At 54.4% G+C, this 70,030-nt stretch overlaps 1 protein-coding gene across 1 annotated transcript; it reads right to left on the reverse strand.

Moving 5' to 3' along the window:
- Window positions 1-1,393: 1,393 nt before the first annotated feature.
- Window positions 1,394-22,864, reverse strand: TTC34 (tetratricopeptide repeat domain 34). The gene is made up of 8 exons (XM_059893955.1): window positions 22,084-22,864; window positions 13,685-14,507; window positions 12,037-12,262; window positions 10,701-10,905; window positions 9,662-9,828; window positions 5,635-5,905; window positions 4,637-4,851; window positions 1,394-1,921 (listed from the first exon to the last, which is right to left on the reverse strand). Exons 1-8 carry the CDS (start codon window positions 22,862-22,864, stop codon window positions 1,394-1,396), a joined length of 3,216 nt encoding a protein of 1,071 aa, XP_059749938.1.
- Window positions 22,865-70,030: the final 47,166 nt, after the last annotated feature.

The following is a 70,030-nucleotide window of genomic DNA, read 5'->3' on the forward strand; positions in this document are numbered from 1 at the left end:
CCGGGAGCTTGGGCGTGGTTCCCAGACATCCCAGCTAACTTGACTGTGACCATGTGCGAATCTTTGGACCTTTCCAGCCTCAGCTTTCAGAACAGGACGAGCTTACTTCAGCCTCCAGGGAGAAAAAGAAAGCAGTAACACACGTGAAAAGCTTCGGGGAGATGCGGTCGGTGGTGAGGGGCTTGATAGCAGTTAGCTCCACCTTCCCAGCTTCTGCCCTGGAGGAGGGCGGAGAGGAAGCCGCGGGCTGAGAGGCCCACTTGTGGGCAGTCCTGGCGCCCCGCAGGGGCAGGCGACGAGGCCAGGCGGCCAGGCTGCAGGGAGAGGGCTGCCCTCCGTGCCCTCTGTCGGGACACATCCAGGCCCGGCTTCTCAGCCTCCAGCTCAGCAGTGAGGAGCCGGGGGTGGGAGGCACGTCGGGGGCTCTGCAGAGCGTCAGGTCCTGGAGAGCTGTGGCACGTCGGGCTCCCGCAGGCTCAGCGTGAGGAGCTCTGGCCTTGAGGGGACGGATGAGGGCAGGACGTCTTGGGGGGAGGACAGCAGGGGCGAATGCACCCCCTGGCCCCTGGCTTTACCCGATGGCCTGTCCAGCAGTTGCGTTCGTGGAGAGAAAAGCTGTGTAACTCGGACCTGGCTTCTTTGAAACCCCCGGTGATGGGACAAGGGTGGGCTTCTCCGCTCCCTGCAGGAGAGAAGGTTTTCCAAGCAAACTGTGGTGGGCGGGGGTGGCTAAGTTTACTCCACGTAGGAAGCGCCTTGACATCAGGCAGCTTTGCCGGAGGCCTGCCGAGTAGACGCCTGGCTGCCCTGCTCATCGGGGCCCCTCGGGGGGCGGAGGGCTCTGCATGGCAGGTGGGGGAGGAGGCACTGGGTTCCCTGGAGAGCAACCTTGATGAAAGCGTGGGTTCGGGGCCCAGCTTGGGAGTTTTGTCCTTGAGGGAGCCCAGGCCCTGCAGGAGGCTGGCCCGAACGTCAGGCCAGGGTCAAGGGCTGCTTCACACCTGGAGGAGGGTTTCCTGGGCTGGCACCGTCTCCCCAGGGCCACGAGGGGCCGGCCTGAACCCCGTCCAACCTGCAGGTCCCAAGCCAGGGACAGGACTGGGGCTGCTCTCCGAGGCCCGAGCCCCACGTGTGGGCCAAGAGGGCCGCAGCTTTGGGGACCAGGCTGCTGTTGAGGGGAGGGTCTCTGAGCCTCCTGGGATGCTGACTCAGGCAAGTGGGGAGCTCTCCGCTCTGCTTCCCGAGGCTGGTTGTCGCCAGCCCACCCCAGGACTGGGAGGAGGGGGAGGGTGGGTGAGCACCTCCCCGCTCTGGGGGCGGGGTGCACCCCAGGGTCCGGACGAGAAATGCTAACGACAGGGTGGCCCCACGGCGGGGCCTGGGGAGCGCTGGGTCAGTGGAGCCGGCAGCCCGAGCATGCCTCCCTCCGGATTCTCGCCTTCAGTCTCTTCAGGCCGCTGTGCTCCGGGTCCACCAGGAGGCCGCCCTCGGCCGCCGTCCAGGCCTCTGTGTAGCGCTGCTCGTCTAGGCAGTGCTGGGCCCTGCACAGGAGCGCGTGGGCAGCGGGGGCCCGGCCTGGCCGCTGCCACAGGTTGCTCTGGGCTAGGGCGGGCGCCAGCCTGAGGGCCTGGGCAAAGGCCCCGGCGGCCCCGGCCTCGTCCCCCAGGCTCAGAAGCAGGCGGCCCTGGGAGCAGAAGTCCTCCGCCCGTGCCTGGAGGTCACTGTCCCCTGAACCCTCTCGGAGCACGTGGTCCAGGTCCCCGAGTGCCCGGCCAAACTCCCGTAGCTCGGCTAGGCAGGCAGCCCGCCGGCGCAGGTGACAGGCGCTACCGCCACCCGCCAGGACGGCCAGTGAGCAGTAGCCCAGCGCCTGGCCGGGCCGCCCTGAGTTCATGAGGGTGTCAGCTTCCTGGGCTGCGGCCTGCACAGAGAGGACGGAGGGAGGGAGGTCAGGTCAACCCAGAACACTGAAGGCCCCTCGCGGGCTGGCCGCTGCTTGTTCCCCAGGCAGAAGCTGCCCGCTCCCTCTGGAAGCGGTGGAGGCACAGGGCACAGGCCACCCGCTGCAATCCCTCCACCCTGCAAGCTCTCCCGCAGGCAGGCCCTGCTCAGAAGGCGTCCTCCTCCTTCTCACAGCCCTACCACCCCACCTGCGGCCCAGCTTCTCTTACCTGGGTGACCTCCTCCCTTCCCTCCCCTTCCCTCTGCTCTTCCCAGCAAAGCCACCTCCGCAACAGGCCCCCCACCCTCCCGAGGCTGCCCTGGCCCCGAGGACACCGGCAAACGCCGCCTCTGCTCAGCCTGCTCCTCGAGCCTCCCCCGCGCCCCGGGCCAGAAAAGCAGGGTCTGCTTTGCGCTACTGTGCTTCTCACTTTGCTAACCAACGAGCTGCTCCCGCAGGCCCTGTGGAGCCAGAGTCAAGGCCAGGGACACACTCTCCGGGCGCCCCCTGCACTGCCAGCGCCTGCCAGCATGGCCCAGGGGCTGGGGTTGTGTCTGCTCCCCTGGGACGGGCAGAGCGGGGCGTGCAGGAGGGCTGTGGTGGACCCAGCCTCAGCCTCGCTGGATGCTGCAGGGCGAGGCCAGAGATCAGAGGGCGCTGTCCACCCTAGCACTTCTCTCCCCGGGGACTACTGGATTGAGTCCCCCGCTGCCCCCGTCTGGACAGCGCAGCCCCGAGGGCCGATGCCTCTCCTCTGCCCCCCAGGCTCACTCTCCTTTTCTGAGTGTGACTGAAGCCCACTCTCCAAACCTGCCAGAACGCCTTACCTCTTCCCCCGAACTGCCCCGGGTAAATCCGCCTGCCCATTCGGCTCCTCCTGCCCCCAAGAACCCACAGTGGCTCCCCATGGACTGAGGGGGCACATTCCAGACCCTCCCTCTCCTGCTGACCCTCCCTCTTCCACGCAGCCAGGTGGTAGCAACGCCCCCGCTCCCCGCCTGTCCCCAGGAGAGCACAGGGCACCCGGCACCGGCGGGGTGAACGCGCGGTCCTGTCTTCCCACCAGCCCGACCGCGCACACAGGCTGGCGGGCGGCCGGAGCCCGGGCTGGAGCCAGCTCGGCCCTGCTGTGCGACGCGGACCGGCGACCCGTCCTTTCCGTGCAGCGCCCTCCCCACGGGTTCTGCGTGGTCCCCCCGGAGCCGGGGAGAAGCGTGGAGCCACCGGCCGCGCAGCCGTACTATCGCCGGAAACGGGGCGCCACTACTTCCGTCTCACTTCCGGGTCGGCCCTCGTCGCCCGGCCACGGCCCAACGTCGAGCGAATTCTGGCGGCACCGAATCTGGGCTCCAGGCGGCCCTGCCTAGCGCTCTCCTCCGGGCCCAGCCCGTCGTTTGAACTCAGAGACGGAGCCCTGCCCAGCCCCGCCTTGTGAACTCAGAGACCCTCACCTAGCTCCCCCCTCCCAGCTTAGAGCCCCCCCTGCCCCCGCCTCAAGGCTCTGAGACCCCAGCCAGGCCCCCTCCTCCGACATCCCCGGGCTCCGCGGCCGCTCCTCTGAGTTCTAGGCCTTGTTAACACGCTCCTTGGCCCCCTCAGCCTTACGAGGGCTGTCCCCCCTGCATGACCCTACGAGGGCTGTCCCCGCTGCATGGCCCATTGCTCGCTTCGCTCCGTCCGTCCCTAATGCTCATTTAGCCACCTCCCCTACTGACCCCCTCGTTGAAACACCTAGTGCGGTGTTTGTTTTCCTGAAGGACCCTGAGTGATAGAGCCCACGGAAGCATAAGGAGGGGAAATACTTGCCCCAGGCCGCGCAGGGGTTTGATTCACCGGCTGATGCTTTTGGCCCCTCCCCACTCCAACCTGCTGGTCCCTTCACTGCCCGCCCCCTCCAAAAAAAAAAAAAGGTTAAATTCAGCCACTGCAGGGAAATCCACTCTGCAGTGTTCATTCCCCCAGTCCTGCCTCTCCTGCTCCTGCCTCCAGCAGGTGAAGGGAATAAGGTGGCCAGACCAGAATGGAGGACACCCTTCCCTCTGCCCCCCACCCCAAGCCCCTCCTCCTGCACGCCACACCAGCTGCATTTTGCCCACCTGTTTCCTGAACACTCTGAGATCCTTCCTGCCTCCAGGCTTTTGCCTTGGCCTATCTGCCGCCACCGTGGTCTCACCTCCAGGGCCGCCTCGCAGCCCCATTGCCCTGTCTCAGGGTCTTCCTTACACTTTCACCCCCTGAAGTGAACTCCCCCTCCCCCCAAACGGTCCCCCGCTAAGTTGCCAGGGCCACAGTGCAGGCAGCGGCTCCACCCGGGGCCTGGTGGAAGGTGCTCTTTGTTCTTGTCAGATGAGCAGTGGAACAATCACCCACCCAGAGGGGCAGCAGCCCCAGCCCAGCATGCCTTCAGGGTCCCTCTCAGCTCCCCAGGGGCAGGAGCCGGCCCGCCACCCACGCGCTCACTGGGAGGGACACGCCTCTCCTGGCCCGACCTGGGGGTTGGGGAAGCTCTGAGGTCTCTGGGGGTGTCAGGGCTTGAGCTGGCCAGATCCGGGTGCCTCCCGCTTGAACCTCCATCCCACCCCATGTCCAGGTGAGATCAGGCACACGGGGAGTTCAGCACTACCCAGAGCCCCGGGCCGGGGGGTCTCCGACCCGAGGGGCTGGGCTGGGGCCTCCGTGGGGTGCTGCGCCCACCTGGGCGAGGCTCTGCCTCTCCGAGGCCTCCAGGAGATGCAGCAGGAAGCTGAGGTCCTGGGCGTCTGTCTCTGCCAGACGCTGCAGGTCCTGTGTGGCGGCCGGCACATCACCCTTCTTGAGCCGGAGCAGGCCACGCCGGGCCTGGGCCGCCTCTGATGCAGGGGCGAGGTGCAGGACTTTTTGCAGGCGGGCGCCGGCCTCCTCAAAGCTGCCTGTCAGGGATTGGGGAAGGACAGTCAGCGTGGGGCTGGGGCAGGGGGGGTCACTGGGAACCCAGTTCAGCCTTTCTTGGGGCTGGCTCTGGGAGTGGCTGGCTGATGGAGGGGCTCAGCACCAGAAGGAAGGAGCAGGGAGCGGAGGGGCACGGTGACGCCATGTCGCTCACACGGACTCACCTGGTGACCCAGCCCCTCGACTTGGGGGCGGTCACTAAACTCTTCGGCCCCCCTGGTGGGGTAGCAGGACTCTAAGCCCCCTCACCGTGGTCCCTGCAAGGACCTGCTCTCTCTCCTGAGCGGGGCCGCCTGGGGTTAGAGCAGCCCCGGAGGCCCTGAAGGCCTTGGTGGGGGCATCTCACAGGCTTGGAGGTGACGATGACAGGCCCGCGAAACGCAGGCTGCAGAGAGGTCTCCCCTTTCAAATTAGTGCCGAGATATTTTCAAGATTTTGCAGGAAAGACCGACACATGTGGGCCTGAGACAGTCTCACCTAGAAAAGGGCACTCGATAACAGCTGCTGAATAAATGCATGAGTTAATGAGGGGCCTGAGCATGTGAGCCTTTTACGAAACCCCAAATCATTCCTTTGTCTCACCTCCCAGTGGGCAAAGCCACACAGAGGACCCATACGGGGACCAGGTCCTGGGATTCAGGGTGGAGGGGACCTTAGAAGCCATTGAGCCCTGAGTCTCTTTCTCCCATTTTACAGAAAAGGATCCAGGGGTGGGAGGAGCAGGGACAGACGCCCACGTTCTTCATGTCTGGGCCGACACATACCCACTGCAGCCAGCACGTCTGCCAGGAGGATGTGCCAGCTGGGCCGCCCGGCATCGATTTCGATCAGTGCTTCCCCCGCGGCCAGGAGGCTCTGGGCGTCCTCGTTGCTCAGGCGGGCCCCTGTGTCCGGCAGCTGGATCAAGAGGGCCCGGCAGCGGGATGAGAGGCCCTGCGTGATGAGGGCCTGGACCTCTGGCTTCAGAGAGCGGATCTCAGGGACCGCCGTTCTTGGGCTGAGCTTCAGAGCCGAGAGGATGTCGTCCACAGCCTCCTGCAAGGGGAGGAGGGCAGAGTGGGTGGCAGAAGTGGTCCCAGCTGGGTATTTGTCGTGTTCCTCTTGGTGCTGGGTGTTGGGGACACCAGAACGGGCAGATGGCCCAGCTCCTGCCCTCCCACCGTGGGGTGGGAGTGGGGGTCAGCCAGCATGGGGGCCCGTATGGTGAGCGTTCAAGGAGGGCGTGGTGAAACTGAGGCAAGCGTGTCAGAGTTCTGGACGGGGGAAACGGTCTGGAACCCCAGAAGGGCCGCACTGATAAAGAACCCGCTATGGCACAGAGGTGGGCTTGGGCTGGTACCAGAAGGGCCATGGGCCAGGGGCTGAGTCTGCAGCTTGGAGTGGCGGGGGAGGAGTCTGGAGGCCCTGACTGTGCTGTGGAAGCACACGAGGCCGGGGGGAGGCTGGGCCCCGTCAGGAGAGCCTTGACCCTGGTGAGTCATTTGCATCTGACCTCTGACCTGGCCAACAGTCGGCAGCCATGCAGTCACCTTCAGGTCCAGCCTCCTGTTGGTTTTCTAGGTGTCTTTTGTTTTGTTTTGTTTTTTTCCCTCCCTTTCTGCCTTCTTTTGGGTTAATTGAATAGTTTTAGTATTTTATTTTAGTTCCTCCATTGGCCTTTTAACTCTGCCTCTCTAACATTTTTTGGCAGTTGTCCCATAAGGTGACAATATGTACCTTTATTTTTTATTTTTTGGCCCTGCTGTGTGGCATGTGGGATCTTAATTCCCTGACCAGGGATCAAACCCGTGCCTCCTGCAGTGGAAGCGCGGAGTCTTAACCCCTGGACTGCTGGGGAAGTCCCCACAAGATGTATCTTTAAAGACACCATTCCATTGTCTTCTGGCTTCCACTGTTTCTATGACAAGTCAGTCATTTTTTCATACTGCTGTATGTAATGTTTCTTTTTCCCACTGGCTGCCTTGAATATGTTCTCTTTATCTTTTGTTTTCAGAAATTTGATCAAGGTGTGCCTAGGTGTGGTTCTCTTTGTGTTTATCATCTTGGGATTTGTTGAGCTTCTTGGAAAATTTTCTGCCATTATTTCTTCAAATACATATACATATACATATATACATACATGCATATATTTTTGCCCCATTCTTTCTCCTCTGGGACTATAGTTATACATATACTGGACTGCTTGAAATCATCCCAGAGGTCATTGAAGCTCTCTTCATTAAAAAAAATCCTTTTCCCCCCTCTGTTCTTCAGATAGGATAATTTGTATTGGTCCATCCTCAATTTTACTAACCGTTTCTTTGGCAGTTTCCAACCAGCTGTTAAGCGCATCCGGTAAATTTAAAATTTTAGATATACTTTTCAGCTCCAGAATTTCCACTTGATTCTTCTCTATAGTTTCCATTTCTCTGCTAGGATTCCCCATCTGTTCACTCACTATGAAAAAATTTTCCTTGAAGTTCTTCACATGTTTACAATCACTGTTTTAACATCCTTGTATGCTAATTCCAGCATCTGAGCCATCTTGAGGTGGCTGTTCAAGATCAAGATCTGTTTCTATTGAGTACTTAGTTTCCTTATTATTGGTCACATTTCCCGGTTCTCTGTGTGTCTAGCAGTTTTTGATTTTGGGCTGGACATTGTGGATGGCACATTGTAGAGAGTCTGGACTATGTCACCCTCTCATAAAGGAGGTTGTGTTTTATTCTGGTGGGTCATTTTGGTTCTGCTAGACTTGGTTTTGTTCCTTGTGAGGGCAGGTCCATTTCAGTTTTGAACTTAGTCCTAAGATATGACCTTTACTTAGGGTGTGGTCTCAGCTAAGTGCCCAAGGTACTCAGAAAGGTCTCTGCTCTGGCAGGGTCAGAATTCCAACATCTCCTGCCACGGGTGAGCTTTGCTGGGCCCCTGCATGTGCAGCCCAGACTCAGACAAGAACCACTTGGAATCCCATGAAGACTTCTCTGCACAGCCCCATGTTCTCCGTCGCCTTTCCTTGCAAATTCCAGCTACTGCAGCAGCCTGGAACCCCAGCCTCTGCCTCCTCAGCTCAGCAAGCTGACTGCCCCACCTCCTTGTGCAGTAACAGGAAAACCTCCCCAGGCAGAAAGGTTATCGTGGGGCTCCCCTGTGACTCCCCTGGTGTGGTTGCCCTTTCCTCCGGGATGGCCGTTCTCCACTGCCTGTTGTTCAGGGCCCGAAGACAGTTGTCATGTATTTTATCCAGATATTTTGTTTTCAGCAGCCCAATACCAGTTACCCTCTCCTAGCCAGCACTGGAAGTTTGCCCAGATACTTTTAAAGTCCAGGGATGGGGTTCTCCTGGAGCAGGTGTGTGGGGGATGAAGGTCTTGGAGAGACAGAGCCCTTAGATGGGTGGATGGAAAGACGGTCCTCTCCCATCCTTCCTACACTATGACCGGGGCCCTACGTGACCCTGGTGCTGGCCAGTGGTGAACCTGATCAGCTGGGAAAGTCCGATTCCGTGCTGGCTCATGGGGATTCCAGCTGCCACATATGGAACCCTCATTAGGGACCAGGCACCACGCTGAGTATCTGACAGCATTCAATAAGCAACCCCCTCAAGGCTGAGCATTGATGGCCTTGAACAAGAACCGCCCCCCCCCCCCTTATTTAACTGATGTTGAAACAAGGCTCAGAGATGTTACAGGACTTGCTCAGAAAGTTAGAGGAGTGGGAGCAGGGTTCTGGATTCTGGACCCCGGCAGGCTGGCTCAGAGCTCCTCTCTTGGTGAAGGGCCAGAGGGTGTGTGGGTGCTTGGCCGCAGCCCATCTCCAGGAGGAGGAAGTTCATGGGTGTGACGATGTGGGGTTGCCCCTGCTCCCTCATCCTGACTCACAGACATCAAGGCTAACTTTCCCTGCCGCCCTGGACAGAGTGGCAGGAGGGATGTTTCTGAGGCACCTCTTGGAGGAGTTGCTGGCATGCCGAGATCACCCAGGGGTGGGTTTCCAAGGGGTCCGCCTCCTGCAGTAGGGCCCTCTTGGCTGAATCCCGTCTCTGTTTAATGGGCTTGTCCCTGAGAACTACAGGTGCTGTCCCAGCACAGGAAGGGGCCTGCAGAGGGTTGGACTCCCAAGCACAAGTGTGTGCCCAGCTGGAACAGAAATCAGGCTGCCAGTGCCCTTGGGGGAAACACAGACACCCTGACAGGCAGAAGCACCATCTTGAGAGGCTGTCATCCCAGTGGCATCTTGGATCATTTTTCCTTGTCTCCTGTACTGGGCTGTACTTTGGCCCAGCGAAGCATCAGGGCAGACAATCGATTTCAGTTATTCACCAGTGACATTGCTCTTGGCTGCAGAGTGCCCTTGTCCAGGGCTGTTTGTTTGTGGCTGCACGTCTTCCCTTTGGAAAGTACCTGCCCTGGGCCTGCAAGGGACCGCTTCCCACCCCTGCCCCTGCACGCTGACCACCCAAACCCACAGGCCCTGTGTAGACAGCTCAGGGTGGCACCCAGGGGGGCAGCGGAGGTCTCATTACTGTAACGTGGGGGACCCCCTAGTACTCCTGAGGCTTTGCACATCAATCCATGCTGACTGAAGCGGGGGGGCACGGGGACTCTGCAGATGGAAGGGAAAGACTCCCCCGACCCGGGGATGTGATGGTGAGGCTCCCGTGAGCCCCAGTGCAGGCGGGGTTTTGATGGATGACTGACGCTCAGATGGCCTGGCCCTGCTTCCTCTCTCCGGGGGGGCTGAGCAGGAGGGCAGCGCCTCCCCTGGGCGCCCCCACTTGCCCAGCCCCAGGTGGGGAGGGTGGGCCCGTACCTTCTGCTGGTCCAGCGCCAGGTGCAAGAGCGCCCGTCCGCACAGCGCCTGCACGTTCCTCGGCTCAGCCCTTAGCACGGAGGTGAAGTCGAACATGGCTGTCTTCTTCTGGCCCAGGAACCCGTAACAGCGGGCGCGGGCCAGCAGGGACTCACTCGCCTGACGCCCTGGAGGAAGCGGGTGTGGCGTCAGGATGCGACCTCGGCTGGGCACGGCCAGGTTCGGCGTGTCTGCCCTCATCCAGGAGTTACTGCCCCTGTCCTGGTGCTCTAAGGGGCAGGGGAGGGGGTGCGGCAGCTTTGGGGTCACCTAGGGAGCTCACAGACTGCTGGGCACCACCACACACCAGGCAGCAGCAGTGTGGATTGATCCGGGGGCCCTGGCTGAGGGACACGGGGAGCTCAGCCAGGAGGGGTGGCATCTGGGAGGGTTGGTGGACAGTCCGAGGGGGCTTCTGAGAGGAGGGGGCACTGCAGCTGCATCTGAAGCGAGGCCAGGGGAGGGGCGGGGGTGGGGGGAAGGGTCCACGGGGCAGGTCACAGAATGGCTGCAGCCGTGAAGGTGCCAGGCTGAGAAGGCCCAACTCTTCGACCCTCCTGCGCCTAGGGCAGGGCGCGGTGGGTGGGCTGGGCGAGCGGGGAGACCAGGCGCACACACACAGAGCTGCCCCCGCTATTCCTAAGAAGGGCTTAGGGGAGTGGGGCGCTCATCCCCCACGGGTGGAGGGAGAGGGGTTGAGCTGGGAGAAGGGCCTCAGCTGAGTCTGGACCTCCCACCCTCAGGGCCCTGGGTGTGTGCGATGGCGGCCCAGGATTCAGGAGAGGGTCCCAGCTCAGGTCCCAGCTGGTCGGGCCCTCTCCTAGGCGTTAGCGCGCTCGCTGCAGTGAATGGCCCGGGAGAACGCCACACCCCTGAGCCAAGCACATGCTCAGACTCCCTGGTGCCTGACCACACCCCCTCCCCGCATGGCAGAGGCTCCCCTTGCCCCCAGGCACCTGGCACAGGGTAGGGGCCCCGGGGGTACGAGGGCAGCTCCTACCTGCAGCAAAGATGGCCAGAGAGAGGTAGGCGATGGCCTCCCTGGTGTGGGCCCTGCCCTCGGCGCCGCCCGGTTGTGCTTGCAGGATGGCCAAGGCCCTCGCGTGGCAGTGGCCCTGCAGCAGCTTGCGGTCCTCGTGGCGGAAGACGTCCAGGGTGGGCTGGAGGCAGGCTGTGTCTCCAGACTGGACCACCTTCTTCACCAGCTGCAGGGGCAGGGGCGTCACCACCGGTCCTCCCTGTGCCCCAGGCCAGACCACTCCACTCCCATCCTCCGTGCAGGGGTGTGGCTTAGGGATGCAGCCCGCAGGGGCGTGGCTCGCGGGGGGCGTGGCTCGTGGGGGCAGGGACTACGGGTTGCCAGAGCTGAGCACAGGGAAAACTGGGTCGGGAGGTGTGGGCCCCGCTCTGGGCTGCTCCTCTGCTGAGTGTCAGGATCTGGGGAGGGGCGGTCCCAGTGTCCCTGAGCTGCGCCTCCTTCTTGGCGACATGGAGACCTTGCCTCACAGGCCCACGCGCCACAGGTCTGAGAAGTTTGGGGAAAGGGGGCTTTCCAGTGGTAAAGTGACAGAGGGCCCAGGGAGTCCTTCAGAAGGTGCAGAGCAAAAGCCCTGGAATCAGTCCCTGCTCTGGGAGGAGCGAGACCCTCGGGGAGACAGAACTTCGCAGAGGCCTGCCCGATGCTGCCCTTGCTGGCTGCACCTGTGCGGACGCCGGTCCCAGAGCATCCTTCCCTCCCACCCCTACGGCCCAGCGCAGGGAGACCAGAACCCAGACCAGGCCAGAGCGGAAGGGGGACGCTGACAGGCCCCACAGCCCTGCCCCAAAGCCTGAATCTCCCCCTGGAACATAATCTTTGGCCGCGTTCCCACGGGAAGCCCTCATAACACCTGAGGGAGGGGAGGCAAGCAGGGCTTGAGGGCCTGGGGGCGCCTCTGCTCGTTTCCTCCCCGGGACAGGGTCACCTCCAAGCCTAGTTTACTTGGGAGATTTGGGACTAAGCTCTGCTTACACTCAACTCATGGCCCTTTTTCTTCATAACACAAGAAAAGCAAATACAGAGCATCACTGCATGCTGGAGACCTGCTGGGCCCTGGGGTACCTGCTGCAGCTAATTCTCATGAGAACCTGAAAGACCGGGGCACAGATGAGGAGACTGAGGGTCAGAGAGGTGAGGCACCTGCTGAAGGCGGCAGAACCGGGGCTGGGACAAGCTTTGCCTGTTCTCAAGTCTGGGCTGCAGGGTGTTGAGCGAGGGCCGGTGGAGGCCTGGTGCCCTTCGCAGACCTATGCCCTGTTTCCATCTGCCCTGCTGTGGCCCACCGGGGCCCCCTCACCTGGCTGGCATCATAGGAGAAGCCCCTCCGGAGCTGCAGCAGGGCCAGCCGCACCAGCACAGGGGTCGCCTGAGGCCTTTGCGAGAGGGCCACCAGCAGGGCCTTGTGGGCGTCGTCCAGGCGGCCCAGGCGGTACAGGGCATCGGCCGCCAGGAGGCGCGAAGCCTCGTCCTCCGTGTCCAGCTCCATCAGGAGCACGGCCAGCTGGTACACGCCACGGGCGTCCCTGCGGAGAGAGCAGCTGGGCGAGGGCTGACCCTCCCCTACACCCCTTTCACCTGCCCAGGGAGGCAGGCTGCAGGCAAATCCTATCCCCTGCACCTGGTCCAGGCGGCGCCCTTCCCGCTGGACCTCCGAGACCAGGTTCCTGCTGGAAGGACCCTCGTGCTGTCCCTAGAGCGCACGGCTGCCCTTTCCGACATACAGCCCTTGGCCCTCACCCCCCATTCTCCCCCATCCCGTAGGGAGGGCCTTTTACAGAAGAGAAATCGAGGCTGTATGCCGACCCCCAGCCAACCCTGCCTTAGTTTTCTTTTCTGCAAAAGCAGCATAAAAATGCTGGCCTTGCAGGGCTCAGGGGCGTCGTAGGCAGAGCTCGATAACACCCAGGCTGCGCTTGGAATGATCTCGGCGCCGTCTTGGGAGTGAGAAGGAGCTCCCACTGGGAGAAGGGGCCAGAGCCTCAAATTTGACAGTTCCCAGAGAGAAAAGATAGAAAGGGCCCCAAATCTCTTACAAGAAAGTTCCTCCTCACCATCAAATCAAAGCAATGCAAATTAAGGGACTAGGGGGCTGAGGAAGCCTGCGTGTGTGCGTGCCTGTGCGTGCGTGCGTGTGCGTGCGTGTAGGGGCGAGGGGGCTGACGTCAAACATGCCCCCCCAGGGGCCCCTCAGCTCAGTGCTTTTAGCTTTGCTAAAACACCTCCCTGCCACCTCCCAGCTACCAGAGAATGCAAGTCAAAACAGCTGCAGGTTCACCCACTGGGCTGGCAAAGAATTTTGCGAAAGGAGCACGAGGGCTGGAGCATGTGGACTGATGGGCAGGTGGGCAGCTCCGAAGTCAAGGGCCTCACGGGGGCTGTGTTGTCTGACCCAGGAGCTCCACCTCTGTCTCCATCTGTAGCGCAGAACATTGCATAGGCTGGAGGTTACCCGGGATGCGTTATAACTAAGAGCAGACATACTGGAGTGCCCGAAGGATCGATGGCACATTCACAGGATGAGCTATGGGGCTGCCCAAGAAACGTATCTAGTGACCAAAGAAGTGTTCATGATCTAGGGAGTAAAAAACGTGGGATGCATTTGCACATAGAGCACAAATTCAGTTTTGTGGACTCTATTTTATATGCACAAGGAGAAACAACAAGGAAATGAAACAGTGGGATGACAGGTAAGTTCTATTTTTTCATTCCCATTTTTGCGTTTCTAATTTTCTTTGACAACTAAGTCCATAATGCATCCTGCCCTTTGGGACCGAGGGTCCTAAGATCCGGGCCCCGGAGCTAAATCTGCCACCAAAGCTTTAGGGAAATCACCTAGCAGCTCCCTGCCTCAGTTTACTGTAAGGTGGTAGGAAACACACCGCGACTAACTTGGAGGAGACCAGGATGAAGCAGCAGCCCCAGGCGTGCGCGGGTCTAGTTTTTACCCTTCCTGCGCAGCGCGGCTGTCGGTCTCCGCAGCCTTGCTCCTGCAGCCCGGCCCGCTCTCGGATCCCGGCTCCGGCCTCTGCTGCAGCATCCTGCGGCCCTCCTCCCGCAGCACGGTCATTAGCAGCCCCCGCTGGTTCCAGGGCACGTAGGCCTTGGTGACAAGCAGAGCTTCCTCGGGCCGCAGGCGGCAGGCGGTGACATAGTCCAGCGCGCCCAGGAACGCACTGCCCGCCAGCACCCGCAGCAGCCCGCGGCCGCACAGGGCTCGCACGCAGCTGCCAGGGTGCGGCGGCCCCAGCTCCACCACCGCCTGGAAGTCCTCCCGGGCGCGCCCCGCGTCGCCGGCGTGCAGCGCGCAGAAGCCGCGCAGCGCCAGCAGGGGCGCGCGGTCCCCGGTGCGCCAGGGCCGCAGCAAGCGCTCGCACAGAGCCCGAGCGCCCACCGCGTCCCCCCGCAGCAGCAGGCACTCGGCCAGCCGTGTGCCCAGTGCCGGGCGCGCCCCGGGCGGTGCCACGCGCCACAGGACCCGGAGCGCGCGGGTCACCGGGGCCAGCAGCTCGCGGCCCGAGTCCTCGCGGAGCTCGGGGCGGCTCCGCACGGTCTCCTGGAAGCGCGCGAAGCCTACGTCCGCGGCCTCCTGCACCTGCGCCCGCAGACGCTCCCGGTCCCCGGCCGAGAGCACGGCCTCTAACTGCCTCCGCGCTCCTGAGGGCCTCTCGCAGAAGGCCTCGTGCAGGTCCTGAAGGAGGTCCTGGGCCCCGCTGTCCAGGAGGAAGGTCGCGGCAGCGCGGGTGACCAGCAGGGTGGCCCGCCGCTCACCTGCGGAGAGAACAGAGGTGTTGGTCCTGCCTGTTGGGCCACGTCCTCCAGGGGAGCCACCTGCAGACCCCAGCCCTCCAGTGCTGGGACCGTCTGAAGCGTCTCACGGCGATTCCCTTGAGTCTCCCAGAAGCCCAGGACATGGCACCGGAAGGATGAGTGCTGGCAAGAGGCCCTAAGCCCGTCAGGGACAGAGCAGGCTCAGAAGGGGGGAACCAGGGTGGGCCTCCCCAGCGCTGCTCGCCACGTGGGGTCAAAGCCAGCCCAGCCGCCCTGGACATTTCGTCACAACACCCCTGGCACTTTCAGTGATGGAGTTTAGGGCTGAGTTCCCTCTTCTGAGAGCAACCCCACCCCATCCCTGCTCCCCCAGGTCAGAGCTGAGGTTCTGAGCCTCAGCTCAGTGATGGTTTAGGGGCCAGGTGTCACTGCAGCACCTTTGTTTCATGCCTTCTTTGGCTACAGTGGGACCCAGTGCCTCCCTCTTTGAAATGAGATCCCCCGTCAGGTTCCGGAAAGACGGATGATGCACCCAATGCCGCTTAAAGAGCGGGGGACGTGGGGATTTACTGCATCTTGCCGTGCCTCAGTTTCCTTTTCTGCTTTATAGTGGGAATGAGGATGGTCTCCATCCACAGGGCTGCGAGGACTGAATGGATTAATGTGTGTCCAGGCCTGGAACCAGGGCTGGTGGGTGGCGTCACTCAGTGAGCTTTCCCATCAGCAGCGCCCTCACCTCCACCGTCCCCATACTTTGTATCCCAGCAGCGTAAACATGCTTGTGTGAATGGGGGCTTTCCGACTGGTAAAGAAAGCCAAGCCACCCCATCCCTGCCAGGCAGGTGCATGCCGTTGAAAGAATCGCAGAAAACTCAGTGCTGGTAGGAGCTCAAGGTCATGGGTGCCCACCCTTATAGTATTATATAGGCCAGGAAAGTGCTGCTGGGGATGGGAGTTCTCAGGGCCCGGCGAGTCACTATGCTGGGGCACTGAACCTCCACTTCAGTGCCTTTTGCACGGACTCCTTCAGAACTTCTCCTTATAACCTAACGCAATAGCCGCAACAGTAATAATCCTTTACACTGAAACAGGAGAGGGCAAATAACCTTCATGTCTGCACGGAAGCAAAGTTGCTGCTGCCTTGCCCTGTTGCCATTGTGGGTAAGTGTCACAACACAGCACATAGCCAAGTAAAAGAAGCATCTTGCACCCTGAGATCAACCAACCAACCAACAACAAGGTCACCCAGTCTAGTCCTGGTGGCCAAATTTAAAGAAACTTTGAGACTTCCCTGTCATTTACTAAGTCCTGAAGAAAACACCTGTATCCCTGATTTTTGCAATAGTTCGTGGATCCTAGGGAGTTGCAGCAGACGGAGAGCTCATGGGGCCTGGGGGGCCGGTTATTATTTACCCGCATGGAAGTGTGTTCTCTGCTCTGTTTCTGAGACTCCAGTTGCACACATTAAACTTCCAGATATTGTCTCATAGGTCACCAAGGTTCTGCTCATCTTCCTTCTGTTCTTCCTATTGAGTAATTTCTACTCTGTCTCAAGTTCACTGGCTCTTCTGCTGTCTCCAATCTGCTCTGAATTTTATTTCAGTTGTGTTTTTCAATTCTGGAATGTCCATTTGGTTCTTTTTTTTTAATAGTTCCCACCTATCTACCGAGATTCCATAACTGTTCATTCACTATGACCATATTTTCCTTTAGTCCTTGAATATATTTATAACAGTTCCTTTAAAGTCCTTAATCTGCTAATTTCAGTCCTGGGATCATCTTGAGGTCAGTTTCTGTTGACTTCTTTTTCTCCTGACTGTGGCTCACCTTTTATTTTCCTGTCTCTTTGTATGTCTAGTAATTTTTTAAATTGTACACTAGACATCTGGTTGATTCTCTGTAGAGACTCTGGGTTCAGTTGTGTTCCTCTGAAGAGAATTGAATTTTGTTTTAGCAGGCAGTTAAATTGGCTAGGATCAAACTCCAAATTCTCTGTCTTCTTTATTGGACAGCAGCTGAAATCTCCATTTAGTTCTTGCAGCTTCCGGTTGTTGCTTTTTCAGGCCAACCAGTTTCTCCCATGTGTGTATAGTTCAGTGGTCAGCCGAGGATTTAAGTGGATTTAATACACAGATTTGGGGTCTTACCTCCCTTCCCCCTTGAATGTGGCTCTTTTTCAGGATTTCCCTTCTAACTTTACAGTCACTTTTCTCATCCCCAACTTCTGTCATATGATATCTCAAGCCAGTAAAATGGCAACTTTCTGTCCTACATGGATAAAACATGGATTGAGGAGGCAAAAAGCTGCAAGCCTGCAAATCTTACCTTGTACAGTCTTCATCTTTTAGGGGTCAGTCTCCAGTTTCTCCCTGCATTTGGTCACTGTTCGGTTGCCAAATATTTGCATTTTATATTTTGCCCCAATTTTATAATTATACATGGGACACACAGTTTAGTCCAGCTACTTCACCATTGTTGAAAGCCAGAATCTTTTATTGTTAGATTTAAAAATTTTGAAAATCTGGCGGTGGGGGAATATAAAATGCTATAATGCTACCCCACTGTTGTTTTAATTTTCATTCTCCTGATTGCTGGTTAAGGCTCATTTATTTAAAAAACCTTTCTTGCCAATCTGGTGGTAGAAAGTGGTGTCTCATTGCTTTAATTTGCATTTGTATCATTACTATGGTGTTGAACATTTTCCGCACGTTTATTAGCCATCTGTGTTTTCTCTTTTGGGAAATGCATTTGCCAATTCTTGTACTGGATTTTTTTTTTTCCTTATTGATATGTAGGAATTCTTCAAATACTCTGGGTACTCATCTTTTGCCCACTGAATATTTTGCAAATATTTTCTTCTGTTGTGGATTCTCCTCTCATTTTCTATAGTTATGGGCAAAACAGAAGTTTAAAATTTTCAAATTAATCAAATGTATCAAATTTTTCTTTACTGTTTCCACTTTTTTTGTATCTTAAGAAGCCCAGCTGTACACAGAAGTCTTAAGATGTTCTCTCATATTTTCTCTTAGAAACTGTAAAACTTAGCTATTAACATGATTCACCTGGAATTTACTTTTTTTTGCACGGTTTGAGGTAGAGAATCAGCCCCATGCATTGGATAATGGTCCTCTTTTCCCCATAGATTTGCAATGCACACTCTCACATATTAAGTTCCAGACAAATACAGGTCTATTTCTAACCTCTCTTATTGGTTTTATTAGTCTATCTATCTACACCTTAAGTCAATATCCTTCTGTATTGATTAACATAGCTTTGTATTAACTGGTAGAGAAAATCCTTGTACCACCACCTTCCTCTCCATCTTCTCCCACTCCCCCACCCCCTCCCCTCCCCTCCCCCTCCCCTCCCCTCCCCCTCTTTCCCCTCCCCTCTCCCTCCCCTCCCCTCTCACTCCCTTCCCCCTCTCTCTCCTCCCCCTTCCCTCTCTCCCCTCCCCTCCCCCTCTCTCCCCCTCTCCTCCCCCTCTCTCCCCTCCCCCTCCCCCTCTGCTCCTGCTCATTCTCCTTTGTCTTGTCTATTATTGGTCCTTTTCTATTATAATATCAAGTGTTCCTATCAATGGACAGTAACTCTCTCTGCTTATACACGTATAATTTATTCTCTTTTAATAAAGTTTTATAGTGTTCTCCATTAAGTCATATGACTCACTGAAATAAATTATTTCCTTTTCCTACAGTAAATGGTGTATTTTAAAACCATAAAGTTTGCTAATACATACATATGGAAACTTAAAAAAAAAAAAAAGGTTCTGAAGAACCTAGGGGCAGGACAGGAATAAAGACGCAGACGTAGAGAATGGACTTGAGGACATGGGGAGGGGGAAGGGTAAGCTGGGACGAAGTGAGAGAGTGGCATGGACTTATAAATACTACCAATACTACCAAATGTAAAATAGATAGCTAGCGGGAAGCAGCCGCAGAGCACAGGGAGATCAGCTCAGTGCTTTGTGACCACCTAGAGGGGTGGGATAGGGAGGGTGGGAGGGAGATGCAAGAGGGAGGAGATATGGGGATATATGTATTTGTATAGCTGATTCACTTTGTTATACAGCAGAAACTAACACACCATCGTAAAGCAATTATACTCCAATAAAGATGTTAAAAAAAATAAAAAAATAAATCTAAAGAAACAAACAAAAAAACACAAAAAAACCCCCCATAAAGTTTCTATTTGTTGCTGGTGTCTATAAGCATAAATACTTTTTGTATCTCCTGTTAAATTCTATTCCTATATCTGATACATTTTTGTTGCTTTCTGTTGGGGTTTCTACATAGCTAATCATATAGTCTGAAATAATGGTTGCTTTATCTCTTCCTTTCTGGTCTTACATTTTTCCCCTCATTGCCTTGGCTAGCATCTCCAGAGCAATGATGGATAAATGGGGGAGTGGACAGCCGCTGTGTTCTTGATTCTAAAATATCACATTAAGTACGATGTTTTGGTAGGTTTTGATAGATTTTATCTTTTGCAATTAAGTAAGCTTTCTTCTATTCCTGGTTGTTTACATTTTGGAGTTGTTAAATATTATAAAATACTTTTCCCTGATTTATTGCAATGATAATATATTCTTCTTTCTTCCATTAATGAATGTAGTAAATTGTGTTATTACAGAAACATAAAACTATAAGTCTTGCATTATTTAACTCAGTTTTGGCTAAAGGATGCATCAAAAGCCAATGCTTTGACTCAGTATGCAGTTGTATCAGCTACTATTGCTGTGTAACAAGCTACCACAAAACTTAGTGACTTAAAACAACAACCATTTCTATTTGTCTGTGATTCTTCTTCAATTTGGGCTGAGTTGGCAGTTCTTCTGTTGGTCTTACCAGGGATCACTTCTGTGGCCACGGCCACCTGGTGGCTCAGCTGGGCAGGAGGGTGTAAGGTGGCCTCACTCACATGTCTGGGGCCCTGGTGTTGGCCGTAGGCTGAGCCTCCCTCTCTGTGTGTGCCCTCGTGGTTCACTACTTAGCTTCCTCGCAGGGCACTGGGAACGTTGCAAGAGGATGGAGGTGCGGCCTGGCCTCCAAAACCACACGGCATCACTTCCACTATTTTCTGCTGGTCCCAGCAAATCTCAAGGCCAAGTGAACTCTGTTTCCATGCTGGGCGGAGCTGTAACAACCATGGCTCTGTCTCTCACCTACCCCAGTAGCTCTTAATGAGGAACCTTGAACGAACTGGAGATGGCTGCCCTGGGGACTTTCAGAGGATAAGCAGTCAGGGAACTGAGGCCCCTGGGGGACGTGAGTTAAAGCTACTCTTGTTCTGTATCTTGTCCTCATACACTGAGTGTCCTTGTATGTCCACGTACTAAGAAGGGCTGAGCATATTCCCAAATATGGAAGGTTTTGTTCGATGTTTCCAAGGACTTTGGATAAGTAACCTGGAGATTAGAATGCATTTGTTATAGGAATCTACATTTGCAAAAAGTTTGTTACAGGAGAATTTATTTGTTCACATGGTAAGCCATGCTGGTGTGGGTGGGGATGATAAGGTGACTCCAAGTGACATAAGTGACTTTGTCCTAATGAATGCAGCGCTCCATAGTGAAGGCTCGCCTGTCCGCTTCAGAGCCCAGGCGGGACAGACAAGCTTCCTGCAGTCTCTGGGGGTGGGGGTGGGGGTGGGGAGCAGAGTTTTTCTAGAACACTGTTCCTCAAGGCTGCAGCCCTGTGGGGATTCTGGATTTCTGCAGGGGCTTTTCTGGCCATTAAAGTGGAAGACCCCCTCCGCCCCAGGGGTTGCTGAACGCCCCCAGCGCACAGGCCGCTGCATGTTTGTGCTTTGGGCACCAAGGGCCTCCTACTCGGGATTCTTTGTGACTCGAGCGTTTCTAGGTAATTTATAGCAGGAGGGTTTCAGGGTATCTGGTCTGGCATATTTCCAGAAAGAAATTGGCCGGCTCAGTTTTCAGTTCTGTCTGGCCCCCCTCTCACCCTGGGGTTACCAACAGCCTCGCGGGACACACAGACACGCCCCGCCCTCCACGTGGGCTCGGCTGAGGCAGCTGGGAGTTGGTGCAGCTCTTTATCTCGCACACACCCTCGCCACTGCCCTGCAGGCTCCTGAGTTTCCACCTTCTTCCGTCCTCCTGTCCCCTTTGCTGGGCCCTTTTTTGGTGGGGAGCAGTGCGGTGGGCAGTTAGGAGCACCCGGGGGTCAAATCCCAGCTTCTGTGAACGCCCTGTGTGCCCCTGGCGGCCCCACGGGCACGTGGGGATATGCCTGCACCCGCCTCCGAGGGTTGCTGTGTGGATGCGATGAAAATGCGTATCAAGCCCGCACAATGGGTCCGCCCACTGAGTGAATGGCAGGCCCCCCCGCCCCCCACCTCTAGGTGTCCGGCTGCCCCACTCTCTCCCGTGCTCCCTCCCGATCTAGACCTTGACTTTAAATCCCTTCCTTGTGTGGACGATCCCCAAACCCCTTCTTCTGACCAAGCCCCCACTCATCTCAAGGCTCATGTGTCCAGCTGCCTAATGACACGTCCACTTGAGGGGCCCAAGGGACACTTTTGGGGAGCGCTTAGCGGGTGACAACATTTTCAGGGCTTGATACACAGTTTCACTGAATCTGCACAGCAACCCTCAGAAGTGGGCGTGGCCACCACCTTCACCTGCGCACGGGGAGGTGGAGAGGCGGCAGGGAGCCGGGAGTGTGGCGGCAGGCTGGCGCGCGGCTCCGGGGTGCTCCCAACCACACGCCCCACTGCCCCCGCCCCCGCCGTGAAGGAGGACCCAGCGAAGGGGCCTGGCCGGAGCGGCATCTCAGACTGGGGGTGTCTCCAGCCCCTGATGCCCCCTTTCCCGTCCGCTCCTCCCCGGCCTCTGCAATCCAGTTGCTGAAGGCGAACTCTTAAAATCATTGCTGATCCTTCTCTACGCCCCCATCCTCTCCCCATCATTACATCTGGCCACAGTCTTGTCGTTTCTGTCTCAGTGATAACTCAGACGTGGACCGCGCCCTAGCCTCCAGCAGGTTCTGTTCTCAGTCTGGCCCCCGTGGCATATTCTGCGCACAGCAGCCAAAGGAAACTTTAAAAATGCAAATCAGAGCACCTCACTCCACAGTTTAAAACCCTCCCATGGCTTCTTGCTGCCCTGAGGATAAAATCCAAAGTCTTTCAAGGCCAGGAGGGCTTAGCCACCGCTACTGTCTTTAGCGTCTCCTGGCTCCCTTTGCCCCCATCCCCGCCCCCCGCCAGCCATTCTGGCTCCATTCAGTGGCAAGGAACCCCAAGTACTTTCTCACACTCTGTTTCTGCTGCCTGGAATCCTTCAGTCTCAGCTCAAACGACACCTCCTCCAAGAAGCCTTCCCTGACCGTCAGGCTAGAGCAGCGCCTCTCATAGTCCATTTTTCAAAGCACAGATTTTGTTTTGCTTCTTTTCTTGGTGCTACATAAGGTCAGGGGTCTTTCTGTTTTGTCACTGTGGTGTCCCCAGCCCCAGCACAACTCCCACCCCCGCCATAAGCAGGACTTAACCATGCAGTGAGGCGCTGGTGAGAGCAACCTTTGCCCCGGCCCTTAGGGGGTGTGGAGGGCACGCCTACCTTGGGGTCTGCTGCCCGCTGAGGCGGCCTCCAGGGCCCGGCTGCAGGCCGCCTGGCAGTCCTCATACCTGCCACCTTGGAGCAGGGCTTCGGGGGACGGGGTGTTGCTCCGCGTGCCCACAGGGTCCAGGGCTGCCAGGAGTCCCCGGCAGTCGGCCCCCCGCTGGCTGGCACCGTCCCCAGCCTCCTGGCCGCCCGAGATGTAGTCCTGGAGGGTGCTGACCAGAGCGGGGAGGTAGGGCTGCTGGTGGGTGTGAACGAAGGCCACCATCCGGTCGGCGCTGGCCGCAAAGGCCTGGAGGTAGGCGTCCACCCCGGCGTCCACCCGCGTCCGGGACAGGACCCAGGCCAGGGCACGGGTCAGCCGCAGCTCCAGACTTTGCTGGGAGTGGGCGTCCAGCAGGGCCCCGCAGCGCTGCACCACCTCCCCGTGGTGCCCGTGGGCCAGCAGGCCCGCCAGGGAGTGCAGGGCTGCAGCTGGGTGGTCGGGGCAGAGGGTGGCCAGGAAGGCGCAGGCCAGGGTCCCCGTCAGAGAGACCACCGCCATGCCGTCCCAGTGGATGGCCGGGATCTGGCTGTCACCTCGGCACCAGGCCTCCAGCGTGGCCACCACGGGGGACCCCCGAGCCCCGGCCAGGGCAGCTCGGACGCTCCGCACGGCCGAGGGTGCGTGGCAGCTGAAGGCAGCCAGGTAGAAGGCGGTGGCCAGTGGTGTCTCCCCCAGGGCCAGGTGCCGGTCCCCCTGCCAGCAGAGGCAGGCTGCGAGCTCCTGGGCCGACATCACGCCCACACCTCAGATGGGCCCATGTCCGGTCCTCCCAGCACCTGGAGGGGGGAGCGTGGTTAGTGCGTGGGTGGCCGGCAGCCCACCTGCCCCACAGCACCCCCAGTCCTGCTCCAGAGAGGCCTCCTGCCCCTCCCCATGGAGACCCCAGGGTCAGCGCAGAGCCCCCGAGTGAAGGCAGGGTGGATTCAACCGTTAAGAGGCATTGGGGGTGCCTGCCTCGCAGGCGTCTCCATGGGGCTGGGACACGCCTCCCAAGCCAGGCCCCCAGCGGGCTCCTTGCCTCTAGGCCTCTGCTTCCTCTTCTGCAGAATGGGGCCGTGACCCCGCTCAGCAATGGGCCCTCTGTGGACATCTGACCCCTGAGGATCCACGCAGGGAGGAGTTGGGTGGCCCTCACTCCACCTGCTGCCCCTCCCAGCACAGAGCCCCTCAGGAAGGGGGACCCCCTCCCATCAATCCAGCTCACACAGGCCTTCTCGACGCCTTCTCAGGGCTCTAAGTTTCTATTGTTCACCCAACCTCAGGACCACAGTGGTGCCCACCTCCCGCACGGGGTCAATGCGGGGGGGGGGGGGGGGGCCGGTTGCTGGGGTGGTGAGGGGCACCTGGCCGGCTCTTGGGTGGCAGCGGGGAGCCACGATGGCCCAGGCCAGAGGGTCAGGTCTTGAGGTCAGTTCCAGGACCAGCCCTGTCTCGTGCCTCTCCCCGTCCCCAAACCTTCTGACCTGATGAACCAATTGCTTGTGGCCCTTTCTCTCCTGGATCCCAAAGTGCCTGCAAACAAGCCCCCCACCCAATGTATGCTCTCCGACACACACTGAGACACAGACACACACACGAGTGTGCACACACAGGCGCCCCCCAATGTGCAAACGCGCTCACACTCGCCTGTGCTCCGAGACTGTGCGGGGCGCGCGGGGAAGGGAAAGGCTCGAGCCACCACACCTGCTGGCGGCCGGGTGGAGGGGCGGTGGACGCGACTCTGCCCGAGGGTCCGCGCGGCTGGGCTTCCAGAGGCGCCCACCGCCGCTGCGCCCGGGTCCGGAGGGCGGGTCCGTTTCCCGGGACACCGTCAACACCCCGGCGGCTCGGCGGCTCAGCGGCGCCCCCAGCGGCCAGGCGCGCCCCCGCCTCGGACCCCGCCCCGTCCCCCAGGCCCGCTGCGCCCCGCCGACCCTGCCCCACCAGAGCACAGGGAGGGGAGGGGAGAGACGCCACCGCAGGGCCAGGCTCTGGGCACCCTGAGCCCCGAGTCTGGGGAGGAGGGTGGGGGCTATGGGGCCCCTGGGCGCCGGGCAGGAGCTGCCCGCAGTCTGGGGCTAGCCGCACACGCGTCCTCATGACCCGCACAGGTGAGGAAGGAGCTCCGGGGAGGTGCGGGAGCCCTGGGCCCCTGCCATCCCCAGAACTGTCGGGCTGGTTCAGGGCCCCTTTCTATGGGCTGGTGCACCCCCTGCAGGCTGCTTCCTAGGAAGCCGGCCCCCAAGTCGCCCCGACCACCTGGGCTCCTGTAGGTCTTCCTACTGGCCCTGGGTCTCCCTCCCCACAGGCTACTCCCAGCCGGGCAGACAGACCAGACCCTTGTGTACACACCCAGCCACCTCCACTCCCAATGGCCTCCTGAGCAGAGGGCCTGTCCCTTCTTGAGATGAGGCCCAGAGGGTGGCCCTAAGGGGCTGTGGCATGCACCTGCTGGCCCAGGGTCACCCGGACTGTAGTGCAGGAGGGCCGGCAGCATGGGGTGGGGGTGATATTTTAGGACTCACCCCCTCCCAGCAGCAAGGAGGGTAAGTGTGAAGAGGTGCAGAGGTGGGCACGGCTGCTGGGGCGGTGCTGGTGCACTGGGGTCCGAGACGCTGAGCCCAGCCCTGGCAGGGGCCCCTGGGCAGGTCGCTGAGTTGCACGTCCCTGGAGACGTGGTCCTGTTTGGGGCTATGGCCCCTCCCAATTCAAGATGTCAAGGTTCCCAGATGCCAGGAAACCCCGGTCCTCTGTGGGGCTCAAGGAACCAGGTGGAGTGCCCACTAGGGCACTGGATGCTGTGGGGCAGGGTGGGCAGGGGGAAGGGGTGCTGCATCTCTGATGTCCTCCCCAGGGTCCTGGCCGCTGGGATGTGGCCCACCAGCCCTTTAGGGAGGGCTCCACGGGCACAGTCAGAGTCCGGGCTCAAGGTCTGCAAGGGTCAGGCAGGTGTGGTCAGCAGGGCCTGGCCCCCCGGTCCGACTCCTGGCGCGTTCTTTAGCTCCTTGACATTCACAAAGGCACAATACCCGAGCTGAGTGGTGAGAGATCTCCCATGGCTTTGATTACTTTCATTTTATTACCCTAATTAGGCAAGAGTGGTAATGGAGCTGGGCTGTCACAGGGCTGTGGGAAGGGCCCGGGGCATGGAGGCAGCAGTCCTGCCTGACATTCGCCATCACATTAGCCTGATTGGTCCCCCGAGCCTCTGCCCTGGCACATGGTGCCCGTGGACCCTCGGGCGCTGGCCAGATGAGCCCAGTGGTCTCGGTGGGCCAGAAGCTGTGATCGCAGACCCTACCTGGGAGCAGCACACCTGGATACAGGTAACCCCAGGGCAACTTTAGGATGCTGGACCAGGCGCAGGTATCCTGTGTGCAGATGTGTGTTGCTTCAGGCCGTGGTGTGACAACCGAATTCAAAAAGAAGCCGCTTTCTCTCCGTTACAGTGGGGTTCTCGCCATTTCTGACCGGTATCCAGATGGAGATGATTCAGTGCACTTGCCCTTCACACTGCTGTGCCCCTCAAAACCTTGACACGCCAGGCCAGGCCACATCTTTGGGGGGAGTTTGTGACTCACCCACAGTTTTAGGGGCACACGGGGTGTCATTGTGATGGAAGCGTTAAGGCTCCAACTGAACACGCTTGGATGGGTGCCCCACGGAGCCAGGAATGGAGCAAGAAGCAACCCGGAGCCGACAGCCTCCGAGCGCCGCTGCTGCCCACCGTGAGGACGCTCTGCCTGCCCAGCCGCCCCAGTGTTCGCGGTCAGACCCGGGCGGGTTTAGGGGGGCCGCCCAGTGCCCCGCAGGGACTCCCTACGCTCCCCGAGATGGCCATGTGATGGCTGCCCCAAGGGACGTGGGCGCCCATGTCACAGTCCCTTTTCCAGATACCGTCCTGGTCACAGCCCTGACTGGGATAAAGGCCCGCCAGCTGGAGAGAGCGCTGAGCCCCCGTTTCCAGAACCTTCTTCGGTGTGAGCAGGAGCACGGCAGAGAAGTTGCGAATAAAAGCAGCTCATGAAAGTGGACGGTTGGTGACGGCCTTGAGGCTGACCTTGCACTTGCGTGGCTTTTACCTCCTTCGAAGTGGGGTGTGCCGGGCACTCCTGGGCCCTTTTTATGGAAAGACACGGAGCAGTGGGGTCACTTGCCCGGGGACCAGCTCCCCGGCCCTGTCGGGAGCTCATTCTGAATCTTCACCAGCCCCTCCCCCGGGACTCTTCTGAGAGGGGCGGGGGGACATCAGTTTACCCATCACCTCCACAAAAGCAGGTGCATTTACTCACCCTGGCCCATTCCCTGCCTTTGCACCTGCCTCCCCAAGGTCAGGCCTGATCCCAGCACTGGGCCCAGAAATCGGGAGGTGGGTGCTGGGTCTGGTCCCGCTCCTGCTGTGGCGCTGCCTGCAGAGTCCGCTGTGGCCCCGGGAGGACCAGTGGCTCGGAGGGTGCTGCTCCTTGGCTGGTGGGGGGGGCGCGGAGGCTGGGCCTCCTGAAGCCCGTGAGCCGCCTCCACGGCCAAGGCTCCAAGCAGGGGCCTTGGCCCAACCCTGGAGGCAAGCTGGTCTTGTCCACCCCGCACACGAGGGAGGGGAGGGCCCGTGTAGCCCCTCCTGTCTCCCTGGGAGCTCTCCTGGGACACCCAGCTTACTGGCCTCCAACATGCTTGCCCCCTCCTCCCCAGGCACCAGCCAGCAAGTCAGGCTCCCTGCTTCTCCACCGACCTCGGTTAGAAAGGGGGGCTCTTAGCAACAGCCTGTGACTGCACCCAACTCCCCCAAAGCTGACCTTGGGCTCTCAGGGGTGCTCTCCTCTCTCCCCAGGAGCCAGGAGCAGCTCTGGTCATTTCTCTGGGCTCAGCGACCCCCACCATCCTGTGCTCCCCAGGGTGCGCTCCCAGGGTGTGTGAGCCACCAGAGCCCCCTGGCTGCCAGGGCTCAGGACGACCCGCCCCCCCGCCCCCCCACCCCGGCTCTGAGCAGCCCCCCCTCAGCCCTGGAGGCTCACCTGTGGAGCAGTGGCCGGCCACACCAGAACAGCAGTGGGGGACACCACAGGGACACCGGTGGGATCCAGGGGACCGGGGTGGGCCGGGGCTTGGTCGTCACCAGATGAAATTTCAGCTTCTCATCCCTCCTGCCAGATCGGCAGGAATTGCAGGCCGCACAGTCCTCTGGTGCCTGGAGCCGGGAGCCTGGGACGGGGAGACCCCTACTCTCGGGCCCCTCCCCCTCTCTGCTGACCACCCATGGGCATGGACCCCTCCCTCTGCTGGCCTCGCCCCGAGCTTCCCGCAGGCCCAGCAGTGCTCAGGCTGGCACGGGGACCACACCTGTCCGGATCATCATCCCTCCATCAATAATGCAGCGGGAGAGGTGCGTCCCCACTGCTCTCCTCACCCATCGCCCACCTGTCTCTTAATCTCAATTACAGTGGCTGTGGCTTGCCAAGGGCGCCTCTGCCTTAGGGGCACCATTGTGGGTGAAGCTCTCGTTTTAGAAGGAGCAGGTGTGCGATGTTGAGGTCCTAGGCTGATGGAGAAGGCCCCTCTTTTTTATCAGGGAGGCTTCTGGGGCTCCCCTAAACCAATAGCTCCTGCCCCTGGGACCTGCCCCGCCCAGCACCCTGGTCATTCGGCCAAGCCACACTGGCCCCGTTGTTGGGCCCGCCCCACCCCGTACCCTGACAGGCTTGTTCCTGCCCCAGGGCCTTTGCACTGCCTGCCCCTCTGCCGCCACACGTCCTCCCTCACTTCCTTCTCTGACCCCCTTTCATATAAAACAGCTCCCTGTTCCCCTCTGCTCCCGCGCCTGCTTCACTGCCCAGCCTCATCCCCTTGTCTGTTATGGGATTTAGTTGTTGGAATGTTGGCTCCAGCAGGACAGGGCTGCCACTGCCCAGCAGGCACCTGCCTGACAGGTGGGAGGGAAGGAGGGAAGGAGAGACGGAAAGAAGGAGAGAAGGAGGGAGGGTAGGAAGAAAGGAAGGAGTGAGGCCCGGCCCGGCTCCCTGCGAGGAGGCTGGCCTCGAGTCACAGGTCTGCCCAAATTCAGCACCTTAAACAGTTACCAGCTGCCGTGGCTGTGAGAGCAGATTCCAAGGAACCAGCTGCTTAAAAGCAAGAAGTTCGGGAAGTTCTCCTTCCCCCAAAGCTGCCCAACTTTCTCCTTTGCCTTTTTCCTTCCTCTGAAACTTTGTAGCCATCAGGGGAATGGGGGGAGATTAATGGGCTGCGCTTGCTGGCCGGTTTGTGTACGGAGCCTGTATTGGTTTGAACTAACGAAGTTTATCAACCAGGCATGGAAGCATTAATCACACAGAAAAATAACACAGCAAAATGACTTTTCAAAATGTCGTTGGTATAATTATCATCTTGCCCATTACACTAAATGCCGCCATTTATATCTGTGATGCTTAAGTATGCAAACAGTAATTAACGTGGTAATGAACTGGGGGCCCCAGAGCCTTCCCTCCCCGAGCTAATTTGCATGTTAATTATCATTAGCGACCAGGGAAACAAGTTATAAACAGCCTAATTAGCAGGCAGATCATTTTTACAGAAATTGCCGTGCACCTTGACACGTGAGCGAGCGTTAGATTAATGAAGTCGGGCGGAGCTGCCCTCCTGGCGGGGGTGGTGGGTGCCCTCGTGGGGTTGGCGCCATGATCGGACGCACTGCGGCTCGATGAACAGGCGTGCCCCGAGTCTCAGGCTGGCCCCTGGCACTGTCTAGGGTAGGGCCCCTCTCCGACGTGGGCTGCGGTCTCAGGATGGTCAGGGAGAGCTGAGGCTCTGGCTGGGGCCGGGCGAGACCAGGGTGGGGGGTCGCTGTCAGAGAAGGCATCACTCTGACACTTGTTCGGATGGTAAGGAGGTCTTCCCTCAGGACTGCTGCAGCAGGGGAGGGGGGTCAGGCTCCCGTCCGCATACAATAGGACAGGGCGAGCTATAGCCGCAGAGCAGGACTGGGGAGGGGGTGGAAAATTAGAAGAGCAGACACTAAGAGGGGGGGGATTCTTGCTGAAGGGGGGCCAGGGTGGGGGACATGAGGGTCGGGGAGAAGCAATTTGATCGGATATCGACACTGATCAGGTCTCAGGGCTGGGGCCACTCTCCCCTCACTGATTCAGGGGGGATTCTTGCTACCCCTGAGCTGGGCAGGCTGAAGGCAGGGCCCAAGGACAAGGCCTAGTGGGGGACGGGGCTCCAGGAGGCCGTCTGAGGCTTGGCCTAGAGGACAGTCCTTGTCAACACAAAGTCCAGATTCTCCAGGTTTGCACCTCCTCCCTGTCCTGGACCTGCAGCTCCTCGGCCAACTGCGGGTCCTACTCCTCACCAGCTCCTATGATGGGTCCAGCTCTGTGCTGCTTCTTGTGCCTTACACCCCCTTCTGCCACAGAACAGCCCTGTGAGGGGGTCACCGTGGTGTCTGGTGAGCCCTGGGTCCCCGCTCTGACTGCACCGCTCTCCAGGGGCGTTCCTGCCCCGGGGCCTTTGCACCTGCCTCTCCCGTCTCCCAAAGCACCCGCCCTCCAGACGCTCGTGTGGCTCGCTTGTGCCACTCTGAGTCTGTTAGGGTTCTCCTCCCAGAGAGCCTGCCTGGGTGCCCCAGCCAGAACCCACCCCGTCACATGTTTTACTGTCTATCTCTCTGGCTGGAAGGTCAGCTCACCAGGGCAGGGACCCCCACAACCCCAGACCCCCGTCTTCCCGGAGCCTGGCACAGCCTGGCACGCAGCAGGACTCAGGGAGCCCTGGGGAGCTGGGGCCAAGTCTGGCTGCGTGGTACTCCAGAGCAGGGGTGGCCCCGAGAGTGAGGAGTTTACGATTCACGGGTCAGGTCTCTGTTGCCACAAGCCAGCTCTGCCGTTGGGGCACAGAGGTGGTCACAGACAAAGGTCAGCAGGTGGACCGGCTGTGTGCCAGTAAAGCTGCAGTTATGGACACTGACACCTACATCTCATTACTTCCCTGTGTCACAAAAGACTACTCTTCTTTTGATATTTTCCAACCATTAAAATGTGCATAAACCATTGATAGCTCACAAGACCAGCCAGTGGGCCAGATTTGGGCATTCTTTCATGCTTCCCTTTCCGTGTGGACTTTATTTTATTTATTTTTAAAAATTTATTTATTTATTTTTGGCTGCGTTAGGTCTTCATTGCTGCAGGCGGGTTTTCCCTAGTTGCAGCAAGTGGGAGCTACTCTTCGTTGTGGTGCACGGGCTTCTCATCGCGGTGGCTTCTCTTGTTGCAGAGCTCGGGCTCTAGGCGCGTGGGCTTCAGTAGTTGTGGCGCACGGGCTTAGTTGCTGCACAGCATGTGGGATCTTCCCGGACCAGGGCTCAAACCCGTGTCCCCTGCATTGGCAGGCGGATTTTTAACCACTGCGCCACCAAGGAAGTCCCCTGTGTGGACTTTAAAATCTGATTGTTTCCAATAAAAAGCTGCATGGCATATTTTAGGTGGATTAAAATTTTTTTTAATAGAAGTGTAGTTGATTTACAATGTTGTGTCAGTTTCAGGTGAACAGCAAAATGATTCGGTTAGACACATATATGTATCTGTTCTTTTCCAGATTCTTTTCCATTATAGGTTATTACAAGGTATTAAATATAGTTCCCTGTGCTATACAGTGGGTCCTTGTTGTTTATCTATTTTAGGGGGATTTTTATTAAATGTACTGATTAGTTCAGGAAGGCTGGCCAGTTTCATCTAGATCTTGCACATTTCTGAGTCACCCCAAGCTACTTAATCTTTTTTACCAGTTGCTATTTTACACAGACATTTTCTTCCATTGTAGCTTCGGGTGGGTTGTTTGCCTGTAAGAGAGCCACGGGCTTCTCTACATTAATTTTGACCAGGTCACATGGCTGACTTTTCCTGCGGCTTAGAACAGCCTTTAACTGATTCTGGTGGATTTTCCGGCACTGGATCATGCCCCTGGAAGCACTTGGCTTTCCTTCCTCCTCTTAATGCCTCTTACTTCACTCTCCTGCCCGCACATCACCTGAGCTGCTGTCCGGTGCTGACTAACGGGGATGGGGCCTCCCCGTCCAGCCCTGGCTGTATGGCTAGCGATGACCCTGTCCGAGTGTCACCCTGGGCAAGCCTGGGCCCCGGCCTCTGGGTTCTGCACCTTCTGTTTCAGATATCCCCACACTCCACGCAGACGCTCCAGCCACACCTGCTCTCCTCCCAGCCCACGGAGGTGTGAGCTGTGACACCTCCCGGCCCCGGAGGGCATCCTGCTGATGCTGCCGCAGGGCGGTGCCCAGAGTCTGCAGAAGGGAACACCCTGAGAGCCGGGGAGCTGAGACAGTGGATGGTCACCTCCCCTTCCCTGCAGGAGGGACGGCCCCGGGCACAGGCCGCTGTGCCATGGGGGCCTGACCTGGTGGCCACCCGCCTCCACTTCCCTCCCCACTGCTCCCTGGTTAGACAGCAGCCCCAAAGCCTCCCTATTAGGTTGTGTTTTCTACAGGGCCCAGACCCAGGTGGCCCTGGAAGGCAGACCATCAGGAAGACGTTTTGGAGCTGATCTCTCGTTGGTCTGGGGCCCTGGTGGGGCTAAGGCTCTCAGCAGGGGCGGAGGTACAGGTGGAAGGTGAGAGGCTGGGCGTGCAGTGACTGTGGCAGTGACTTGAGCGAGGGTAACAGCGTCGATGGGGACCGTGGCAGGACAGCCTCTGTGTCCTGTGCTGAAAGCCTCAGCGAGAGAAGGCTGTGGGTTAGGGTGGCTGATGGATGACAGGGCAGTGGGACGGGGAGGGACACGGTCTTAACGAAGTTCCCTTGAAACTGCGGGCAGACCCCGCTGAAAGCAGGCCCAGGACGTAACGGTGGGTGGCAGGGCTGCAAGGGTGGCTGGGTGCTTGGCCTCTGAGGGTCTCCTGTGACATGGGTGGGGTTGTGATAGCAGAGGAGCAGGACCCCGAGAACCCGGCTGGGGACACGCGGTGGGGGCACCTGAGGCTCTGGGCCCGAGGGTCCCTAGTCCTCTGGCAGCAGAGGCAGACCCTTGACCCCTAGAAGAGCACAGACCCCTCCCCTTGCCACCCAGAGACCTCAGCTGAGGCAGGTGCCTTGCAGGACACCCCTCTCTCCTGGAGCCCCTCCCCCATGACCTCGGGGTGGGCTCAGCCCTGCCCTCGAGGGATAAGGAAGGAATCACAGGGCCAGCAGATGCAAGGACGGGGGACCACGTGGGCGTGGACCCTGCGGGTGCTGGGCTAGGGGCGTGGAACGTGAGGCTGCCCGTGTGGGTGTTCTCCTGCGCCTCCGGGGTCCACGGTGTCAGAGGCTGTCGGGCGGCCCCTTGGAGCGTGTGAGGAGGAGATGCCAGCACCCGCTTGTGTGGTCCTGATGGGGTGGCTCTGTGGGGCGGGAGTGTTAGAGTCCAGGACGGCCCCCAGGAAGCTCCGTTCTCTACGGCAACCAGGAAACGGGGGTGGGGGAGGGGGTGAGAGGGTCTTTAAGGAGAACTGTTCCCTAAGTGTAGTGGTGGAATCGTGTCCCCCCAAAAGATGTGCTGGAGTTATACCCTCCCCTGCCTCAGAATTCAGCCATATTTGGAGATGAGATCTTTATGGAGGTAACCGAGTGAAGAGGAGGTCATTAGGGCGGGCCCCACTCCAACAGGGCCGTTCTTGTAAAAAGGGGTAAATCTGTACACAGACACACACACAGGGAGACGCCACGTGAGCACGGAGGAGAGGGATCGGGCGATGCATCTACAAGCCACGGAACAGAATGCCAGGGGTTGCTGGCAACACCAGAAGCTGGGGAGAAGCCTGGACCAGATTCTCCCTCACAGAGTCCAGGGGCACCAACCTGCCAACACCTGGGTCTCGGACTTCCAGCCTCCAGACTGTGAGAAAGCAAAGTCCTGTTTAAGCCTCCAGGGAACAGGTGCACTAAGGTTCTGAGTCGGGGGTAACTCAGAAGGGGTTAGGGGCGGGGGTTGACGAGACGCTTCTTCACCCGGGGAACCAGTGATGGGGGAGGTTCCGGACTGTCGCCGGTAGGGGTGCTGGGGCGGTGCTGCTGCCGCGAGCCTGGCTCTGGGACTTTGATGCCCGTAGAAAACTCCAGAGCTGGGCAACAGGGCCATGTTGGCTCCCACAGTGGGAAGCTTCAGCTCCCCTCTTGGTCCCCTGTGCCCCCCACCCATAGAAGGGGGGCTGGTCCTCTGGAGAGGGGACCCCCGGCACCACTCCTAGTACATACAAAGTACTCAGCACGGGCAGAATTCGCCGTGGACACCCCGCAGGGTGCTGGCCCTCCCTGGAGAAGAACCAGCAGTGAAAGCCCCCCTCACCCACCTCCTCTGCTGGGTCACCTGGGCCTCGGCTGGCCCTGCCTGGTCGGCCTGGCTGTGGGGGGCTGCGGTCTGCTATACGTGCCCTCCCACCTTGGAGGGACCCAGGGTGATGGCACAGCCCCATGCGAGACGTGCCAACATCTGTGTGTGCCAGCCTCTCTCAAGGGAAGCAGGGAGGTGGTGACACAGGTGCACAGGGGGACAGTGGCCACCCCGGCATGCAGGGGGACCTCTTCAAGAGCACGGATGCCAGCCCCTCCACCCCGTGCCCCTGAGGGCTAAGGAATGGCGCTGGCGAGGGGCACACAGACCTGAGGATGGTCACCTGTGGTCTGGCCCCATGCCTCTACCCGAATCCAAACTCTGCCATGGCAGCCCCCACGTTCTTGGGCCTCTGGCCTCACCCTAAAGGCCGTTGAACAAAGAAGGTTCCCGGGCTCTACGGGCAGATGAGGTCGATTAACTGGATCTGGAATGGGGCCCCGAGACCCACGCGTGAGGATCGCCCTGGGGTCCTGATGCTGTGGGTGCAGGAGGGCTCTTTGGGGACCCCGTGGAACCTGGGGGCCAGCAGCCCCGGGCTGAGTGCACAGCATTCTCTGTGCCCCCCGTCTGACAGTCTGGATCCCTCTCCCCAGGCCTGAGACCTGCCGGTGGTCGGCACGGCTTCCTTGACTGAGGGCCCTGATCCCGCTCTGTGAGCACAACCTCACCAGTGGGGTGAGGGCGGGACCCGAGCGCCTGCTTCCCGGTGGGGGAGCGGGCTTTTGTGGCCCACGGGCTTCAGGTGTGGCCACGTGACAAGCTCTGGCGAATGGGGTGTGAGCGCACGTGCCCCGTGGCTCCATCAACAGGAGATGAAATGCAGGATCGGCTTTGGCCCCCATCCCTTCCCCCTTCTATCAGCTTCCTACAAAAACACTGAGGTGCGGAGAACAAGCAGAATTTATTCTCTTACAGTTCTGGTGTTCAGACGTCCCCAGTAGGCTCACGGGGCTAAAGTCAAGGTGTGGGCAGGGCGGGCTCCTGCTGGAGACTCCAGGGAGAGTCTGTTTCTTGCCTTTTCCAGCTTCTAGAGGCGCCCGCTCTCCTCAGCTCACGTCCCCGTTCTCCATCCTCACAGTCAGCAACCCGGGGTCCTCTCCCCGCTGGACTCTGCTCCCGCTGTCATTTCTTCTCTTTGACTCGGATCCTCCTGGTCCCTGGGGACCCTCGTGATGACACTGGACTCACCTGTATAATCCAGGATAACCCCCATCCCAGGACCCTTCACCTAATGCCATCTGCAAACTTCCTTTTGCCGTGTCAGGTCACGTATCCATGGATTCCAGGCGTCAGGGTGTGTATGTGTTTGGGGGGACATTATCCTGCCCGCCACACCTCACACGAGATCATCACGGCCCCGAGGAAGGCTACCCCTTGGCCTGGGGTCTGGAAAGAGAAGGTGGGGGTGGTGTGGAATCAGGCTGAGCAGAGCTGAGACCAGCACAGGCTTTTCCAGGTGTGTCCTCTTCACCTCAGTTTCCTGCTAAGAGTACCTCCACCCCATCAGACGGCGGGCACCCTGTTCTCCGATCTGGTCTTTGTCGCCAGGCCGAGTCTTAATCTGAAATCTTTTGCTTTTATTCAAGAGAAGGAGTTGCATCTTGGACCCCAGAATTTCTGGATGCCCCTTTCCCCCTTCCGTGAACAGACCCTCCTCTTGTGGTACCTTCGATCAGAGGCAGCCAACTGAGGACAACTCAGTGCCGAGGACCTGCCTCTGAGCCTCTTCCCCAGGGCCACGTGCTCACTGGGTGCGGGCTCTGCCCTCCCAGTCATCACAGGCATCTGTTTCAGATGCCACATCGTGACATGGTCTCCGCTCTTGCAGCCTCCTATGAGTTTTCTCTGCACCAAAGCCAATGTCACGATGCTGTCATGGTCATCATTCGGGTACCACTTTCTGCATCTGTCAGCTTTGGCTGCAGCACAGACACGCCCAGCATCTCAGAGACTCACAACAGCTGCTTATTTCTTGGTCACATTCCGTGAGAACTGGAGGGCAGGAGTCAGAGGCCGGAGCCCAGCAAACAGCACACGCACTCCACCTCCCTCAGCTGAAGCAAAGTGGCCAGGCCCCAAGTCAGGAGGGTGGAGAAGCTCTGACCGTGGGGAGCTTGGGAACTGGGGGGAAACAGATAATTGTGAACAAATAATACAGTCTTCAACAGGGGTACATGAAAACAATGTAACATGGTGGGGAAAATACAGGGTTAAATACAAGTAAACGGGTTTTCTCATTGCAGGACTTCTCAGAGCCTTTAATAGTCTAACGTGTTAGGACATTCCCGAAGGGTGAACAAAGCCTCTGCCAGGTACCTTTAATCAGAAACCACCCCCCTGACCCCTAGGACTTCCTGACATGCTGCCGAGCCCATCTGGGAGATGCTGCAAGGTGTGATTTTGGAACTCACCACGGGCACCTTGGGGATCTCACGGGTTCGGTTCCAGACCACAGCAATAAAGCGACTATTGCAATAAAGCAAGTCATGCGAAGTCTTTGGTTTCCTAGTGCGTATAAAAGTTATGTTTATATTACACTGTAGTCTACTAAATGTGCAATATCATTTTGTCTAAAAACACCATGTACATACCTTCACCAAAAAAATACTTTATTGCTAAAATGTGCCAAAGCAATTACAACAGTAACATCAGAGATCACAGGTCACCATAACAAATACAATAATAAAGAAAACGTTTGAGATATTGCGAGAATTACCAAAATGTGACGCAGAGACATGAAACGAGCAAATGCTGTTGGAAAAATGGCATCGATAGACTTGCTCGGTGCAGGGTGGCCACCAACCTTCCGTTTGTGAAAAACGCAGTGCCTGCGAAGCACAGTAAATCCAGGAGTCCCTTGCCCAGTGACTGACGTGATTCTACGTAGACGTCAGTGTCGCTACCGTCAGCAGGATCTGAAGCCAAGGGAGATGGCAGAATCCAGAGCCATTTTATTTCCTGTAGGAGCTGTGGTCCTGCCCCCGGGGGCAAGGTGAGGCGAATCCAAGCTGAGTGAGAGGGTGCGACGGGGCTGAAGGACGTGACGATGGTGTCCAGTGTCCTCCGCTCAGGCTCAGAAGATGCTTCAGTGTTTCCAGAGGAGCAGAGACAGGTGCGGTGGTCGCTTCGGCTGCAGGAACAGCCCCGCCCAGCATCTCAGTGACTCGCGACAGCTGTTTCTTTCTCGGCTGTATCACGTGAAGTCTTGGTTGGCCGCAGCTCTGCTGGGCTCTGCTGGTCTTGACCAGCTGGATTCCAGGAATGAGGCCAGCCCCAGTCTGAGCAGGAGTGGCCAGCTTCCCTAGGGGCACTGAGTGATGACCGGATTTAAACCCACGGGCTTGGACTGTGAGACCATCCCTTTTTAGGGCTGGAGCCCACTGCACGGGGGCTATAAAAAGCTCAGCCGCTTGGATCATGAGAAAGGTCACTTGGGAGTGGGCAAGTCATCGTTCCCTGGTGAGTAACCAACTCTGTCCCCTCGGAGAACAGGAATCAGGCAAGGAGATGACAGTAAAGCAAAACTATCCACAGCTTATTGTTAAATTTAGAAATAATTTCTTTTTGGTATTTTATGTACTTGCAATATTTAAGAGAATTTGGTGTATTAGATTGTCCGACAGAGTAGCCCTGGGCTTCTACTTTAAAATTATAAATAATTGATTCAGGTTTGTAATTTTAAGCTGAACGACATAAGATAACTTTACTAAGTGTGAACAGTATCGGAATTTGAAGAGAATTTAAAGATTTTTCTATATTTATCAGTTTAATTCATTGGAATTTTAAGGGTTATTTAACAAGTACTTGGGGAGGTTTGTTTCATCAGAATATGGAAATATTTTAAGAGGAAATACAATTTATTCCCTTATTAATGTCTAAAATGTTTACAAGCATTTAATTACTCTCCCTCCTTTAAAAATTATGGTTGAAATTTTATTTTCTTAATTTTTATTCTATTTATTTATTGAAAAAATATTTATTTATTTATTTGGCTGCATCGGATCTTTCGCTGCTGCACGTGCGTGGGCCCTTTGTTGAGGTGCGTGGGCTTCTCTCTAGTAGTGGTGCGCGGGTTCTAGAGTGCACGGGCTTAGTTGCCCTGAGGCATGTGGGATCTTAGTTTCCCAACTAGGAATCAAACCCGCGTCCCCTGCATTAGAAGGCGGATTCTTAACCACTGCACCACTAGGTAAGTCCCATGGTTGCAATTTTAAAGTCAGGAAAATGATGGTAAGGTTTCTGCGTGTTACTCAAGAGCTTAAGGAAGAGCTGGATTTTAACTTTTTAAGGACATGTTTAACTTTTTAAGGTCTTTTTAAGGACAAGACCCCTGGGTTGTAGCAGCTGTGGTGTGCGGTGGGGGTGGATGGGGATTAAAACAAAGTATCTTGTACAAAAAGTTAATGCATGTAAGAACAGCTGGACAAAAGCTCTTTCTGTGTCTCAATACTTTAGAAAATGGTGAGGAGATTGCTGTTTCTCCAAATGTCTGTCTCTGACCCTTCTGTCTCCAAGTGAACCTGTCTGTATCAGTTAGCTACAGCTGCATAACAAACCACCCCAACACTCGGAGCTTAAATAATCAGTGCTGACTATTGTTCACATCTCTTTGGTCAGCAGTGGATCAGGTAGGGGAGCCTGCAGGCCAGGCTGTGTCCCCCCAACCCTTGGGGGTTGGCTGGTTGTAAGCTGGGCACCTCAGCCTCCTCCACAGGCCAGTCTGAGCTGTTCTCAGAGCAGAAGCAGGGTGAGGAGAGAGACAGAGAGAAAGCACAGATCACCCAGGCTGCTCTGGACTTGCATCCTTCACCCCAGATCCAAAGGGTCAGGGGCAGGATTCCACCTTTGTGGGATGCTTGCAATACCAGCTTGCAAACGAGGCAATGAGGGGAGAGGAGAAAGGCCACGTTCTGTGGCCTTTGAGAAGCCCTCAGTTTTTAAGGGACTCCCCTTTTTGTGCTGGCAGCAAGTCATCATTGTCGTTTAGAGAGAGTTTCCTCTCTGTTCCCTGGGTTTTGTGTGGTCTGCATGGAGTTTCTGACGCAATTATACAGGTATCGCTCCTTCTGCCATCCAGCACAAACTTCACCTTGCTGGGACTCCTTTGGACTGGAGCTGGGACTCCTCCTACACAGACGCTTTCTGCTGCAGCTGCATGCCTGCAGACTGTGGGCCCTGAGGGCGGCCGGTCTAGACTTTTGGGAAGCTCTGTGTGGGTTTCTTTTTGCATAAACCGAGCATTTGAGGCATTGATCCTGACCTCATGATGTGAAAGGTGAGGTTTGGAATTTTTAGAAACACTGAAATCATGGGAGTACACCCGCACCTCTTCCAGGGTCTTGGGTCTTAAAAAAAGTGTGGTATTATGGGATGCCAAGATACAGGGGTCCCGTAAAGCGGGGTTGCCTTGCCTGGGCCGAGCCTGCTGGTCAGCAGAGCCCCATCCTGTCGCTGTTTCTCCCCTGAGAAGCCCCGCCCAGTGCCTCCCCATGGCCCCAGGGACGAGGCCCCCACTCCCCGCAAGGGCCGCACGCTCTTGCCTGCTGTGGCGGCTCTGACCTTGATCCCACAACATTGTGGTGTGCCAGAACGTCTGAGAGCGCTTTTTACTCTCGGACTCAAACAAAACCATGTCTTGAGCTTGTCTGGGTAGGTGGGGGGCTCAGCGTCCATCTCTTCCAGGGCTCCCCAGTCCGCGGTGTTGCAGAAGCCTCCAGGCCCTTCCTAACTCAGAACTGGGGCCACACGTGCTGCTCCCCTCTGTCCCGATGGGCCCTTGGGTGCTGACTGGGGGCCTCGCTGCTTCGGGGGCATCTCAGGACCCCCGTAACCAGCACTGCAGAGACCCAGGCCCATCCACCCACTCCTCTGCCCTTCCTCCTCCTCACTGGGATGCCCTGAGCTTCTCAGAGCACCGGAAACATGGATGCTCTCTGTGCACGTGCGTGTGTGTGCTGTGTCTGCATGCGAGTGTGTGGGGCTGCATTTGTGTGTGTACGTGTGCATGTGCTGTGCATGTGTGTGTGTGCATACAGTACACCCATGTGTATACGTTCATGTGGGTGCATGCACACACATGTGTGTACGTGGGCATTTGAGTGTGGCCACAGATGTATCCACGTGTGTGTGAATGTGCGCACGCTGTGCGTAAATACGCATGTTCGCATGTGTGTGCCCGTTGTACCTGTGAGTGTGCATACGTGTGTGTGCGCGTGTGGACGCCCAGGCTATGAGTGAGAGCTGACACCTGCCTTAACCTCAGGGGCCTCTGTTTGCTCCTAGTAGCCGTGACCCTGAGCTCACGGCAGTCGACAGGCTCACGTGAATCACCGTGCGGAGGATTTCCTGGGGGCGAATGTGGCCTGGCCATCCTGGGCCTCTCCCACGCGCATAGGCAGGGCTGGAGTGCCAGGCCCGGGACCTGGGGCCTAGGGACCAGAGAGCTGGGGCCACGGGGTGGTCCTGGGAACAAGGGGCTATGGGGCTGGGGGTTGGAGGTCGGGGGGATGGGGCGCTGGGGGACAAGGGGTGGGGTGGAGGTCAGGAAGCTGGGGGGCCGGGGTGGCAGGAGGCCTGCAGGGGTGCTGACCCCACGCCCCCAGTGAGCCGGGCGTCGGGGAGGGGCGGGGGTGAGCTCAGTCTCGGATGCGCAGTCCTGGCTGGAGCCCCGGCCGGTGTCCTGCTGCAGCCCCGCTCAGGAGCGACGGCACGGTGGTCAGAAATGGCCCAGCTTTTGCCGTCAGGACAGATAAACAGTCGGCCTGCTGTTTACTTTTGCCGAGGCCACCAGCCCTTCTCCTCAGAGTGGGGGGAGTCGCCTGTGACGTGATGAAAGAAGCTCTTCGTCTGCCTGGGACAGCGAGTCCTGCGGGTCGCCCGCGGGACCTGGCATCCCGGGGGGGCCGTCGGGGCGGAGCCTGAGACCTGAAACCTCCGAGCTGGGCTCGGTGTCGGCCGGGCCCGGGTGCCAGGGAAGGGGTGTTGGGCCGCCGGGGGCCTCTGGTGGTGTGGGCGGCCCTGGACACTGGGGGGTGGGGTCAGGCCTTGAACGCAGAGCCCACATCGGCGAGGGCTTGGGGAAGCACCCAGGAGGGCGACGGCTGGAAGGACGGTTGACCATGGGGGTGCGGGGCTGGGGGTTGCGTTCCAGGAGAGACCCGGCAACAGGCAGAAAGGCGGCCACGGGGCGACCCCACGAGCCTGCAGCGGGAGCCTCTCGCTCACCTGTCCCGCCCCACCTGGGCTTCTGGCCCCGCCCACAGCTGCTTTGGGGATGAAGTCTTAGGGGTGTGAGGGTGGTGCTGGGCCCCCCCCCCGCCAGAGTCCACCCCAGCTCCTCCTCCTCCCTGTCACCAGTCGCCTCCCTCCCAGGAGCCCCAGGCCAGCAGCCCCCACACCGAGACGCTGCAGAGGGAAGAGCGCCCGGCTGGGCCAGCAGGTGACTCGGGGCCTGCGCCTCAGTCTCTCTGCCGGGGCTGTGGGCGGAGGGCGACTGATGACCCTGATGCCTGTGTGGCGGTCCCTGTCCAGAGGGGAGTGGCCTCTGGAGAGAGGGGCCCCCACCCGAGCAAGCCTCACCTCGGATCACCGTGTCGCCCCTCTGTGCCTCAGTTTCCTTCCCGATAAAACAGTCTAACGATGCCCCCTCGCGGCTGCGGGGGGTCAGGGACACTGTCCCCCTGGGACAGCTCAGGGACGCCCTGCTCACGGTGAGCGCTCGGCAGATGCAGACCGTGGTCAGCACTGGCCTTGTGGGGCCGCATCTGCAGCTCTGTTCAGCCGAAGGGGGTCTGCCTTCTGGGCCCCATGGTCCAAGGCCTGAGCCCCATTAAGGTGGCCACCCGCTTCCTGCCCTGGTCATTGCACACAGGCTCCAGCAGAGGGGGGCCACGCTCCATGCACAGCTCCGTCCTCCCGGCAGAGGCGGCCTGCGGTGTCTGCGGGAGGCTGGATGGAGAGTGGACCCCCGATGCACAAAGGCCATCTGCAGGGACTGGGAGCTGGGGCCTCGGACCTGGTGTCCGAGATGTCACCGTGAACAGGGTGGGGGGGGGGTGGGGGTGAGGGGCTGCTGGCCGCACGCCCTCCTGGCTGGCCTGCCCTCCGAGTGTCCACCCTTGGCCTTGGGGAGCTTGGTCAGGTAGATGGTGCACAGCGAGGTGTTTGGGCCACCCCAGGCTGCTCCCCGGCACGGGAGGGGAGACCCAGGCAGGCGGGCCAGGGGCTTGATCAGGGCCACACAGCCTGCAGCTCCTATGGGTCCTGGACTGGAGACTGAGTTGGCCGCCACTTCCAGGCTCTAACCCTGGGGGTGGTCCAGGGATGGCAGAGGGGTTCTGACCTTTAATACCCACAGAGATGGGTTTTCTGCACCGTCCTGTTCGGATCACAGGCTTCTCGGTTCCGCTGGAACCAGCGTTGGTGCAACGTGCCTGGGGTGGGGGGGGGGGCGGGTCCTCCCCCGCTGTGGCCTGCTCCGCGTGGTCCGCGAGAAGCCACCTGTCCTGGCCGGGGACTGAGTGGACAGAGGCCTAGAGGGGGCCCCTCAGACCAGGAAGGAGGGCAGCCAGGCCGTCTGCTGAGAAGCTGGCACCATTAGGGCAGAAGAGCCCATGTGGCTGGCGGGGTTCTGAGGCCGAGGGGACACTGGCTCGGGACCTGCCTCTGGCCTCGGGGAGTGACAGCCTCCACCCGCTGCGATAAGCCTAGGTTGAAGCAAGCTGTCTTTCAAAGCTGGTCAGGATGCCCTGAAATGAGCAAACCCAGCACCCCTCCCCCATGCAGGGTTGACAGGGCGGGGCTGGGACCTTCGGAAATCATCACAGCAACTGCCTTAAAAGCAGCAGAGACCCCGCTGCTGGGAATCCGTGCAGAGGCAATAATGCGGGACAGGAAGCGGGCACTGAGGACCTGCATGTCCCCCACAGGGTGGTTTATGACGCCCCCCAAATGCCCACCACTGGAGGAACGGCTGAAGAATCGCTACGTAATCATGGGATTCTATTCAGCTAACACAATGAGTTATATTAAGCGGAAAAAAAGCCAGACTGCGTGTATTATTTTCCTGTGGCCACTGTAACAAATTACCACAAACCTAGTGCTTTAAAACAATACACATTTATTATCTTAGAATTGGGGGGGGGGCGGTCAGAGTCCTAAAGGTGTGGATGAAACCGGGTCCCTCCTGGAGGCTCCAGGGAGCATCTGTTCCCGGCACTTCCAGCTTCTAGAGGCGCCTGCATCCCTGGCTGAGGCCCCGCTCTCCATCTTCAAAGCCAGCAGTGCAGCATCTCCCGATCTCTCTCGATCTCTCTCTGCCTCCGCTTCCATGCTCACACCTCCCTCTCTGACCCTCACCTTCCTGCCTCCCTCTCATAAGGACCCTGGTGATCACATTAGGCCCATCCGGTTAATCCAGGAGGACCCCCCCCATCTCAAGGTCCTTAAGTTCATCCCATCTGTCAAATCCTGTCGCCAGGGTGATGGTTAATTTTATGTGCCAGCTTGGCTGGGCTTTGGGGTGCCCAGACATTGGGCCAAACCTGAATCCAGGGGTATCTGCGAGCGTGTGTCTGGATGAGGTTAGTATCTCAGGAAGCAGGCTGGGTGCAGCAGTCTGCCCTCCTTAACGTGGGTGGCCCCGCCAGTGCGCTGAGGCCCAAATAGAACAGAAAGGCTGACCCTCCCCTGGGGAGGGGGAACTCCTGTTCCTGCTGGCCTTCGACCTGAGACTCTGAACTGACACATCGCTCTTCCTGGGTCTCAACCCTGCTGGCCTTTGGAGCAGAACTTACACCATCGCTCTGCTGGGTCTCCAGCTTGCTGATCTTGGGACTTCTCATCATCGAGTGAGCAAATTCCTTACGATAAGCTCTTTCCGTTTACACATCCCATTGGCTCGGTTTTCCTAGAGAAGCCCGACTCATACACCACGTGAGTTGACGTAGTCACAGGTTCCGGGGCTGAGGACATGGCGTCTTTGGGGGCCGTTGTTGAGCTGACCACATGGGACGCGATCATCATGATTATGTCGGAAAATGCCGGAACCAGGCCGGCGGTGCTCATTTCTGGGTGCTGGGACTGCACTTGACTGTCTCCCTTCTTTTGATGTCTCTGGGGTTTTCGGTCTTTCTGTCTTCATGGGAAGACTAGCTGCAGGTGGGGCGTCCCAGCCAAGGGAGAGGCAAATGCTGGGACCCCGTGGGACGGCCTTGGGTGTGGGGCTGCCCCTGGGACCACCCACCTCCCTGTGAGCCATGGCTGAGTCTCCCGCTGGGTGTGTGTCGGGACCCTCTGAAATCACCGTGGTTCATTCTTCCTGCAGAGTGTGTCTGTGAGCACGGGGAAGAGGAGACGGGCGAAGATGCTGCCCCAAAGGGTCCCTGGGAGAGGAAGCCTGGAGCGCCCCCTGGGGTGAGTGGCTCACACTGCGTCTGAGCCCCGGGTCGGGGGCCAGGAGCGTGTGTGGTGGAGCCTCCCCCAGGGAGGGGGACGTCTTTGGTCACAGGGTGACTCCAGCTGTCGGGGACACGCGTGTGGTAACCTGCCACTGTGCGGGGGGCAGCTCGGCCTCCCTGGCCTGCCCTCTGCGGCCCAGTGCAGACCAGGCGGCTTAAAAGGAGCTGGATTCTTCCGCAGTCCTGGAGGCTGGATGGCTGAGGTCGGTGTCTCAGGGCTGGTTCCTTCTCTGGCCTCTCTCCTTGGTGTCCCTGTGTCCTTATAGCCTGTAACTGGAATTGCTTCTTCTTCGGGGTCACGTGCCAACAGGTGGAGGCCGGGTGGACAGTGGTGGGCACTTGCCAAGCGGTCAAGTGAAAACACTTCTGCGGAATTCCCAGTACTTCCGGGGCCAGAATGATTCCGTTGACCGTTTCGTGCCAGCCCTCAGGTTCTCTGAGATTCCCCGACTCCAGGGCCAGCTTTTCCTCTGTAAGCCCCCCTTCCTGTGGCCTTGGGTAGAGAAGTTCTCTGCCCTGTGATGCCACAGGCTGCGTCTGGGGGGAGCGAGGCGGGCAGGCTCGCTGCGCTGACCTGAGCGTGTGCCTGCGTGTCCAGGAAATTTACAAAGTCCAGACCCCAAGGAGCAGAATAGGAACTCAGCCAGACGCCACTTCCAAGCCCTTCAGGGCTGGGTAAGGGACATACCAGGGTGTCCCGAGGCTTGGGCCACAAGTCCATGTGAGCAGGGTGCGTGGGGACCACACGGTCACAGGTGACAGGATGGCACTGGCTTCCAGGCAGCAGGTGGGTGGGCTTCTCTCCCGGGTGCGGCCCGTCCTCACGCCGGGGGAGTCCCGCTCCCTGAGCTGAAGCCGCCACCACGCGCCCGCTAACAAGCCTGGAGTTTGGAGCATGCCCTGCTTCCCCAAGCCCTGTCCTAGCGGGACTGCTAAGGGTTCTGAGGAAAGCTTCTCCTGACCCTCAGTTACCCGGGCTGTCCACACTGCCTGGAGGCCATCGCATGGTTGGCTGTGGTTTAGGCGGTGTAGACTGGACTTGTGGGCGTCCCCCTCTTAGGTCAGCTGGGGAGACCTTGGTCCCATCCTCGAGGAGCTGTGTGGGGAGGGGCCGGGGTTGTGGACACAGGCCTGAGCTGAGGGTGAGATGCTGGAGACCTAATGGGCTAGGCCCCAACTGGCCAGAAGCGTGGTCTGAGCTTTGGGGTGGTGGAGGCGGGGTCCCTAGCTGGAGCTCCATTAAGGCAAGTAAACTGCCCCCAGGTAAGTCTGTCTGCTGGTGACCCTCACCCTGTCCCTTGCTGGGTCACCTGTGGTGTGAGTGGGGTCCAGCTCGGGGACAGTCACACCTCTCCCTGTCCTGGGGGGCTGGGGTCGCAGCCGCCTGCCTGACCTCTGCCTGGTGTGACTGATGTACTTCCACGCTGGGGAAGCCGTATTCCTGACCATTCCCCCTTGTGCAGGCTGGCTGGGAGGTGCCAGGTCCCAGGCCTGGCCTCCAGATGAGTCAGCGGGCTGCGGGCGGGCCCCAGAGCCCCCAAGAAGGAGGCACGGACCTCCCACCTCTTGTTCCCTCTGGGAGCGCCCACCTTCACTCTGGTTGGGCGGGATGAGGGCAAAAATGATGCCCTCATGAAGGTTCCCACCTCCCCAAGTGGACGAAGGGGCATTGTGACACGGCCTGCTCTGGAGGAGGGGGTGTGGGAGAGGAGGGCGGGGGAGAGGGAAGAGGAGTGGGGGGGAGAGGGAAGAGGATGGGGGGGAGAGGGAAGGGAAGCGGGAGCGGGGAGGGAGGAACCTGTAGGGCTCAGAGTCCCGTGACCTGCCTGCTCCCCTCCCTCACAGCGTCTGTCGAGCCTCCCGTGAGCCGGGCCCTGGAACGGAAGTGATTTCTCCAGTCTGGCCGTGTTCGTCCAGGCTTCCCTGGCCTGAAGGCAAGGACAGCCCTGCTCGGTCCACCCTCCTCTGCCCCCCCGACGGACCCTGAGGACGTCACTACTTGGGGTCTGTGAGATGGGGCCCAGGTGGCCCAAAGTGCCGGAACGGTGGCTCTGGGGACCCTGTAAGGGACGTGCCTTCAGGGCAGTGAGGACTCTGAGGCCCCGGGCTGGGGGGGGCAGTCACGTGAGGTCACCCATGGGGTCACTGGGGCCTGAGCCTGGATCCCGCTTCTTCCCCCGTGGAGCGTGGGAGTGAGATCTTCTGTACCATTGGCTGGTCTCTCTCCCGTCACCCGGGCCAGCTCCGGTCCCTGGGGGCCAGAGGAGGCCTGTGGGCGGGGGTCCGCTTCCCAGGCTGGCACCGTCACCGGGGTGCTCCTCTTAACCAGCAGCACGTGTGCGTCCCGGCCGGCTTCCTGCGCAGTATGGATGTGCCCAGAGGACTGATATTTTCTGGCGACAGAAGAATTTGGCCCCTTTCCTCATATGCCTGCCACGGGGGTCCCCAGCCCGGCAGCGAGGATCTTGGCATCTGAGTTTAGCAGACACAGCCAGGGAGGCACGGGGGCGGCCTGTGGGCGGGGTGCATCCAGATTTGGGTGGAAATGCCGGGGTGGGAACGGTGGCGTGGACGGAGAGGTGCCTGGTGCAGGGGCCATTAACCACCAGGTAACAGATTTGATTAATTTTGTGCCTGGAGGGTTTTTTTTTTTTTTTTTCTTTTCCCAAAGAATCAGAGAAAACAAAATATTTTTCTAATTAAATAAATGTACGGTGCACGGTAATGGAGGCCGTCTGTTGGTCTGTGACAGGGCGGGGGAGACGTGGAATAATGATTTTATTTTTTCATTAAATAGAATTATAGGCAGTTACTCAAAGCAATGCTGAGCCTAATTGAGAGAAACCCATTTCTTCTTAATTTACTTTCACGGTTTTGGATGATAAAAGAGTGTGTTCGTTGGAAAATTAAATAAAAAACACACCACGAGGACAGGGGTCTCTTTAGGTGCATTATTTGGTCCTTCCAGCTTTTAGTAATGGTCAGCAGGCCCAGGTGAGAAAGGGGGGGACTTGGGCCTCGGGGGTTCTGCTTGGGGGTTTCGGGGTTGTCGGAGGTTTGGGGGCATAGAGACCCCGAGACCACCAGGCTCTGCGGGGTCCCGGCTCCCCTCCGTGGGACGTCCAGCACACGCTGTCCTGCAAGGCACAGACCTCCCAGTGTCCGTCCCAGGTCCCCTCGCCTCTGACTTCCATGGGGTCTGGACCTCCCTCCCAAATCCGTTCTGCCCATCAGAATCCTCGAGAAATTGGCTGGCCCGGAAGTACGAGGCCATCGAGATCACTCGGTCTTGTACCTGGGTCTGTGCACAGGTTCCTCGGCATCACCCCTGCCCCGCCCCCTAGGAGGGCTCCCACCTCCAGGGTCTGTGCTGACCAGGTACCTCGACCACCTTCTGCACTCGCTCATCAATATTCCACTTCCTTCAGGAACCCCACCCCGCCCCCCGCCCAGCCCCTTCCCATTGCTCATCCTGCTGTGCCCAGCTCCTGGGGCACCGCCCCACCAACATGGGCATCGAATGAGGATGTGGCTCTTTGGACCCGTATTGAGCTCCTACTGCCTACAGGAGAGCCCTGCGAAGTCTGGGGGGTGGCGTTGGACAGCCTGCCTTGGTGGCCAAGGGCACCCAGCGCCGTGCTTCTGAGCCTTCTGCGATGCCAGGAACATCCTGTATTCGCCCTGCCCGCAAGGGCGGCCACGGCCCCGTGTGGCAGATGAGCATTTGAGATGCAGCGAGTGTGACTCTGGAGCTGGATTTTAAACTGTATTTATTTTAATTAATTTAAATTGAAATCACCACAGACAGCTAGTGGCTACCGTATCACACGGGAGCCTTTGAAATTCCGGCGACGTCCTCCTGCTTTAGATACAATCTTTGACACAGAGAGGCGGTCCCAGGTCTCTGTGGCACACGTTCCCCCTTCCCTGTTTTGGGGGCAAATAGCATTTCTTGGGTGAGAGGTATATACAGTCAGACAAGCATGAGGATATTTATTTTTAATTGAATTGTATTTTTAAAAACATAATGCACAGTTCAGAACGTACAACAGTCTCCAGTGAGAAGCAAGTCTCCTCCAGCCCCCACCTGGCTGCCAGCCATTCCTGCCCCTACCTGAGCCACCCCATCTGCTTCTCTCTAACCCCTCGAGTCGCAAGGAAGGGGTGCGGGTGCCCGTGGAGGACCGCTACATCCTGGATGCCAGCTACTGAGCTGCCAGCGACATCACACCAGCTAAAATCTCCAGCCTGGGGCTGCCTCACGACTGCCCCGCTGGGCTCTTCTGGGTAAGGGCTGAGCCGAGGCTCCGGCCGGGGCTTCTGTGAAATCAGGACTGCTCGGGGACACCCAGGATGGATGGGTGCCACAGACCGAGGGCCTCACCAGAGTTTCTCTGGGCATTTCTGGCTGTGAGCTCCTGTTCTGTTTGGGCTCTGAGCTGCTGGGACACGGAGCCCCCAGCCAGCGCTGAGCCGAGGTCAAGGGCATTCGGGAGGGAAGAGCTACTGCAGCAGCCCCTGGGCATCCTGCCTCCCAGACTTCCCCCAGCCCCCTCGGCCCTGAGCTCCCCCTGCCCCGTCCTGGCTCCCGCCTTGAAGACCGGATCCCGGGGCTGGGAGCAGGTTCGGTCCCCTGCTGGGGTCCCCACCTGTGCGTGCTGCTGTGGCCAAGCGGTCACCTCTGGGGGAGGTCACTCCCCGTGGGGCCACTTTGCTGGGAGGCTCTGTTTCCACTCACCGCTCCTGCTACTTTTTACACTAACTACTTCCCAGGACAGGCCCAGTGGCCGTGGATAATGGTTCCCGTCTGTGGAGCCTTCCAGAGCTGCTTTTCCCGCTGGCCCTCCCCTCAGCCTGCGCCCCCGGACAACCAGAGCCCCAGAACCAAGCTGCTCCCATCCCCTGAGGCGGCCTGAGCTCCCCGGGGGAGGCAGCACGGGGTCCTCATAGCAGGTCCTTGCCTTCATGGGACCTGGGCCGAAGGGGACCCAGGCTGGGCCTGCCTGGGTCGGGGTGGGGGGCCCTCTGAGGTCTCCCCAGGTCCCTGGCAGAAGGCAGACACTTCACACAGGCTTCTTACACAGGGCTGCTCACGGCCACCCACAGACACTTATTAGTCTGCTGCATCCAGCTCTGCACTGGACCCTGGGGCCCGAGGGTGTGTGTGTGAGCGCGGCCAGGAGCAGAGCTGCATGGGAAGTCTGCGTTCTTGCTTCCTTTCCGAGGGGACACTGAGGGTCTCCAGGCTGCCCCACCCACGGTTCTGTTTCCCACATGAAAGTCGGACATCTGGCCAGGTTTCTCCTTGCACACCTGCTGTGATCACACCCTGGGCGGGAGGCCTTTGGCTGGGTCTGAGCTCAGCAGAGAGGCACCTGGCGATCGATTGGTGATGCCTGCCACGGTCGTGGGCCCGAGCGGCAGGAATTGTTTCTCGTCTTTGAGTTGGTGAGCGTGGATGCTGCTGGGACGCCCACGCTGGGGCCGGGTCACCAGGTCTTTTCATCACCAGCACATTTCAACACTCCCCAAAGTGTTGGTTGATTTCACTGAGCCCACAATACGTATTGACGGGCACCTGTGCAGAATGAAGGTGTGTGTGTCGGGCTGTTGTCGGGGAGCAGAGGCGGCATGGCCCACCGGTGGAGAGAAATGTGAGCTGCAGCCGGTGTGGGGGGCAGGGAGGCAGGAGGGAGACGTCCGGTTTGCTGGTTGGCCAGCAAGTGGGAGATGAACGGCTGCCTGAGCTGAAGTGTGAGCTGCGGCCTAGCCTTAAAGCCACGTCTGGGGGCTCTGCGCCCCAGTTCCTCTGCCCAGAGGTGCTAGTCAGGCACCGTGGTGGTCAGCGCTCTCCCCTTTCTGGAACCCTCCTCCAGCAGCCCCAGCGCCCACCCCACCCTGCCGGACCCGAGCTTCTGAGGCGCCAGACCCACGAAGGGGGTGAGGAGGGCCCGAGGGGCCCAGATGGCAAACCAGGGATGCCATGCTGCCCACGGGCTCAGTCCACAGGGCGAGGGGGAGGGGTGCTTCGGGCACCTTGGTGCCCTGGCCTCGTCCACGTACCCTCCCCATGGCCTCAGAGCCCTGGGGCGAGGCTGACCCCGCAGGAGCACCGCAGGGGCAAGTACAGCTGGAGCCTTGCAGGGGGCGTGATGGATGGGGCGGGCGTCCTGCTGGGCCGTGACGAATGTCCCTCTCCCTCGCAGGCTCACTTTGGAGCTCTAATACTCCTCGAAAGTCCCATTTGTCCCCTGTAATCACAGCATTAAACTTTAATATCCAGTATTAATAAAACATACTCTCCCTAATATCGCCAGAAGAGGCTGGGAGCCAGCGGGTGTGAGGATGGTCCCCGGGTGACCGTCCCTAATGCTTTCCCGGTGGCCGGGGGCTGGGGGCAGCGCCGAGAGGGCACCAGGCCTCCTGGACAAGTATGGGGTGAGGGGGCCTTCTCTGAGGGGTTGGGCCGAGGGCCAGTGGGTCCTGGGGCCGGTCTGTGTGTTGCCAGCAAGAGTACGCTTGCCATTTGGGATGTTTCGTTTCTCCCCGACGGGCTTTATTTTATGTTATTTCATGTTATTTTTGAGATGTCATCACGCATCACACCACTCACTCTTTCAAAGTGTGCAGTCGGGGAATATAGCACCGTCGACCCTCCTCATTCACGGACTCGGTGTTTGTGGATTCGCCTCCTTGCTGATGGGTATTTGTGGCCTCCACATCCATCCCGTGGCACTTCTGTGGTCACTCACAGACACGTGGGGGGCCGTGAAAACTTTGAGTCACGAGTCACGTGTCCCTGGGTGAGCTTCGGCTCACAATGGGGACAAGGGTCCTTCCCGTGGGCTACCTGGTGCCGAGTTTTCCACATTTCTGGGCTTTTCTTTGGCGATTTTGCTGTTTAAAGTGGCCTCAACCTGGTGCTGGGGTGCCGTGTGGCCTGCGTGTGGCCTCGTGCGGGCTGACCGTGCTCACACACGTGAGGGACACGGACCTGGCTGCCAGCCCGCGTGCCAGCCAGGCAGTGTCAGCACCCAGCACCCGACGGGTAACCCTCCAACTGCCCTCGACAGGCAGGTCCAGTCCCGCATAGAGAGCGGGGACCTGGGTCATGGGGGTCAAGGCCCTCTCCTCTGCCACCCCTGGAGCCAGGAGGGGTCACTGCCCTCGCCTGGTCCGTCCTGGGCACAGACGGCAAAGGCAGAAGCAGGGCCCTGGGGTCTGCAGGCTGGCCGTGGGCTGGGTGGTCGAGCACCGCTGACCCCACAGCCTCCAGACCGTGAGGTTTAAGGTGTTTATGGAGGCGGAGGTGGCCAGGACGGAGGGGACAAAGAGGCTTTGGCGGGCGCAGCATCCGGCACAGGACACGAAACCTTCTCAGAAAATCTGGACATGGCTCTCCGTTCCCTGGAGAGAGGGCGGTGGCGAGGAGAATGGGGGCTCTGTGTGCAATGGCCCCTCCCCGAGCCGCGGGCTGCCCCGCCCTGGGAGCATGTGGTTCCCGGCCTGCATTCCACCACCTGGAGCCTTCCAGAAGCTCGGCCTCCTTCTGGCCACAGCTGGGCTGTGTGGTTGAGGCACGAGGCCCTCGGGACCCCAGAGGCTCTGGGTTCCAAGATTGTGGGTTTGGAGACGGGGTTTCAAGGCCGTACCCTGAGGGGCTGGTGGGCGGGGAGCGGGGATGGGGCTGGAGCTGGACTGTGGGGGGCCGGTGGGCTGGGGGAGTCCAGCCCCTGGGGAGCCATTTGGAATCAAGCTGGAGCCCCAAGGACCTGTGAGGTCATTGGAAAAAATTGAGGGGCCCCCACCGAGGATGGTTTCGGCTCGCCGGTCCCATAAATCTTACCGTAGGGCATGAAACACCAAGTGAGTGGTCATTTTGGGCTATTGTTCAAACCAGAGTCCTGCAGTTGTGGTCCCACACTGGGCCAGGCTGCCCGTCCCAGCCTGGACCCCCAGGTCTGCCACCCTGGGCCCAGCATAGCAAAACCACAGAGTCCTGTTAAACCCATTCTCGCCCCTCTGGCCCCCGATCCCGCCGCTGCTCCCGCACTGCCAGCCTGTCTGTGTCTCTCTTGGCCTTGGACCAGATTCCTGCCGGATGCTCCACGGGCCATGGGTGATCCCCAGCCGCCTGCAGTGGTCTTCAGGCAGCGTGGTGGTTTCTGATGGAAATCTGGTGAAGCGAAAGGGTTCCTGCACACTCACTAATGTGAAATTTAGGATTAATTATGATTTCCACAGAAATCCCACTATGCAAATCATAATCATTTTGTTCTGAAGGGCTGCACCAGGGCGTGAGGCCTGCAGCGGCCCGAGATCCATCTCCCCGACCCACAGGGCGTTATCTGTTATGGAACTTTGTCAACTATGGGCACGGAGCCCTTGAAGCTTTTGCCTCTTTTCCAAAAAAGCTCAGGGATCTCCAGGTAAATCCAATTGTGTGGGTTCTTTTTTTTCTCTCCTCAGGACAACTGCAAAATGCTTTTCAGGTTTAAGTGGAAGAATTGTGTTGCCAAAGGCTGAGAAGAGATGAAAATGTCATTCAAAAGTGCATGAAAGAGTTTTATAGTGTCTGGCCTTACATTTAGGTCTTTAATCCATTTCGAGTTTATTTGTGTGTATGGTGTTAGGGAGTATTCTAATTTCATTCTTTTACATGTAGCTGTCCAGTTTTCCCAGCACCACTTATTGAAGAGGATGTCTTTTCTCTATTGTATAGTCTTGCCTACTTTATCAAAAATAAGGCGACCATGTGTGCGTGGGTTTAATCTCTGGGCTTTCTATCCTGTTCCATTGATCTGTATTTCTGTTTTTGTGCCAGTACCATACTGTCTTGATTACTGTAGCTTTGTAGTATAGTCTGAAGTCAGGGAGCCTGATTCTTCCAGCTCTGTTTAAAAAAAAAAAAAAAAAAGTGCATGAAAGAAGCTAATTGACCCCCTGCTGAGAAGGTCTTAGGACAAACCACAAAGCTGACATAAGTTCTGGCCCAGGAAAGCGCACAGTGGCTCTGGCCCCACTGCCTCCCAGGTGTATGGGGATCTTGCTCAGGGGTCTTCGAGGCTGTGGTGGGGCAGGGGACAGTTGGTGCCTGGCCCAGGCGACCAGGAGTGCTCCTATCCTTCATTCTATTGTCACTGGGAGCTTGTCATGGCAGGATGGACATCTCATTTCACCATCACTGTTTGGGAATGCTGCTGGGGGACAAGCCAGAGTCCTGTGTCCCACAAAGAAGCAGTGGACGCTTTGATTTCTGTGCAGAGGAGAGAGGCAGGCAGCCACCCCCTTCTGGTCTCTTTTTTCTTTAAGTTAATTTTTATCGGAGTATAGTTTCTTTACAATGTTGTATTAGTTTCTGCTGTACAGCAAGGTGAATCAGTTATATGTATACATGTATCTGGTCTTTTTTAGTTTTCCTTCCCATTTAGGTCATGACAGAGCCCTGAGTAGAATTCCCTGTGCTATACTGTAGGTTCTCATTACTTAATCTATTTCATACACAGTAGTGTGTATATGTCAGTCCCAACCTCTGGTCTTAGTGCAGAGCTCAGAGCATGTCCGAAGGGGCCAAGCGCAGCTCCCGTGGCCACGAGCGTTCATCTCTTCCATGTGCTGCTCAGCGGCGGGGAATGCGGCACCGGCTCCTCTACACAGGAGCACCACGCTGGTCTGGGAAGGGACGCCATCACGCTGCTCAACCTGATTCCCATGATCCGAGCATGTGGCGTGGGGGGTACACTGAGCACCACGCAGCGGTCATTTTCCACATTCCTCCCCAAAGCACATACCTCCCATGGCACACACTGGTCTTGCCTCTTTCTGAACTTTACGTACATGGAGTCACATGCGTGGCCTCTTTCGTGTCTGGTTCCTTCCGCTCAGCATTAATCCACGAGGTTAATCCATGCACGTGGGGCTGAGATTTGCTACCTTTGTTGCCACCTTGGAGTTGCCACAGTCTCCGTCCATCCTACTGCCCGTGGGCACTTGGATTGTGCCTGCCTTCGGCTGCTGCTTGTTCTGCGGCTTTGAATGCCGTTGTACGTGTCGGTTGGTGGATGTGTTCACATCTCCATGGAGCACATACACCACGGAGCGGAATTGCTGGGTCACGAGGTACGTGTAGGTTCAGCTTCAGTAAACACTGCTGCTTCTCGGTTTTCCAAAGTTTCACGGATTTCCATTCTCATTAGCAGCGAACCAGAGTTCCAGGGCTCCATGTCCTCACCAACACAGGTGTCGCCAATCTTTAATTTTAGCCATTCTGGTAGGCATGTAAGGGGTCCCTTTGTGCTTTTAATTAGCATTTTCCTGATGAGCAGTGACATTTCAGGGTTTTTTTTTTCTTTTCAATTTCTTATAGGATAACTTTTGTGAAATGCCCATACAAGTCTTTTACCCATTTTTTGATTATTGGGTGTCTTTTGTTCTTACTGATTTGCAGAAGGTCACTATATGTTCTGGATATGAGTCCTTTTTTTTTTTTTTTAATAAATTAATTAATTTATTTTTGGCTGTGTTGGGTCTTCGTTTCTGTGCGAGGGCTCTCTCTAGTTGTGGCAAGTGGGGGCCACTCTTCATCACAGTGCGCGGGCCTCTCACTATCGCGGCTTCCCTTGTTGCGGAGCACAGGCTCCAGACGCGCATGCTCAGTAGTTGTGGCTCACGGGACTAGTTGCTCCGCGGCATGTGGGATCTTCCCAAACCAGGGCTCGAACCCGTGTCCCCTGCATTGGCAGGCAGGTTCTCAACCACTGCGCCACCAGGGAAGCCCTGGATATGAGTCCTTTACCAGATATATTTGCCCTCAGTCTGTGGTTTGCCTTTTTACTTTCTTGCCTTATGATCTGTGTTTATGTGTTCTACTCGAGAAATCTTTGCCTACACAAAAGTCATGCAAATTTTCTCCCAAGTTATCTTCTGGGAATTTTGTTGTTTTATCTTTCATATGTAGAATTCACATTGTTCTAGGAATTGATATTTATGAGTGGTGTGAAGTACGGATCTAGATTTATTTTTACCTATATTGATACCCAAATGACTCAGTACTTTTTCTTGAAAAGCCATCTTCCCCTGTCTACACTGCAATGTCACCTTTATCCTTTATCCTGACTGGGTCTGTCTCCTGGGTCTGTGTGTCCATCCTTGTACCAACGCCACAATTCCGTAGTTATTGTAGCTTCATGATAAATGTTGACATTGGGTACTGCAGGTCCTCTGCATTGTCCTCCTGCAAGATTTTCTCCCTATTCCTGACCCTTTTCATTTCCATATACACTTCAAAATTGTATATGTATACACTTCAAAATTGTCTTGTCAACTTCCACCAATAACAACTTGTTGGAATTTCAAAATTAATATTGAATCCATGTATTAATTTGGAGATAATTGACATCTTTACAATATTGTATTTCAAGACACGAAAACGATAGGAACCTACATTTATTTACGTTCATCATTGCTTTTCAAGAAATTTATTTTTTTCTTCTAGTTTCATTGAGGTATAATTGACATACAACACTGTATAAATTTAAGGTGTACAGCATGCTCATGATTTGATTTACGTACATCATGAAGTGATTATCACAGTAAGTTTAGCGAACGCCCATCATCATATAGGTACAGAATTAAAGAAATAGAGAAAAATTTTTTTCTTGTGATGAGGACTCTTAGGATTTACTCTCAACAACTTTCATATATAACATACAGCAGTGTTAATTATCATGCTGTACATTACACCCCTATTACTTATTTACCTTATAAGTAAGATCAATTTGTGCCTTTTGACTGCCTTCATCCAATTCCCCCTCTCCTCACCACAAATCTGATCTCTTTTTCTATGTTTGTTTGTTTTTGAAATATAATTGACCTACAACACAACATAGTGATTCGATATTTCTAGATATTTCAAAATGATCACATGGTATGTCTAGTTATGATCTGTCACCATACAAAGATATTACATAGTTAATTGACTATATTCCTCACACTGTACATTTCATACCGGTGATTCATTTATTTTGTAACTGAAAGTTTGTAAATTGCAATCTCTTTCACCTATTTCTCTCATCCCCCCACCCTGCCCCCTCTGGCCCCTTAGTTCTCTGTATCTATGAGTCTGTTTCTGTTTAGTTATGTTTGTTCATTTGTTTTGGTTTTTAGATTCCACATATAAGTAAAATCATACAGTATTTGTCCTTTTTTTTTTAACGTCTTTATTGGAGTATAATTGCTTTACAATGTTGTGTTAGTTTCTGCTGTATAACAAAGTTAATCAGCTATACATATACATATAGCCCCATATCCCCTCCCTCTTGCGTCTCCCTCCCACCCTCCTTATCCCACCCCTCTAGTTGGTCACAAAGCACCGAGCTGATCTCCCTGTGCTATGTGGCTTCTTCCCACTAGCTATATATTCTACATTTGGTAGTGTACATATGTCCATGCCACTCTCTCACTTCGTCCCAGCTTACCCTTCCCCCTCCCCATGTCCTCAAGTCCATTCTCTATGTCTGCGTCTTTATTCCTGTGCTGCCCCTAGGTTCTTCAGAACCTTTTTTTTTGTTTTTTAGATTCCATACATATGTGTTAGCATATGGTATTTGTTTTTCTTTTTCTGACTTACTTCACTCTGTACTTCACTCTAGGTCCATCCACCTCACTACAAATACCTCAATTTCGTTTCTTTTTATGGCTGAGTAATATTCCATTGTATATATGTGCCACATCTTTATCCATTCATCTGTCGATGGACACTTAGGTTGCTTCCATGTCCTGGCTATTGTAAATAGTGCTGCAATGAACATTGTGGTACATGACTCTTTTTGAATTATGGTTCTCTTGGGGTATATGCCCAGTAGTGGGATTGCTGGGTCGTATGGTGGTTCTATTTTTAGTTTTTTAAGGAACCTCCATACTGCTCTCCATAGTGGCTCTATCAATTTACATTCCCACCAACAGTGCAAGAGGGTTGCCTTTTCTCCACACCCTCTCCAGCATTTATTGTTTGTATATTTTTTGATGATGGCCATTCTGACTGGTGTGAGGTGATACCTCATTGTAGTTTTGATTTGCATTTCTCTAATGATTAGTGATGTTGAGCATCTTTTCATGTGTTTGTTGGCAACCTGTATATCTTTGGAGAAATGTCTATTTAGGTCTTCTGCCCATTTTTGGATTGGGTTGTTTGTTTTTTTGATATTGAGCTGCATGTGTTGCTTGTATATTTTGGAGATTAATCCTTTGTCAGTTACTTTATTTACAAATATTTTCTCCCATTCTGAGGGTTGTCTTTTCATCTTTTTTATGGTTTCCTTTGCTGTGGAAAAGCTTTTAAGTTTCATTAGGTCTCATTTATTTATTTTTGTTTTTATATCCATTTCTCTAGGAGGTGGGTCAAAAAGGACCTTGCTGTGATTTATGTCATAGAGCGTTGTGCCTATGTTTTCCTCTAAGAGTTTCCTAGTGTCTGACCTTACATTTAGGACTTTAATCCATTTTGAGTTTATTTTTGTGTATGGTGTTTGGAAGTGTTCTAATTTCATTCTTTTACATGTAAGTGTCCAGTTTTCCCAGCACCACTTATTGAAGAGGCTGTCTTTTCTCCATTGTATTCTCTTGTCTCCTTTATCAAAGATAAGGTGACCATATGTGCGTGGGTTTATCTCTGCGCCTTCTATCCTGTTCCATTGATCTATATTTCTGTTTTTGTGCCAGTACCATACTGTCTTGATTACTGTAGCTTTGTAGTATAGTCTGAAGTCCAGGAGTCTGATTCCTCCAGCTCCGTTTTTCTTTCTCAAGATTGCTTTGGCTATTTGGGGCCTTTTGTGTTTCCATACAAATTGTGCAATTTTTTGTTCTAGGTCTGTGAAAAATGCCATTGGTAGTTTGATAGGGATTGCATTGAATCTGTAGATTGCTTTGGGTAGTATAGTCATTTTCACAGTGTTGATTCTTCCAATCTAAGAACATGGTATATCTCTCCATCTGTTTATATCATCTTTAATTTCTTTCATCAGTGTCTTATAGTTTTCTGCATACACGTTTTTGGTCTCCTTAGGTAGGTTTATTCCTAGGTATTTTATTCTTTTTGTTGCAGTGGTAAATGGAAGTGTTTCCTTAATTTCTCTTTCAGATTTTTCATCATTAGTGTATAGGAATGCAAGAGGTTTCTGTGCATTAATTTTGTATCCTGCTACTTTACCAAATTCATTGATTACCTCTAGTAGTTTTCTGGTAGCCTCTTTAGGATTCTCTATGTATAGTATCATGTCATCTGCAAACAGTGACAGCTTTACTTCTTCTTTTCCGATTTGGATTCCTTTTATTTCTTTGTCTTCTCTGATTGCTGTGGCTAACACTTCCAAAACTATGTTGAATAATAGTGGTGAGAGTGGGCAACCTTGTCTTGTTCCTGATCTTAGAGGAAATGGTTTCAGTTTTTCACCATTGAGAACGATGTTTGCTGTGCGTTTGTCATATGTGGCCTTTATTATGTTGAGGAAAGTTCCCTCTATGCCTACTTCCTGGAGGGTTTTTATCATAAATCGGTGTTGAATTTTGTCAAAAGCTTTTTCTGCATCTATTGAGATTATCATATGGTTTTTCTCCTTCAATTTGTTAATATGGTTTTCTCACATTGATTGGTTTGTGTATATTGAGGAATCCTTGCATTCCTAGGATAAACCCCACTTGATCATGATGTATGATCCTTTTAATGTGCTGTTGGATTCTGTTTGCTAGTATTTTGTTGAGGATTTTTGTATCTATGTTCATCAGTGATATTGGCCTGTAGTTTTCTTTTTTTGTGACGTCTTCGTCTGGTTTTGGTATCAGGGTGATGGTGGCCTCGTAGGATGAGTTTGGGAGTGTTCCTCCCTCTGCTATATTTTGGAAGAGTTTGAGAAGGATAGGTGTTAGCTCTTCTCTAAATGTTTGATAAAATTGGCCTGTGAAGCCATCTGGTCCTGGGCTTTTGTTTGTTGGAAGATTTTAAATCACAGTTTCAGTTTCAGTGCTTGTGATTGGTCTGTTTATATTTTCTATTTCTTCCTGGTTCAGTCTCAGAATTTTGTGCTTTTCTAAGAATTTGTCCATTTCTTTCAGGTTGTCCATTTTATTGGCATATAGTTGCTTGTAGTAATCTCTCATGATCCTATGTGTTTCTGCAGTGTCAGTTGTTACTTCTCCTTTTTCATTTCTAATGCTGTTGATTTGAGTCTTTTCCCTTTTTTACTTGATGCGTCTGCCTAATGGTTTATCAATTTTGTTTATCTTCTCAAAGAACCAGCTTTTAGTTTTATTGACCTTTGCTACTGTTTCCTTCATTTCTTTTTCATTTATTTCTGATCTGATCTTTATGATTTCTTTCCTTCTGCTAACTTTGGGGTTTTTTTGTTCTTCTTTCTCTAATTGCTTTAGGTATAAGGTTAGGTTGTTTATTTGAGATTTTCCTTGTTTCCTGAGGTAAGATTGTATTGCTATAAACTTCCCTCTTAGAACTATTTTGCTACATCCCATAGGTTTTGGGTCATCATGTTTTCATTGTCATTTGTTTCTAGGTATTTTTTGATTTCCTCTTTGATTTCTTCAGTGATCTCTTGGTTATTTAGTAGTGTGTTGTTTAGCCTCCATGTGTTTGTAATTTTTACAGTTTTTTTTTTCCTGTAATTGATATCTAGTCTCGTAGCGTTGTGGTCAGAAAAGATACTTGATACAATTTCAATTTTCTTAAATTTACCAAGGCTTGATTTGTGACCCAAGATATGATCTATCCTGGAGAATGTTCCATGAGCACTTGAGAAGAAAGTGTATTCTGTTGTTTTGGGATGGAATGTCCTATAAATATCAATTAAATCCATCTTGTTTAATGTGTCATTTAAAGCTTGTGTTTCCTTATTTATTTTCATTTTGGATGATCTGTCCATTGGTGAAAGTGGGGTGTCAAAGTCCCCTACTATGGTTGTGTTACTGTCGATTTCCCCTTTTATGGCTGTTAGTATTTGCCTTATGTATTGAGGTGCTCCTATGTTGGGTGCATAAATGTTTGCAATTGTTATATCTTCTTGGATTGATCCCTTGAGCATTATGTAGTGTCCTTCGTTGTCTCTTGCAATAGTCTTTATTTTAAAATCTATTTTGTCTGATATGAGAATTGCTACTCTAGCTTTCTTTTGATTTCCATTTGCATGGAATATCTTTTTCCATCCCCTCACTTTCAGTCTGCATGTGTCCCTAGGTCTGAAGTGGGTCTCTTGTAGACAGCATATATATGGGTCTTGTTTTTGTATTCATTCAGCCAGTCTATGTCTTTTGGTTGGAGCATTTAATCCATTTACATTTAAGGTAATTATCTATATGTATGTTCCTATTACCATTTTCTTAATTGTTCTGGGTTTGTTATTGTAGGTCTTTTCCTTTTCTTGTGTTTCCTGCCTAGAGAAGTTCCTTTAGCATTTGTTGTAGTGCTGGTTTGGTGGTGCTGAATTCTCTTAGCTTTTGCTTGTCTGTAAAGCTTTTAATTTCTCCAATGAATCTGAATGAGATCCTTGCTGGGTAGAGTGATCTTGGTTGTAGGTTTTTCCTTTTCATCACTTTAAGTATGTCCTGCCACTCCCTTCTGGCTTGCAGAGTTTCTGCTGAAAGATCAGCTGTTAACCTTATGGGGATTGCCTTGTATGTTATTTGTTGCTTTTGCCTTGCTGCTTTTAATATTTTTTCTTTGTATTTAATTTTTGATAGTTTGATTAATATGTGTCTTGGCGTGTTTCTCCTTGGATTTATCCTGTATGGGACGCTCTGTGCTTGCTGAACTTGATTGACTATTTCCTTTCCCATATTAAGGAAGTTTTCAACTATAATCCCTTCAAGTATTTTTTCAGTCCCATTCTTTTTCTCTTCTTCTTCTGAGACCCCTATATTTCGAATGTTGGTGCGTTTAATGGTGTCCCAGAGGTCTCTGAGACAGTTCTCAATTCTTTTCATTCTTTTTTCTTTATTCTGCTCTACGGTAGTTATTTCCACTATTTTATCTTCCAGGTCACTTATCCGTTCTTCTGCCTCAGTTGTTCTGCTATCGATTCCTTCTAGAGAATTTTAAATTTCATTTATTGTGTTGTGCATCATTGTTTGTTTGCTCTTTAGTTCTTCTAGGTCCTTGTTAAACGTTTGTTGTATTTTCTCCATTCTCTTTCCAAGATTTTGGATCATCTTTACTATCATTACTCTGAATTCCTTTTCAGGTAGACTGCCTATTTCCTCTTCATTTGTTTGGTCTGGTGGGTTTTTACTTTGCTCCTTCATCTGCTGTGTATTTCTCTGTCTTCTCATTTTGCTTAACTTACTGTGTTTGGGGTCTCCCTTTCTCAGCTTGCAGGTTTGTAGTTTTTGTCATATTTGGTGTCTGTCCCCAGTGGCTAAGGTTGGTTCAGTGGGTTTTGTAGGCTTCCTGGTGGAGGGGACTAGTGCCTGTGTTCTGGTGGATGAGGCTGGGTCTTGTCTTTCTGGTGGGCAGGACCACATCCAGTGATGTGTTTTGGGGTGTCTGTGAACTTATTATCATTTTAGGCAGCCTCTCTGCTAATGGGTGGGGTTGTGTTCCTGTCTTGCTAATTGTTTGTCATGGGGAGTCCAGAACTGGAGCCTGCTGGTCATTGAGTAGAGCTGGGTGTTAGCATTGAGACAGAGATCTCTGGGAGAGCTCTCACCGATTGATATTACGTGGGGCTGGGAGGTCTCTGGTGGTCCAATGTCCTGAACTTGGCTCTCCCACCTCAGAGGCGCAGGCCTGACACCCGGCCGGAGCATCAAGACTCTGTCAGCCACATGGCTTACATGTAAATGGGTTAAATTCTCCAATCCAAAGGCACAGGGTGGCTGGCATTCTGCTCTCCACTTGGTCCTCCAGCCAGGCGTTGCCCTCTAGGCCTAGTTGATATGGAGAGCCTACTTTGGATCCAGGTCCAGCTGCATTCCCTAGCATCTAGAAGAAATGGCCGTCACCCCCATCCTCCCCTATCCCCGCTGCAACTCCTATTTGTCCTTCTTTGTCTGAGTTATTTCACTTAGCATATTACCCTCTAGGTCCATCTATGTTCTCCCAAAAGGCCTTATTTAAATCTTTTTTATGGCTGAGTAATATTCCATTGTATATATGTACCACATCTTCTTTATGCATTCATCTGTTGATGGACACATAAGTTGCTTCCATGTCTTGGCTATTGTAAATAGTACTGCAATGAACATTGGGGTGCATGTATCTTTTCTATTTAGTGTTTTTGTTTTCTTTAGAAAAATACCCAGGAGTGGAATTGCTGGATCATATGGTAGTTCTATTTTTAATTTTTTGAGGAATCTCCATACTATTTTCCACAGTGGCTGCAGCAATTTACATTTCTACCAAAAGGGCAAGAGGATTCCCTTTTCTCCACATTCATCATTACCTTTTTAAAACAATGTTTTGTAGTTTTCCGTGAGAGGTATTGCACATATAACACTTGTTCTTAGGTATTTGATTTTTTATGTTATGGTAAATAATATCATTTCATTTTTGGTTGTTTTATTTTCTAATTTTTTTATTGTCCCTGTAAGCCCCAGCCTGTATGTGGGACCCTCACCCTGCCCACTCCCTAACCACTGTGTAAACCCAGGCCAAGCTCTTTCAAGCCATTTCCAGACCAGCCTGGGAGTCAGTGCTGCACTCCCCAGAAAGCCTCATGTGTGAGTGGCAAACTTTCTCATATTCTCTTGGGACGTGTGTGTGTGTGTGTGTGTGTGTGTGTGTGTGTGTGTGTCTATGTGTCTGATCAGCAGTATCTATATCTGAACCAAATTTTATGTGGGTGGGTTGGTCCATCTCATTTCTTGTTGTGGGTCAAAAACACTAGCACATAGAAATGTAATTTACTTTTGTATATTGACCTTGGACCCAGTGACCACAATGAATTTACTTAATCATGGTTTACCTTTGAATTCTTTAAGATATTTTGCATATAAAATCATGTTGTCTTCAAATAATAAAAGTTTTATTTCTTCCTTTCCAACCAAATACCTTTAATTTCTTTTTCTTGCTATATTGCACTGGCTGGGACCCCCAGCGTAGGCTTAATAGATGCAGGAGGAACAAACATCCTTGTTTCATTTCTGATCTTGGGGGAAACCTTCACCATGAAGTGTAATACACGCTCTAGGCTTTTTGCAGATGCTCTTTATCAGGTTAAAATGTTTCCTTTTATTGTTTTCTGAGAATTCTTATTATCACAAAAATTTCCCTGCATTAGAGTTATTTTTATGTAATTGACTTCTAGCCTAATTCCACCGTGATCAGTGATAACTCCATACTTGCATGAATCTGGGAATGAATGTCTCTTCATATTTTGGAAGCCTCACCTTACTGTCCATCATCCTGGCCCTGCCCTTGAAGTTTGTGAGGTCTGTGTTCTGCTCAGGATATGATAAACTTTGGTTAACATTCCTATACTTGAAAGGAATGTGTGTCCTGCAGTTTGGGGGTACAGTGTTGTATATCTGTAAATCGGGTGTCATTTTAATTCACGTTTTCAAACTGTCTACATTCTTACTGAACTTTTGCTTTTCCTATCAATTACAGGCTGAGGCAGATGAACAACTTCCCATTATAATTATAATTTTTCCAATTTCTCACTTTACATCTGTCACTTGTTGCCTTATATGTTTTGAAGTTGTATTATTAGTTTCATATAAATTAAAATTATTGTGTTTTCCTGAGGGAGTGACCATCTTTGCCTTCACTGACCATCCCCCTTTATCTCTCATCCAGATTCTTTCCTTGATGTCTGCCTGTCCCTGATATTTGTGCATGAAAAGCACCAGCTTTCTTTGGGTTAGTTTTATAGGGCACAGATATTTCCATCCTTTTCATTTTGATTTTTGCATCTTCATAATCAAAGTGTGTCACAAGCAGTATATAGGTTTTTTTTTTAAAATTACAGTCTGACAATATATTTTAATTGGAACATTTAGTACTTTTACATATAATTACTGATATTTTGGGCTTTAAATTTACCATCTGACTATTAGATTTTCTATTAGGCCCATCTGATCCCTTTCCCTCTTGTTTCTGATTGTTGTATTCCTTTCTCTCTCTGTTAGCTTGTTAGACATCATATATTTTATTCTTCTTCTAGTCTTTAAAGATTGAAACATGCATGCTTGGTCTGTTACCTCTACTATAACTGAGTACCACACAGACACCTTTAACTCCTTTGACCCTCTCTTGCATTTTGCGTTATTGCTGTGATATATGTTAATTCTACATATATTTAAAGGCCTATAAGACATCATTATTATTGTTTTATATAGACAAAACTCATTTATATTTATTCACCTAGTTATCCTTTCTGGGCACTTAATTGTCTCATGAATTTCATCTCTCCAGGTTGGCATAATTTTCCTTTTGCCTGATAACTTTTTAACATTTGTGTGTGTGTGTATGTGTATGTGTGTGTGTGTGTATGTGTATGTGTGTGTGTGTGTGTGTGTGTGTGTGTGTTGTTGCCATGTCAGTTCTCTCACTTTGTATTTGCAAAAATATTTTGGCTTTCACTAAAAAACAACTATTTTGAGCTTTATTTACATTCCACTATATTCGTGTTTTAAGTACACAAGTCAATGGATTTTATTATATTTGAAGAGTTGTACAACCGTCACCACAATCTAAAATTAGAACATTTCCATCACCTTGGACAGAAACCTCATGCCGATTTAAAGTCACTCCTTGTTCTCTCTTCTGGCACTATGCAACCACTAATATACTTTGTGTCTCTATACATTTGAATTTTTGGGACATTTTGTGTAAATGGAGTCACACAAGACGTGCTGTTTTGTGTCTGGTTTCTTTTAATGAGTGTAATGTTTTTGAGGTTCATCCATGGTGTAGTGTGAACTGGTACCTTTTACAGCTTGATAATATATCCATCATATTGGTAGACCACATTTTGTTTATCATTCAATAGTTGATGGACATTTGAGTTGCCTCCTCTTTTGGGCTTTTGTGTATAAAGCTGCTGTAAACATTTGTGTACAAGTTTTGTGTGGACGTAAGTTTTCATTTCTCTCCAGCATACATCTAGGAGTGGAGCTGCTAGGTTAGTCTATGTTTAACTTTTCAAGGAACTGTTGGCCTTTATTTTTGAAGTTATTTTATCTTGCATTACAGTTCTAAGATGGCAGTTATTTTATCTCAGCACTTTATAACACTCACACTGTCTTCTGGCTTCTGTCATTTCTGTTAAGAAGTCCACTGTCAGTCTTATTATTGTTCCTTTGAAGGCATTTTTTTTTTTAGTTCTAGAATTTCCATGTATGATTTTTCATGGACTCCAAATTTCTGGTGAAATTTTCTATTTTCTTAAATACGCCTTTGTTGATCCTTTTTCTGATGACTCCAGTATCTGGATCACCTGTGGGTCTATTTCTATTGCCTGTTTTTATTTTTCCTCTCTTGGTTGGCCTAGGGTATCAGTTTCCTAGGGTTGCTATAACAAATTACCACAAACTGGTGGGGGAAGTGCCAAAAGCCAATAGTATCTTACACTTTCACAGTTCTGGAGGCCAGAAGTTCAAAATCAAAGTGGTGAGAAGGCTGCACTCCCTCCAGAAATTCTAGAGGTGATTTTATTCCTTGCCTCTTTTGGCTTCTGGTGGCTTTCTTTGGCTTGTGGCTACTTCCCTCCAATCTCTCTTTCCATGGCCACATGGCACCCTCTTCTTCTTCTTGTGTGTCTGGAATACACGTTCTCCAGAGTTAAAGTTATATTGGGAGGAGAAGTGGCTGGCTGAAAGCTATAGTGGAAGGGGAAATGTATGATACTGTATAATAAATGTATTATAAAATTAAAATTATTTTAATCCTGAGCATGAAATAGTTATTTCTTTACAAAATTGAACTGTGGTGCATGTGATTCAACTACCAAAAGTGGATCTTTTCTGTTTTCTTTAATTGTTTGAGAAATAGGTTGACTGCAAATATTGAGCCTATTTTGGAAGGACGTCCCGATTCTGCAGTGGAGTGTGGAGAACCGCCTTGAGAGTCATGTGAAACTGAAGATGGGCTGGGAATTCTTTGGCCTCGATCATCTCTCCATCTATTTCACCTGCTTCTTCCAATGTCATGTCCAGCGTGGCGAGAGGCACAACGTGGTGCTATCAGCAGGGGTTCCGGACTCTGGCTGCCTCTCTCCGAGTCATCCCCCCACCCCCATAACTCACCTGTGCCTCGGTTTCCTCACCCCTCAACTGGGGATGCTAACATGCCTACTGACGGGGCTGTTGTGGGCATTAAATGTGGGCAAAGCATTAGGAGAACAGGCTCTCGACACATGGTTAGCACTCAGTAAAATTAGCAAACAGTTTCTGCCAGATTCTCGGTCCTCTTTTTATCTGACTATCCAGAATTTTCCGTCAGAACTTCCAAACCCATCTACCATTCTCGATGACTTACAGTGTGAAGGCGAACTTCCAATTTAATGGAGAGAAAGGGTCAGAAAAGACCAAAAGCATGTAAGCACCTGCCTGGTGCCTCCAGGCCGGGTTGCTATCTCGGGAAGGCACGGGCCACTTCCCTACCCGCCTGGCTGCAATCCAGGCCACCAGCCCTTTGTGACGCACTCCTGACTGGCCACCCCCTCCCCGGCCTCTCACCCCCACACCGCTAATTACTCCACTCCCCCTTATCAGTCTACCTGAGCAGCGGTTTCGACCACATGAGATCTTTAAGGTGTAGACATGGATTTAATCAGGGTCCCTCGGGAATTCATGTCTCCGAGAACAGAGCTGAAAAGGGATCCCCGGAGAGTCCCAGCTGGGGCTGGGTTTTCAGTTCACACGGGCGAGTTTCTTTCTTTTCGGACTGCGCCAGGGATACGCAGATCCTCCAACATGATGCTGTTTTCAGAAACGCCCAGGATGGGGGTGAGGCCAGGGAGGCATCTAGGGTCTCATCTCAGGGATGGCTGGGAATTATCACTGGAAATGTAAAGTTTAATTCTGTGTATCAGCTGGGACTGTTGGGCTATCTGAGGCTTAAGAAGTAAGCCCTGAATTCTCATGACAACGCAGCCCGGGTTCGTTTCTTGCTCTCATCACAGTCCCATGAGATCTGGGGGGCTCTCCTTAGTGGGAGTCCCCAGGTGGCCCCCTTCTGCAACACACCATCTGGGCCCTTTGCTTCCAGAGGAGGGAGCAGAGGAATCAGGGCTCCGCCTGGCCCCCTGCTCTCCGGATTGCTATTGGCGGGACCCAGCCACGTGACCCGCCTGGGCCAGGGCTTGGGGATGAACAGTGGTTCCTGCCACTGTTTGCTTCGCGCTTTTTAACATGAAAGTGCTGCTCGGCTGGCTATGATGACATAAGTGGGCGGCAGCCAGGAGGCGAGACGGTGTGTTTCCAGATCCCCAGAGAATGAGAAAGACCAGCACCAGCAAGAAATGGGCTGAAGTGTGTCGGCCCCCAAGTTCTTATGTTGAAGCCCTGAACCCCAGTATCTCAGGATGTGGCCATATTTGGAGACGGGATCTTTACAGAGGTGTTTAAATTAAATGAGGTCATTAGGGTTGGCCCTAATCTAATGTGACTGGTGTCCTTATAAGAAGAAGAGATCAGGACACAGACACACATGGAGAATGACCATCTGAGGACACTGGGAGAAGACGGCTGTCTACCCACCAGGGAGAGAGGCCTCAGGAGAAACCAACCTGTTGACACCTTGATCTTGGACTCAAGAACCAGGAGAGAATGAACTTCGGTTGTTTAAGCCATCTTATCTGTTGTACTTTGTTATGGCAGCCTGAGCAGACAAATACACATCAGAAACATGGTAGAATTTTCAAAATGCTGACGTCAGCTACGTCAGTTGTGAAATGTACATCCTGCTTATTATGTCTGCTGAAAAAAAAAAACTAGCCGTTGTTCATTAGGAAAGATATTTTAAAAAGGAAGAGCCATGAGCCCATGGTTGTGATGCTTCAGTGGCACCATCTCCTGGAGGGAATGTTCTCAGCCAGTGCAAAACAGGTGCTCCCCAGATTTGGTTCCTCACACCTTTGTGACTGGCTGTTATTCTTAAGAACAGGAAGCAGATACTTGCGGACATTTTCACGTTGACCTGGGGAAGGCTCATCAGCCCAGCTTTGCCTCTGTGTCTTGGTTCCCTTGGCCGAGCTGTGCCCTGAGCTGTGTCCGGCCCAGCCCCAGCATCCGGCCAGCCCGGTGCCGTTTCGGCTCCATCTTAGTACTTGGGATGGTGCCTGCACAGAGCCAGGTCCCTATGACATCTGCTGCCTGAATGAAAGAGCCACGATATTCCCGACCCCAAGCTTTACTCACCCACCCCCATCCCTAGTGATCCCATTATCCAGCCATGAAGCTGGCCGGCTGGGACCCGCAGAATCTCTGTCCAGGGAGACAAGTGCCCGGGGCAGGGGCTTGGGGCCAACTCAGCAGGAGGCGCTGACCCTTCTCAGGACACAGGCACGGGCTCCCTGGAGCCTGGTTCTTGCTCTGCTGCCCCCATCCCCCCACATCCAGCCCAGCTGCAAAGAATCCAGTCTTCTTTCTTTTGTACCCAGTGGCCCTTTGAGAATTGAAGAAACCTGCATGTCCCCCACCCAGGGTGAGCAGGACTGCCCCAGTTTTAAAACAGAAAGTGCTGCCTCCCGGAGACCCCTCAGCCCTGGGGAAATCGGGTTGGCTGGTTCCCCTGCGTCAACTGTTCCAGTTCATCACCACACAGGCTGTGGTCTGGGGCCCCTGCCCATCCTGCCCTCTGGTCTCTGCGCACATTCTGGAGCCCAGAGCTGTCCCAAGCACTCGTGGACCTGCCCCTGTCCTGGGCTCTGTGGAGGGAAACAGCCTTTGCCCGGCTGACTCCTTCCCGTCCTTTGGGTCCAGCTTGATGTCACCTCCTCAGAGTAGCATTCCGCCCCCTTGAAGAAGCTGTCCCCATTATTCTCTCACCAAACTCTGCCCATTTTCCTCCTAGACTTACCACAACACACACAAAGCACACTTTTTCTCACCACTTACTCATCTTCAGTCTTGTTTCATGACTGTGGGCATCATGGGTCTGTTTTACCATCACTGTCACCAGCACGGAGCATGGGGCTGGCACCCTGAGGCACCTGGCTAGTATCCAAGGGGTGGGGGCATGAACCCTGCTCTGCCTTGGGTGACCCTGAGCCAGTCTTGACTTCTCAGGACAAGGCATCATACCAATCAAGCTATAGTGCATTGCCATCTCCCCAGAAAGTTCTCTCCATCCTCTGCAGACAATCCCCCCTCACCTTCCACCCCAGGCCACCCTGGATCTGATTCCTTTCACTATAGATTAGTTTTTATTCTTCTAGAGTTTTACACAAGTGGAGAATAAGTATGTGTTCTTTTTGGTCTGACTTCTTTCTCTCGGCATAATTATTTTGTGATTCATCTATGTTGTTATGTATGTAGTTCACCCTTTCCAAGGCTGGGTAGTGGTTGTATATATCCATACATTGTTCCAGCAGATGCCTCTACCCCCCCCATTTTATCCTTTGTATGTATCCACCATAGAAGCAGTCATTAGATATACTGCATTCACTGTATGTATCCATTGTAAGTAGCTATCCATTATATCCAGTGTATGTATCTATCCATTGTATATATCAATACATTGTATCCATTGTACATGTCCAATGTATGTACTCACCCACTGTATCCGTAATATGTATCTACCACATAGCCAGCCATTATATATAGATACATTGTATTCATTGTATGTAACCATCCATTGTATCTATTGTATATACCCACCCCCCACCCCCCCGTATATATTGATACATGTATCTATATGTATCTACTACATTCACCCACTCATTGTAGCTCTTGCGTGCATCTACCATATATTCATACATTATATCCATTGCATGTATCCATTATATGGATGGAACACAGGGTGTCTATCCATTCCCCTGTTGATGGACTTCTGGGTAGTTTCCAATGCAGGGCTACTGCGAATACAGTTGCCTTGAACATTCACTTACATGTCCCTGGGTGGACACATGTTTTCATTTCT

The sequence above is a fragment of the Balaenoptera ricei genome, chromosome 1, assembly GCF_028023285.1.
Source record: "Balaenoptera ricei isolate mBalRic1 chromosome 1, mBalRic1.hap2, whole genome shotgun sequence".
In the NCBI taxonomy this organism is placed as follows: domain Eukaryota; kingdom Metazoa; phylum Chordata; class Mammalia; order Artiodactyla; family Balaenopteridae; genus Balaenoptera; species Balaenoptera ricei.

Bases quoted from the DNA above. Each gene is read 5' to 3' on its own strand.
- TTC34 (XM_059893955.1), bottom strand. From the start codon at position 22,864: ATGTCGGCCCAGGAGCTCGCAGCCTGCCTCTGCTGGCAGGGGGACCGG. The intron at 14,508-22,083 runs GTAGGCGTGCCC...TTCTCTCCGCAG, and splicing joins AGCGGGCAGCAGACCCCAAG to GTGAGCGGCGGGCCACCCTG. The intron at 9,829-10,700 runs GTAGGAGCTGCC...CGCTTCCTCCAG, and splicing joins TCTGGCCATCTTTGCTGCAG to GGCGTCAGGCGAGTGAGTCC.